The following is a 72,089-nucleotide window of genomic DNA, read 5'->3' on the forward strand; positions in this document are numbered from 1 at the left end:
GGGTGCAGGGAAGGCCTCATGTCCCTCCTGTGCCCAGGCCCCTCACCCCAACACTCTGGCTGGCTGCATCTGCTGCCCAGAGCCCTTGGTCACCAGGCGTGCAGCCTGGACCATGCTGATGGCAAGGGAGGCCCTTCCTAAGCCTAGAGGTGGTCTAAACCTTCATGGAACTGCTGGTCACGGTGCCAGCCAGAGTCCCAGGTGACGCTGAGATAGCTCAAAGTGGTGCATGGGAGATGTCTGATATCAACCCTCTCCTGGAGGTAGATGATGTCTCCAGCCTGGTGACTTCCCTGGCCTCCAGCCACCACCACCCCCAGTGTCCCCAAGGCTGAAGGTGCAAGCTTGCCCTGGCCCTGGCATAGAAAGTGCACGATCTGGTCATGTCATGCAGGTGAGGATACTTGTGTGCCAGGTAACCTCAGGCAGGCATGGTGGCGCTTGTGGGGCAATCCTGTAACCTGCAGTGTGGTGGGTGGGATGGGTGTGTGTGACACAGGCAGGAACTACTCCTGATGGCAGTTGACCCACATGTGTACTGGGTGGGTGCCAATGGGAGTAGCAGGTGAGTGGCTGAGCACAGGCAGGTGAATGAGTGACAGCTACACAAACCCCACCACTGAGCACGTCCCTCCCAGGGCAAAGCAGATCAGATCACAGGCCCAGCCCTGGGAGGCCCAGAGGAGCCTCAGGTCCTCAGGAAGCCTCCTGGCCCTCTTCGCCCTAGGAGGACCCCCCGCCCCAAGCCGGCTCCAGCTGTAGCTGTGGGCGTGGGAGGGAGACAGAGCGCTCTGGCGGCCAGAGAAGGAAGGAAGATGGAGGGAGGGCGGACTTCTGCTCCCTGACGCTGCTGCTAGGCCCCCTGCGGCCCTCCTGGAGCCCACACCTTTCAGCTGCACTCTCCCAGCCTTCGTCCCCAGGACGAAGCCCACTAAGCCAGTGCTTTTCCACTGCAGCTGGCTGTTCCGCTTGGGGAGGGTTCCCAGATTGTGCAAAGTGAGGAAGGGTCCCCTGTCCCTGCCCCGCAGGGCCCCCACTCCAGGCCTCCCCCATCTCTCCCTGTCTCTCTCAGAGGTAGAGGCAGCATTAAATTAAAATTTAATTAAAATATTAAAAATAAAGTAAAAAATTCAAATATACACCAACAGTAGACTGTCTGGCTTGCATACAAAGAAGGCCATTGCCCCTTTGGGTGAGCCGGGCAAGGTCTGGGTCTAAGAAGCGCCTCTGGTGAGAAGCGGTTGTCGGGCTCTGATGGCTGCGGGAGTGACTCCTCCCAGGATGAGGGTCTCTGTCCTCTCAGTGCTCACTCAAGTTCCGTATTTCCAAGTCCTTCCAGGGGGCGTAACGCACGTGAGAACTGCCATTTGTGTCACAGATACGTGGCCGCATGCATTTCCAGGAAATGTCCTTGGTTCGAACTACAGCTGGCACAATCCAGCCCAGGGCGTTCTGTGAGCTGTAGTCTCCAGCAAGTGAATTTCAAAAAAACCTCAAAGACCTCAAAGACCATACAGGGTGGACAGCGTAGTAGCAGGGTTTGGGAAGAGAGGAGCTCTTTTGCTAGCAAAGGCGAGAGCTCGCCTGGTACAAGGTCTGCCCACGTCCCGGGAGATAAACATTAGTGTGAGTGCACGCTAGACCCAGAAGAGTTTGCCACGGCCGCACGGTTTCCTGGGAAGTGTAGTTTCTTGGTCCCGGCGCCATTGTCCTTAAAAGTAGAGGGTGGCCCTTGGTTCCGAGGTGTATCTTTCACCTCATCAGTATGACTATATGCCCCAGGACACTTCCCGCATGGTCCTAACTGCCGGGCTCTGGGACGACAGCCCCAGGCGGTTTAGTTTCTTAGGAAACCGAGATCTGTTTGCCCGCGGCGCCCCAGGTCCGCGCGGCCGCAGAGACTCCTGGGAAGTGTGGTCTTCCGGTACCGGCGGTTCGTTGCGCCTGGAGTTTTGTCCCCTGCGCGGATGATTCTGGGAAATGTCGATCGGCTGTGGGCGGCGCACTGGGTCCGCCCCGCTGTAGCCTCAGGCCTGACGGCGACTCCCAGGCTCAGGGACGATTCTGGGCAGTGTGGTTCCCAGAGGTCGGCGGCCGTTGCCCGCTCACCAGCGACGCGGGGGGCCTGCGGGGACGGTGAGGCCCTGCTGAGGACTCCGGCCAGTATGAGTCCCGGGGGCGGCGGCGGGGCTCAGGCCCTGGGTCTGCCCCGCGGTGTGACCCCGGCCGGTGCCTTGGCTTTTCCTGGCCTTCGTGTCCTCCTATGTAAACGCGGGGTGATGACGGCGCCGACCTCTTGGCGCTGTTGTGAGAGTGAAGTGGGCGCGTGATTAGACGCCAGCCACAGTTGTCTTTGGGTTATGTCGTCATGAAGCCGGCGCTCTACAGTTGTGTAACCTTGAACAAATGGGTTCAGTATCTTGGAATTTCAGTTTTGTCATCGTTTAAAAAATAGATCTGGAAAAATGTGAACGCACACCGTGCATAGTGATGAAGATTGAACGAGCTGATAAAGTTTTTACCATTGTTTTATGAGGATTTTATTTACAGAGTAATTGATTTTCCTCGCAGGTGGCACCTGGTAAATGGTTAGCCCTTGCGGAGAAACACCCTGTTAGTTCCCAGGGAGAGATTGGCGCCCTGGAGAGTGATTACCAGTGTGCCTTTCCATTATGGTGTGTCACAGGTGCCGCAAGATAAGCCTGATTTTTCATGACTGCTTTTTCCTGCCCTTCTGTGCCCTCAGGACACTGCCCATCTCTAAGATAAGAGCCTGGAAAGAGGACTCTGTTGGCTGTTGGAAATTGCAGAGTAATGCCTCAGGTAAGTCGGTGTGTCCGCAAATCTTCCTGAAACACTTTTATCAGGACTGTGTGTTTGCTTTGCTTCTCCTGCCTGTTCCCACCTAACCAAGTCCATTTAGGGGACTGGATCCATGGTTCCTTTCAGTATAGGAAGGACGGAGTCCACAGGAGAGCTCCAAGGTATTATCCTCCTCACCCAGTGTTCCTCTTTTCTACAGTTTTCTGCTAGAAGACTTTCTAGTCTTGCCAACATTTTAAAACTGTAATTCACAATGCAACTTTGGAATGTAAGGTTATTCGGTTTATGGTTGTCAAAACTGTACCATGTGGTCTCAAATGAAGAGATGCTTGCAGTCATCCTTGATTCTTCCCTTTGACTTATACCTATATTCAGATCCTCTAGTTGGAGCTAAGCTATACACTGTATACAGAATCTGACCATTAGTTACCCCAGCACTACCACCGCCACTACCACCCCGGTAGTGATAGCAATAAAGCCACCTGGATTATTGCGGTAGCCTCCTAGCTGGATTCCCTGCATCTGCCCTTAACCCTCATCAGTCTGTTCTCAGTACAGCTGTGACCGTGGTCCTATTGTTACATAAATTCCTGTCATTCCTCAACCTATAATTTTTCAGTGGCTCTAACTGAGTCACTTCTGCAATGACCTATTTGTACAATTAGGCCATTACCTGATCCCACCTTCCTTCTCTGCCTCCTCATTCCTGTGAGCTCTAGCCACTGTCACTAGTTGCTGTGCCATCGACGTGGAATATTCTTCCCCCACATACGCACAAGCTTGCATCCTTATCTTCTTCGTGTGTTTGTTCCGTGGTTACTTTCTCAGAAAAGCTTCCCTGAATGGCTATTTGCAATCGCAGTCACCTTCCCTCGCCTAGCACTTCCACTCCTCCATCACTGCTTTGTTGTTTTCCACAGTGTGTGTCACTCACTAGCTGATGTACTGTATGTTCAGTATATGCACATGCTCATTGTCTGTTCCTGGTGGGAGGAATCTTTTTTCTTTTTTGTTGTCTGTTATAGCTTCAGTACCCAGAGTGTTACCTGGCACCAAATAGATGCTTAGTAAGTAATTGTGGAGTGAATAAGATGAGTAATGAAGAACTGGTGGGGCAGAATCATGGCATGGAAGGTGAAGCTTGCATAGGAGGGGATGTGAGTAGCAGATGTACATGTTGGGTGAAGTCTGTTTTCTTGGAGAAATTAGATAATTAGAATTGAAAAACTGGTGTGGTGGTACATGCCTGTTTTTCCAGCTATTCGGGAGGGTGATGAGTTGAGAAAATTTCTTGAACCCTGTGGTGTGAGGCTGCAGTGAGCTATGATTATGTCACTGCACTCCAGCCTGGCGGCAGAGCAAGAAAAAAGTAACAGCTAAAGTGAACTAAGCCAAAATCATTCATTGGTTCATCTTCTAAACACTTAGGAAGTATCTGTTAGGAAAAGTTGTACATGTATTTTGGTGTACACTGACACACAGGACTTCATGATCTAGTGCAGTATTGTCTAAGAGAACTTTCTGCAGTGGTGGAAGTGCTCTGCATGTGTACTGGTCAGTACAGTAGCCACCAGCCCTGTATGACTATTGAGTACTTGAACTGTGGCTTAAGCAACTGAGAAACTGAATTTTAAACTTTACTTATTTTATTTTTACATTTTAATTAATTTAAATGTATGTAGCCAAATTGCCTAGTGGCTACTGTATTGAGGATTGCAGCACTGGTAGAAAAGTAAGAAAGCATAAGAAATTAAAATAAGTGCCAGGACAGATAGGCTATGTTCTTTTGGGGACAGAGATGAGTGAACACCCCAGGCTGCCCAGACAACTGAAGGGGAAGAAGGAAGCATCCCTGGCTCTAACTTGTAATAACCTGTTCATCATAAAGCTATGAGAAATGTTTTTTTGATTTGGGATAAAGGGAATTAACTAACACAGTGGCAACTCCAATTAACAGGTGAATTTAGGATAAATTATGTGTAGCAAATTGAACTGTAAGGTCTTACTTGATTATTTGGAAAATGTATGTATTGGATTGTATCTGCTTGGCTATAAAAAAGATGAGATTTCTTCCTGTCCTTTTAATCTCATTAGTGGATTGCCTGTGAAGTGCATCACAGTTGATTTAATGCTTATTAAGTAATAAAACTGTGTTCTTTTTTTTCTACATTTGTGGAGAGGATTTTCTGCCATTGGCAGGAGATTTGAATTTTAATTATTTTCCCAACACCTGGCAAAAATAAATTCTGCCTTTAAAACCAAAGACGAGTATCACTGGTGAACATGCATGCAAAATATCCAAATAATGTAATACAATGCTGAATTAACTCTCAGAGCTAAAAAATTACCACAGGCAAGCAGTCTGTTTCACAAATCAAAGACAGTAATAATGCTGTATTAAATAGATGTATTTTTTGTACATATTATAATTTGACTAGCCAATAAACTATTATTGAATATTTAAGCTTCCAAAGTTTTACTAAAAAGTAATATTGTGAAATGAGTACTATTGAAAGGAATTTCTAAGCCACATCTGTGAACATTTCCTTAGAGTATTTTCTTTGAAACGTACCCCTTTATTTTTTTCCCTTTACTTTCAGGTCTTATTTAAGGACTATCTAAGGCAGTGGTGCCCAACCTTTTTGGCACCAGGGATCGGTTTTGTGGAAGACAGTTTTTCCACAGAAGCGGGAGGTGGTGGTTTGGGGATGAAACTGTTTCACCTCAGATCATCAGGCATTAGTTCAATTCACATAAGGGGCGTGCAACCTTAATCCCTTGCATGCGCACTTCACAGTAGGGATTGCGCTCCTATGAGAGTCTAATGCCATAGCTGATCTGAGAGGAGGCGGGGCTCAGGTGATAATAGTCATTTGCCTGCCACTCATCTCCTGCTCTGTGGCCTGATTTCTAACAGGCCACAGACTGGTACCAGTGGTTAGGGACCCCTAACCATCAGGGGGTTAGGGACCCCTGATCTATGGCATGAAACCATCCTTCAGTCTTTTCACCCAGGGGTCTCATATTTTAATAATGGTCTATCAGTACAAAGTTTAAGTATACACCATAAATATATTTTTCTTTTTTGTTTATGAATCAGTTATGTGTATATTTTAGTCCATTGGTGCTGCTATAACAGAATACCACAGACTGAGTAATTTATGAACAATAGAAATTGACTTCTCATGGTTTTGGAGCCTGGGAAGTCCAAGATCAAGGGGCAGGCATCCAGCAAGGGCCTTCTTGCTGTGTCCTTTTATGGTGGAAGGGCGAAGAGAAGAGAGAGGACCAAAAAGGGGCCCAAACTCATTTTTTAAATAAGGAAGTCACTCCTAATGATGATGACATTAATCCATTCATGAGGGCAGAGCCCTCAAGGCCTAATCATCTCCTAAGGTCTCACCTCTCAAAACTGTTACAGCGGCGATTAAGTTCAATACACGCGTTTTGGGGGTCACAATCAAACCATAACAGTGTATGTCTATTAGTCTTTAATATAAAGGTTTTTTTTTTTTTTTTTGAGACAGAGTCTTGTTCTATTACCCAGGCTGGAGTGCAGTGGCGAAACCTCCGCCTCTTGGGTTCAAGCCATTCTCCTGCCTCAGCCTCCCAAGTAGTTGGGATTACAGGTGTAAGCCACCACACCCAGCTGCCCAGTTTTTGTGAGCCTTAGTGGATCATCCTGAGTATCCCATTTGAGAGACAATCGCTTTACCCTCATTTTTTAATTACTTACCTAGCACTTAAGCTGTAAAAGATATAACTAAATACTTGACTCTGTGCTGTCAAATGTCAAATGCTGATTTTTAAAAATTCATGTATTTCTGTAACTTTTAGCAAAATTAACTCTACTGAAGCAAAGCTCTCATATTTGTTTCTCACCTTTATTGTATAATAATTCTAAGCACATAACTGTCCCCCTTATTGTATAGTAATTCCAACTACATAACTGTCCTATTATTACTTAACTGAGATCACATTCCCAATCATTGCCACAACTCCTGAATCCTGTTCCATTTCTCCCACAACCAGGCTAATTTTACCCTTTCTTCAGTGACAGAAGAGGCCTGGGCTATGGCTGAGCCTAAATATGTTTGCTATTTCAGGTGACATTTAATGATGTGGCTATAGACTTCTCTCATGAAGAGTGGGGATGGCTCAATTCTGCTCAGAGGGACTTATACAAGGATGTGATGGTCCAGAATTATGAGAACCTGGTCTCTGTAGGTAAGGATATCACCTCTTCCACTCCAGTAGGGGACACCTTTCTTTTGCCACCCTGAATTGCTGGAGACCCTCCTAAGTAAATGGCTGAATTTCTGTAGCATGTTCCCAAGGAAATGTGCAGCTCTCTTGTGCCCTGCCTGAAGCTTATCTTTCCATTTCGATGAATACCCTTCATCCCTTCCTGTGGTCCCTCTTGTGATGGCCTCTCCTAATAGAGGACCATGGCTTAAACAATTTTGTATTCTTCCTGTAAGCAGGTCTTTCCATAACTAAGCCATATGTGATCACGTTATTGGAGGATGGAAAAGAGCCCTGGATGATGGAGAAAAAACTGTCAAAAGGTATGATTCCACGTGAGTCATGGTGAACGAGACAAAGGAAGATTTTGTTAAAAAGGGTCCCAAACTCTTTATAGTGAGTTTATAGTGAGTGTGGAGGCATTTTAGGTATACTGTTTTCAAAGATCTCAGATAGAAATGAAAAATTGTGGGATATTTAGCTTAGATTTTCAAAACAATTGTTCCTCTATCCCAAATTATTATCTGTATCACTCATGTCATCTAATCAAGGTTAGAGGTTTTTGCCTTCATAATAATTCAATTGTTACTCTATTCATGACAGTAAGGCAAATTATTCTTTCTTAAATCTACTTAAAGAAAAACATACTGATAGTTTTAGGCTAAGAAAAGCTGTCAATTAGATGGGAAATCACTTTTCTAAAGCTGAGCGTTGTAGATGAAATATGAACATATTAGAGGAAAAAATGAACATATATAAATATGTTTCTAGGAATATTTTCTAATGTCCAATAAATGACATGATTCACACAGTTTCTTCATAACTTCAGAAAGCCTAAATCTTTGTCAGCTATAAAGAGCATTTAGATTATTGTGTTTTTACTGCAACTGTTTAATAATATCAATTCTGTATTTTAAGCATGTTAATCTGGCAGCAAATTGAGATTAATTGAATGTTGGAGAAAAAGGCTATGAGACAAAATGCAATCTTTCATACATGCATATAGGCACAAAATGATGGCTTGGAATCCAGAATGCCTTCCACATTTTATTTCTGATAACTTCCTTTTTTTCCATACTATTTCATCCATTACATATATTTTTCCCATTTCCATTATCACACTGTGTTCCCACTTCTGTGAACTCTGTATTCTCTGCTCCATTTGAGCACTGTTCAGAAATCATTGAAATATTTGAGTTGTCAGAACTATGTGTTTTCTGGGGGCTTCATTTCTAATCCAGTTCTCCTAATTCCAACGTAGAAGTTTCTTTTCAAATAGTTAAAAAAAAACAAAACAGTGCTTTGCTTTTTTGATGTATTTCAGATTGGGAATCAAGATGGGAAAACAAGGAATTATCAACAAAGAAGGATATTTATGATGAAGATTCACCCCAAACAGTAATAATAGAAAAAGTTGTAAAACAAAGTTATGAATTTTCAAATTCTAAGAAGAATTTGGAATATATAGAGAAGTTAGAAGGGAAGCATGGAAGTCAGGTAGACCACTTCAGACCAGCAATTCTCACCTCTAGAGAAAGCCCCACTGCAGACAGTGTTTACAAATACAATATATTTAGAAGCACCTTTCATTCAAAGTCTACTCTTTCTGAACCACAAAAAATTTCTGCTGAAGGGAATTCACACAAATATGATATATTAAAGAAGAACTTACCAAAAAAGTCAGTTATAAAACATGAGAAAGTCAATGGTGGAAAGAAACTTTTGAATTCTAATAAAAGTGGGGCAGCCTTCAGCCAGGGCAAATCTCTTACCCTTCCCCAGACTTGTAATAGAGAGAAAATCTATACATGCAGTGAATGTGGGAAAGCCTTTGGCAAACAGTCAATCCTCAATCGCCACTGGAGAATTCATACAGGAGAGAAGCCCTATGAATGTCGTGAATGTGGGAAGACTTTTAGCCATGGCTCATCCCTTACACGACATCTGATAAGCCATAGTGGAGAGAAACCTTACAAATGTATTGAATGTGGGAAGGCCTTTAGCCATGTCTCATCACTTACTAACCATCAGAGCACTCACACTGGAGAGAAACCATATGAATGTATGAACTGTGGAAAGTCTTTTAGTCGTGTGTCCCATCTTATTGAACATCTAAGAATTCATACTCAAGAAAAACTCTATGAGTGTCGTATATGTGGAAAGGCCTTCATTCATAGGTCATCTCTCATTCACCATCAGAAAATCCATACTGGAGAGAAGCCTTATGAATGTAGAGAATGTGGGAAAGCTTTCTGCTGTAGCTCACACCTTACTCGACATCAAAGAATTCACACTATGGAGAAACAATATGAATGCAACAAATGTCTGAAAGTCTTTAGTAGCCTCTCATTTCTTGTTCAGCATCAGAGTATTCATACTGAAGAAAAACCCTTTGAATGTCAGAAATGCAGGAAATCCTTCAACCAGCTTGAATCACTGAATATGCATTTGAGAAATCACATTAGATTGAAACCCTACGAATGCAGTATATGTGGGAAAGCCTTTAGTCATAGGTCATCCCTGCTTCAACATCACAGAATTCATACTGGAGAGAAACCTTACGAATGTATTAAATGTGGGAAGACCTTCAGCTGTAGTTCAAACCTTACCGTACATCAGAGAATTCACACTGGAGAAAAGCCATATAAATGTAGTGAGTGTGGGAAAGCTTTTAGCAAAGGCTCAAATCTTACTGCCCATCAAAGAGTACATAATGGAGAGAAACCCAATAGTGTGGTAAGTGTGGAAAAGCCTTTAGACTATATGAATCACTATACATGTGAGAAATCTTACAGAAGAGAAACTGTATGAAGCAGTGGTTATCATGGTAAATTTCCTAGATTCTCCCTTATTTAACATTAGAAAAATTTATACTGGGGAAAGTCTTATGAATGTGGTGAATATAGGAAGACCTTTTAGCAAAGATGCAGGCCAGTTTGTTTATCAGACTTTATACTGTAGAGAAATCATATGAAGACCATAAATGTGGGAGAGCCTTTGTCAATATTAATCCCTTAATTGACATAAGTATACTCACACTAGGATAAAACCCTGTACATGTAGCAAATGTGGGAAAGACTATAGACAATAGGAATCTTTTACAAACTCCTACAGGAGAGAAGCTGTATGAATGTAGAAAATTTAGAAATTGAGGGAAGTCTTCAGTTCCAAGTATATCCCTTATTCTACAGCAGAGAACTCAAAATGGAGAGAAATCTCATTTAAGAGATGTAGTGAAGTGTTCACTAAGAGTGTTTATCTTGCTACGCATCAGAAGATTAATGGTAGAACAACCTGAAGGATTTAGGAGTTATGTGTAAATCTTTGCAGTCATGCTATTTGTAAACTGGATTCTACAGGAGAGCAAATAAACATTATAATAAAATATGCATTTCTTAGAGCAGTAGCTTGCAGTTTCAGTTGAGTTCTACTTAGAAATTCTTTTTAGCTAGTGGGCATGTGAAGATATTTAGTCACCCAGAGGAGCCAGTAAGTGTTACAATATTGAAAATTAAAGCTGCAAAAGAGATAAAGTGATGTTAATAAAAGTTTTGGCATCTAATAAAATCATTTTGTATATCACAAACTCTTTCACTGTGACTATTTCTTGTAAAAAAAATTTCACTAAGATTAGCCTTAGCATAGCCTTTAGTGGGAGACTAGCAAACCTAGAGAAAAATGACCTGCTCTTTATACTAAGAATAGCAGTATTTTGATGAGTCAATTTCCAGTAGGCTTAATCAAATACATTTCAAAAAAATTTACTGAGCATCACTTGTGTATTATTACACAGCGATGGGATACAGGAATCCAGTAGTTCTGAGCTTTAGTGGTGTGTCGAAGTCAGTAGGAGGGCTTGTTAAAGCACAGATTGCTAAGTCTGAATCTTAGGGTTTCTGTATGAGTTGATTTGAATTTGCATTTTTCATGTGTTCTTAGGCGACACACTGTCCAGAAAGCACATTTTGATAACCATTGTAATAATGAACAAATCTGATCTTTTTCTCGCAGGGATGTTATCTGACAAGAAAGATGGATAGCAAATAAATTTGAAATAATGGTTTACAAGTGCTATGAGGACATAACCAAGAAACAACATACTACAAGAGATCAGAGCAGGCTTAGCGAGATGTGATTTTTGAAATGAATCCTAAATGATGAACACTAATTATGTAATGAGTACTACTCATGTAGCCGTGTGCATCCCTTGTGTGTGCCTGTGCGTGTGTGTATGCGGTGTGCTGGGTGTTAATCTAGGTAAAGCAGACAGTCGAGTTCTGTCATACTTGCTGCAGCTGGATTCCACGTTCCCATGTCTAGTTTCAGATTCTGTGGCTTTGAGGTAGTGCTGCTGGCAGCATCATTGCAGCAACCGTCATTTCTCTATCCCTGAGTCATAGTTACGGGAGTTTACCTTGAAATCACTAGCCCAGAAGTGTTCTCATTACTTTTACAGCCCACCTACCAATTTTGAAAGCACTAATTTGCAGCAATATATGTCTTGAAATAGTTAAGAGAGATTTTGTTCTCTGCACTGAACCTTGACAGATAATTATGTTTTGTAAGGAGGCAGGATGGCTTCAAATATTCTAAGTTCTAGATAAGAAATGGAACAGTCTCACTGGCCCTGTGATTAGAATCCTATCTTGTGATTAGAAAGGTAATGCAGATCAATTTGATTTGGAGTGTATGGACACTGATGCAAGTGAAGGGGTGTGATATGGATTATGCTTCAGATTTTGTTCTTTATCTCAGGTGAGAGTAGTAAGATATGTTATTTTAAAAAGGAACATTATGTTATAGTTATGATAATTCTGGTGTGGAATGAGTGATAAGGTTTCTGACTTTCAACAAAATGTATCTCCTCTGATATATGTGCTACCTTAACAGAAAGCCAAAGCACAGAGGCATATTCCAATAGCAATTTGCAAGGGGCAGTAGGTTTGGAATGGGGTGGTAAACTTTTACTATTTTGCAGGGATTTTATCTTTCATTTGATTTATTTTTAATCATGAAATTTATATTGAAATTCTGTGAAACACTGAAGGATCTTTGGAAGATTTATAATTAAGGAAGGGCCAGGTGTAGTGGCTAATGTCTGTACTCCCAGCACTTTGGGAGACCGAGGCAGGAGGATTGCTTGAGGCCAGGAGTTCGAGACCAGCCTGGGCAATATAGCAAAACTCATTAGTCTGTTAAAAAAAAAAATTACCCAGGTGTAGGCACACATCTGCAGTCCTAGCTATTCAGGAGGCTGAGTGGGGAGGGATTGCTTGAGTACAGGAGTTTTAAGGTCACAGTGAGCTATCATCACACCACTGCTTTCCAGCCTGGACAGCAGAACACCACCCTGTCTCCAAAGTAAATAAATACAATTAAGGAAGCATGATGTGGTATCAGACAGTTGCAAGTACGGATAGACTGGCTACCACATATATACTTATGGGATAATGAGAGTAGCTTTCTTTTCTCCCATTCTGTGTCCTTTCTCTGCTCTCCCAAGCAACTGGTACCACAGAGATGAAGTAGTCCTATAATGCCCAGATTTTGTTTCCACTACACAGTTTAATGCTACCATGTCACTTTGTTATGAGAGGATTCATCGAAATACCTGTGCTTTGTCATTTAAAAAGCATGGGCATACACATGATAATGCTTTACATTTCTGGATTTAAAGTGCCTTCACAATACAGAACTAGGAAAAAGAAGGCCATCTTTTTAAATGAAGATAGTTTTAAGAGAGCAATAAGAGACTATTACTTTGTTATGATAGAAGGTTGGGCTGATGTCATAATGATGTCCTGATGTCACTGACATCATATTATTTCCTCAGTCATACCTATTAACCATTTCTTGAGCATCCACTGTGGGCTTAATAGATAAGAAACACTCCATACCCTTTAAGAGCCCTGAGGTGTGTGTGTGTGAACAGCATTAAACTTTGGAGTCATGTTACCTGGGTTTAAATCCAAGTTGCATGTATACTGGCTTTGTGTGACCTTGGACAAACTAGTTCACTGTGTCTTGCCTCAGTTTCTCCATCTGTAAAATGGTAATAAAGCTATCTCACAGCATTATTATGAAGATTAAATGCATTAATTGGTGTAAAGTGTTTACAACAATCCCTGGCCTCTCAATAGCATTCAATAAGTATTAGCTATTGATTACATCATCATTGTCTTCTCATGGTTGCTTCATCATTCTGGTCTCAAATGTCACATCTAATCACTTGTCACTCCCATGTGTTTACTGTTTAACATTTTTAGAGGAGAGCTCTTACAAAACCCCCCGATTAACTTCCAGCAAATTCTTGAGTATCTGAGCCATTTTGAGGGAGGGAATGTTTCTTGCCCTAAATAATCTGAGGAGAAACAAAGAGACCAGGTAGGAGATGAGATGAGAACCTAGCAGGTCTATAGGAAGGAAGGAGGGTATCCTACAGATTTGGAAAATGGGCCGAGTGAAGGAGGCATCAGGCTTCCACATGAAGGAAAGGGGAGGCTCTACCCAGAGACCAGAAGCCTACAGGTCTTCATCATCATCTCTGAATACAGAGTCCTGTGGGCTGGGTGCCACTGCTTTCACTCTTCCTAAATGGAGGTTAGAGTCTGTCATTGAAGGTCACTGATGCCTGGAAAGTCAAACAGTTTCCTTGTTAGCCTTGGGCCAGTCAGATGTGATTAGAGCTCAGTTGTTGGTAAACATCTAGAAAGAAGCAAGGCACATATCACTGAGCACTTCCTGGGAACTTATTTTTTTGCTGCTGAGGGGGAGTCAGTCTTTAAACAAATTGCAATTGTGTTTGAGAAAAAAGCTTTCTATGCAAAAGTAATTGATGCAAGATACAAGACAATGACAAGGCCATATGGCCCAAGAGGTGCAGAGTGTAAGCACTCTGGCATCAAAGATAAATAGGGAAAAATTATAATCATAATACAATACCGTTAATAGCAGCAGCAACTGGGCCTTGTGTTTGCACTGTGTGCTGCATTCAGACAATTAAATGTTCTATGCTCTGGACCCGAATTCCTAGGTGTGAATTCAGCCTATTGGGACTGTCGCTTGCTTACTCTATAAACTTGGGGAAGTCACTTCATTTCCCATTTTTTCCATCAAAACAAAAATAATTCCCATCTTACTAGCTGGTTGTGAGAATTAAAAGATTTATAAAGCAAGCAACAAAGTGCCTCTGCATGGAAGTTTGTTGCCGTGTTTTTCCTGCTTTTAATAATCTTCCCACATACTGGAAGGTAAATGCCATAATCATCTTCATGCTAGTGACCTGAGTCTCTCTCAGAGTCACACATCTTAGGAATATAGGCTACATTTGAACATTCGGTAAAAGACCACACAATATTGCCCTCCTAGGACCTAGATCTCAGAAGACTGGGGTTTCTCTTGGCAACCATACAGGCTCTCTTGGCCTCCCTGAGCAAAAAAATGTCTCCTTTGGCCATGCTGTTCCTTCTGCCTAGAATGTGTCCCATACCCCATTTATTACCACGCTTACCTGCGGAGGGAGTCCTGCCTACCTTGCAAAGCTCACTAGGTGTGTCAAAGATGAACAAAGCTGGACATTAATGACAGTGGTGAGAACGGACTTTAATTGGTAATAACTATTGCAATGGGGAAAGGAATTTGGCATGAACTGAACCCAGCTTTGATTTATACAGAGGTGAATGAGTATGTTAAAGGAAGGGTGAGGAAATAGGGAGGGGGTGGAGAAGAGGGGCTCAGTAGAGTCAGAAAAGTGAAAAATTACAAAACACAGGAAGGGAGGGGGCTGGTCTATGTGCAGTCTATCTGGGTTTGCTACTGGCACTTGAATTAGGCTCCTATCCTCCCACAGAGACTGTGAGACAGGGGTCTTATCTTCAGGTGTTGGCTGGAAGAAATTCTTTGGACAGCCTTGAGTTTTTCAGGCCAGCACTTTAAAAGTTATTAGAAAGTGTTAGTGTTGTTCAAGTCTTAATAGGCAAAAGTTGACAGGCCTATTAAAGAAGGCTCAGAGGGGCCTAGCTAGAGTTTGGTCAAAGAAAGAGAAATCTTTGTCAGGTGTCACCTCAGGCTTCCCCAGCCCACTGAGGAGGAATGGTGGTGAAGAAGAAGAAAGAACAAAGGCTCAAGGGATCAACATACAGGATGTGAGTTTCCGCCAAGAGTTGTGTGACCCCGAGAAGATAACTTAAGTTTTCCAAACCTCAGGTTCCTTTTCTGTAAAGCAGGAATAATAGAACCTAACTCTGAGGAAATTGGGATTAAATGAAGTGCTACATAACAAGTTACCCTCAGAACTCAATAAATGTAGTTATTATTGTTACTTAGCCTCTTTGCTTCCACACCACCCTGGAAAACCGAACCAAGTCCTGATCTCTACTTTTGTAAGTGTGCCACATTCCCTGCACAAAGATTCCAGAAGATGAGAAATACTTAATCTAGAGCTAGCAAGGCCAAAGGGAAAAAAAAAAGACTCTCCTAGTAGGTGACATTGACATTGGTGCAGAACAGGGAAGGATGCAAGGGAGGAGAGGAGAGGGAGAGGCACTGCAGAGATCTGGACTCAGTGTCCCAGGCAGAGAGAAACACTGGGAAGTGGGAAAGAGCTTAGAATGATCAGGACAGCTTGGCAGGAGAGCAGTGAGCAAAGGAAGATGGAGTAGAGGGCAGATTTATAGGCCTAAGGATGTATCTCCCTAAAAACAGCATCCAGAGGGATGTTCGTTCCTTGCACAGTGCTGGGCACTGGGAACACACATCACACATTAGCCATCTCTGATACTCTCATCTAGAAAGAATGATGGTTAATATTTCCCCTTTAAGCCTTCCTTGAGGAAAATGGAGGTGAAGGATAGCAAGGTAGCTTGCACAAGGCCACAGCCCTGAGATAGGGTACAGCATGATCCAAACATGTCTCTGGATTCTGCAGGCCATGCCTCTCCCAAGGGTCTGCACATGCCACTGTACATGAATGGGGGATACTAAGAAGTTATAGTTCATACTTCCCCACCACATACCACCAATTGCCAGAAAGAGGAACTTTCTTTTGTAATACTTGATTTAATTCTAGGACTCTGGACTGAGAGTGACCCTATCAGCAGGAAGAGAAGGCCTGAAGAATCCCAGGATGCCACGATCCTCCATGTCAGTGTGCCACAGCCATGTGGTTGAGAGTCCAAGAATGTGAGACTAGTTAACACACCTGTGCTAGGAGGGAGGCGACTGTATCAGTACTTCCCTCAGCTGAACTCTCTCCCAGGCCCTACAAAGGTGTCTAGATGAGTCCTATCCTCCTTACTGGCCTTCCTAGCTTGGTCCCAAAGAGTCACCTGCTCCCCCTGGGTGGTGTGGTCAGACAGGTCATGTGACAAATGAAAGTCCACTGTAGCAGTGCCAATAGTGCAGGCCACAATAATGCAGGCTGCAGGAAACACTCCTGTCCTAGGCTCTCATTTGGGCATATGAAGCACATCCTTCTAGGTAATGTAGCTCTTCACATTCTTCGAGGCAATGGCTAAGTAGCACCCAGAGGGCCACTAGGAATGAGCATCAAAAGACTCTTATGAGGAGAGTGGTACTTCATTTCTTAAAGGTGAGTACCCAGTTTTCCATATTTTACTGCCTGCTACAGATCACATAAATATTTAGAGATACATTATTTCAGATACTATGAAATACTACAAAACCAAATATGTGGAGTATGATTTCAGGGAAAATGACCAAATAGGAAGTGCCACGAATCTGCCACTGTACCTGAAAAACTATTCTGGCATCTTTCTCAAGTGACTATGTTGGAACTCCAGAGTTTATCTGAATGCTTCTAATTTCCAGCTTGCCTAATAAATTACAATTTGTGTTGATTGCAGCCATCAGAGTGGTATTGGCTACACATTCCTCACTCCCAGCTCCATGGCAAGCAGCTTTGGGGATGGGAATGTCATTCTGGTGCAGATTTCTGGAGCCAGGGTGGGCAATAAGTACCTTATCCCACAGATACTGAGGTTTTGTGTTCTGACTGTGGATTGGTGCTTCTGATCTTGTGGGCTTGTAGGCTAGTCATCATTGTTTCAACCCCCACTGGATGAAGTGTCTTTTCACAGATATAAAAGAATTGCACCTATTTTTTTGTTTGTCTTCAAAAACAACTACATATACGGAAGAATTCAGAAAGCCACCTCACATGCCCATGGAAAGATACAAGCACTGAAAAGACCTTCTTCAGTTTTCACTTTAGGCTGATCTCTGGCACATAATTATCCCATAATAATGAAAACAGAGGCAAAAATGCAGCAATTCCAGGGAAAGGTGGGGGGAAATATGATTTCCAGAGCTACCACATGGTAAGATTCAAATGCCCAGTCTTCTACAACAACAAAAACCTGAAGGCATGCCAAAAAAACATAAAAGTATGGCCCAATTAAAGGAACAAAATGAATGGAGAGAAAACATACTTGAGGAAACCCAGATGTCAGTCTCGCCAGAAAAAGACAACTGTCTTAAAGATGCTTAAAAAGCTAAGGACATGAACAAAGGAAAAAGATGTATGAGCAAAATGAGGATAGAAATAAAGAGAGAAAATGATTCCTAAAAAGAACGAAAAACATTCTGGATCAAAATTTACAGTAATGGAAACAAAATATGAATACAATAAAGGGATTCAGAAGACATGCAATCAGAGGAGAGATTCAGCAAACCTAAAAATAGGAAAACACAAATTATCAATATAAAAAAGAATGAGGATTGGAACTTTAGCACAACAACAATTTGGGAATCCCTGAAGGGGAAGAGAAAGAAAGGGGCAGAGAAAAATACTTGAAGACATAATGGCTGAAAAATCTCCAAATTTGATGAAAGATATGAATTTGCCAACCCAGCAAGAGTTCACCATGAATGAACTCTAAGCAGGAGAATTGCGAAGAGACCCACACTGAGACACATAATCAAATGTCAAAAGCCAAAAGACAGATAATCTTAAAAACAGGAAGAGAGAAGCAACTCCTCTCATATAGGGGATCCTCAAGACTATTAGCCAGTGTCTCACCAGAAACCTTGGAAGCTAGAAGGAAGTGGGTCAATAAACGTAAAGGGTGAAGAAAAAAAGCTGTCAATAGAGAATTTTATATTCAGCAAAATGTTCTTGAAAAATTATGGAGAAATTCACATATTCCCAGATAAACAAAAGTGGAGGGAGTTGATTATCACTAGACCTGCTCTGAAAATAAATAAATAAATTAATTAAAAAAGGGTAAAGGAGGTCTATCAGGTTGAAATTAAAAGAAGCTAAAATGTACCCAATGACAAAACTCCATGGACATAATCAGTACTGGAGCTCAAATTACAGTTATACCGGGGGATCCCATTAAATTTAAGCATTGTGCCTCTCCTGTCTTAAGAAAGTCACTATATATAAAATAGAGAAAAAGTAGGAATGCCTCACTTTAAATGTAGCCTTGCCTATATTTCCCAAGTCATAATACCCATTGCCCTAATATATCCCATATTGGAGCATAGATGCTGCAACATAAATCATAAATTAAGGTAGATCTTTTACAAACTGGCTTGATAAAATGGGACCTCATGAATACCCAGTTAAAATAGTTAATCTGGTCCAATATAGGATACAACAGGGCCTTCAAGGGTTAAACCTAATTAATAAAAAGGCAATTATCCCAACTGCTTCTCTATTTGATATCCCAATCTTGCCTGTTAAACCTGGGGGATAAAAAAAGGGTAAAGTGCCTCATGGTGCATTACTATAACCTTAACAATGTGTTCCCACCAATTAGGGCCCCCATACAAAACAGCTAATATTATTAAAATTACTGATTCTATTAAATCAATAACGAACAAATATTTTGCTTTTATAGATTTGGAGAGTGTGTTCTGTTCCAGGCCCATTTCAATAGCCTCTCAACTACAGTTCACCTTTATTTCTGAAGGAACACAATACTCCTGTTTCAGGCTACCTGTGGGGTACCTCAGCAGCTCTGCCATCACACACAGTCTTTGCAAGATAGATCATAGCTGCATCCATTTTTCTCCAGGAGCACAGGGTGGAAGGCTGGATCGAGGGTGCTTATTTTCCTTGGACTCAATGACCATAGAGACTGTCCCATGCTTCAGGCAGCTACTCATCTGCTATGGCACCCATTTGAGCCTAGACTTCCACAAACAAAAACAGAAGATCTGTTGAATGCACTGCACACTGTTCTGGTAACTATTGGTCTCCTTACTGCTGATTGGGATGATTCACTGGTTTTCAATTCAGAGGTCTAAACTCCCCAAATAAGCCTCAACCAAACATGGCAAATGCTGAGTTGCACATCAACTTGAGAGGGTACCCATGTAAAAAGGACACCCAAGTCCCACATCTCAGATGATTTCACCCTTGCCCAGAAGCTCACTGCTGGAGATGACACTGCCCCAGCCCAAGTCTTTGCCATTGTAGATGACTTTACCTCTTGTGCCAGGGACAACTTCACCCCAGATATGAAAACCTCTGTCCCAGTGGTGCCTATGGAGTGCCTCTCCTAAGGCATGCATTAAACATGGGGTATTTATGCTTTTCTCCCTTGGATGTTAAAGGTTCTACTATGTTTCTGAGCTTGCTGTCTGCCTAACCTATGATTCTGGTATATTCCTTGCTCTTTGCCAGAATGTACACCCTACACTTCCATGTCTAACAGGAAATCTAGTAGAGGTTACTACTATCTATGCCATTCTAAAAATTAGTGGAAATTACTGCTTTCCTCGGGAGGCATCTGCCTCAAATCAGTCAACCCCTTCTCCCCCTAGAAAGAGTACCATTTACTCCCTGATGCCTTTTCTACTCTCACCCTGCATCTCCTACTATGATCACTCTTTCCCCTTGATCACACACAAATACCACTAACCTTTACATATACCTTACTATCATTTCATACCCTCCAACATTACAACTGCCAAACTTGTCACTTTGACCTGAACATGTTTCTAATGCACTTAATAACACTACCAAGATATTGTTAGTGACCCTAAAGATTTCAGAACTACTGTCTTGGATAATACCACATAACCAAATTTAAAAACTCCCAAAGCGCCATTTGCTTAAATCTACCACCTGCCTTCATTCCTCACCAGGGATGGCTACATGTTATGACCAAGTTAACCTATGGGCTTACCACTTGTGCCCAGGAGCCAACCACCAGTGGCCAATTCCCCACCCCAAGGCCTTCACCCTCCTTACAATGATATTCTCATGGGTACACTATACTCTGAATAATGGCACATTTGGTTTTTTTTGTGGCTTGAAATCACAGGCACAGCACCTTATGTATTTTTCCTTGCCAATCACCCTCGATGTTTTCCCTAATAAAATCTGGTAAACAGTGTTTACACTGGGGATTGCCATGGTTCTTTGTCCACTTGGTACTTCCCTGTTTCCATTAACCCAAAGACACAAGGCAAAATGGGCAGTGTTTATCCCTATCTTAATAGGACTTGCCACAGGCACAGGAGCCACCACTGCTGACACCAATACAGCAGGCTTTGTCGAATAAGATCAAATCATAACTGCCAAGCAGCATCATTACGTGGCCCTTTCAGATCATATTCAAAGGCTGTACAAAATACTGTCCTTAATACAACAAGCCCATGAGTCTCTAACTCAAATGGCAATAGATAACAGGCTGGCTCTTGACTATTAGCCAGGGAAGGAGGAGTTTGTGCCACTCAGGATACCTCCTACCGTATGTACATTAATCACTCTGGACAGGTACAGGCCAACTATGAGGAATAGGTCAAAAGGTAAAGGTTTTTCATGACTTAGCCAAATATTCCAACAGATTCCCTTAAATCCAGGGGTGCCTGGCCCGTTCTCTTGGCTTTCCTCCACAAAGTGTGGGATGCCATGTTACAAACTGGATACCAAACCCTCATCATATGCCTAATAGGACTCTTCTGAGCTGTCACCTTTATTAAAGTTTACCTTCAGTGGCTAAGTCATGCTGTCCCAGGCACCTTTAACATCTCCACAACCCAGGTGGCAAGTGTTATCCATCCGATTAGTATTGTAATGATGTTGAGGCACCACAGGGCAAACTGTAATGTAAATTTTAAAGCACTGTATTTTCCTGCTGCCTCAGTATCTCCACAAACAGGCTGTGAGCCCCCAGCCAGCTATACCAGTGTGATTAGGCTGGCCCTGCCACAAGTTCTGTTGTGCTGTTTGTGTACTCCATCCTGGCTGCCAATAAAGGCACTTCCCCATAGGTCTTCATTCTCTTGGCTCCCTAACAGCTCAGTTGAGCCAGCCTCCTTGATGCTGTCTGTGCCCCCTTGGTTCCTTTGGTGTGCAATGACTCTCTCTCTAGGACCTGTAAGTATAATAAAACTTTGTTCTTTGACAAGCCTCTCCTGCGTTTCCTCCTCTGCCTACACCTGACTGACAGTCCTATGAGCACACAATTTAAATAGTTCTAACAACACAGGAATCATGCAAAATATTCAATCCAAAGGCAGAAGTGGGGTCGGGGGAGAAAATAAAGAGAATAGATTAAACAAAGAGAAAAACCAATAGCAAAATGATAAATTGAAACCCAGCAATATAATCACACTAAATTAAATGACCTAATTAAAAGGCAGAGATTTTCAAAGTAGATAAAATGCAAGATCCAATAATATTTCGTACAAGAAAACCATTTTAAATATAATGACAAAAATTAATTAAAAATCAAAGGACATGGCTGGGCGTGGTGGCTCAGGCCTGTAATTCCAGCACTTTGGGAGGCCAAGGCAGGCTGATCACCTGAGGTCAGGAGTTCAAGACCAGCCTGACCAACATGGAGAAACCCTATCTCTACTAAGGACACAAAATTAGCTGGGCGTAGTGGCGGGCGCCCGTAATCCCAGCTACTTGGGAGGCTGAGGCAGGAGAATCACTTGAACCTGGGAGGCAGAGGTTGTGGTGAGCCGAGATTGTGCCATTGCACTCCAGCCTGGGCAACAAAAGCGAAACTCTGTCTCAAAAAAAAAAAAAAAAAAAAAAAAATCAAAGGACACAGATACACCATTGTAATAGTAAGCAAAAGAGCACTAGAGAGGCTGTATTAATATCACACAAAGTTAACTTCAGAACAAAGACTATTACCTAAATATTTATATACCTAATAAAAGAACTTAAAAATGATAGATATGCAAAGAGAAATAGACAAATCCATAATTACAGTAGTTTTTTTAAAAAAGAAAACACCATTCTCTACATAAGTGACAGAACAAGTAGAAAATCAGGACTCAGAAGACATGAGCAACACTCTCGACCGTATTGACTTACTTGACATTTATAGAACACCCAACGAGATCAGAATGCACACTATTTTCAGTAATAATGTGTAAACATTCTTCCAAGATAGACCACATTCCGGATCATAAAACAAACCTCAATAAATAGAAAAGGGTTCAAGTCATGCAAAGTATGTTCTCAGACCATAATCAAACTTCATAGATCAAAGAAGAAATCAAAAGGGAAATTAAAAATTATTAGAACTCATTGAAAATTATGTCAGAATTTATGGAATGCTACTAAACCAGTATCTGGAGTGAAATTTATAGCATTAAGGGCCTATATTAGAAAAAGAATGAAAGGTCTCAAATTAATGACCTCAGCTTTAGAAGGCTGAGAAATTCTGACCCAAGTGTAAAACATACAACTGTTAAATTTTTAGAAAAAAGGAAAAAAAAATTTTGTGTATCTGCTAAAATCATCCCATGACTTCACATAGCAATTAGAATTAAATCCAAATTTCATGGTACCCTATCTGTGCATATGGCCTGCTACTCCACTCCATCATTAATTTCCATTCTCCCTGTCAAGCCACACTACATTGAGCTGTATCCTCCAACAGTCCAAGCTCTTGTCACCCTTGAGGTCTTGGATATGTGGTTCTCTCTTCGGGACTCCTGCATGCTTCCTGGGTCTGCATATCACCTAACAGCCTGTAGGTTCATTTTCCCATGTGTTTAATGTCCACCTTCCTACTCTTACAGAGAGTAACACAGCTCCATGGAGAAGTGCATGGCCAACGTCACCCAATGGGTCATGGAAACACTAAATGATCTGAAATCCCAATCTATCATCTAGGCTCTTAGCCACCAGGCTCAAGATAGGTACAGCCACAGCTACAGCAGAGGTGGTCACTGTGAGGGAGGATGGGGTCTTCAGCTCTTCCCAATGAGTAGAAAACTAAACTGCTGTCTGTATATATGATTGTGAATTCTATATTTGAGAATTCACCTACTAAAATTTTGTTGTAACTCCAAAATCAATACTTTGAGGTTTTTGCATTTTTGCAGTCATTTGCAGACATGTGCAGAGTGATGAAAAAAATGATTCATCAAGCCTGCATGTCACCAGCTGAGGTCAAAGGTGATGCCTTTCTTGTTTCGGCATTCATAATGTCGTGTCATTTTCAGTCATTTAGTGCACAATGGCTCATGCCTGTAATCCCAGCACTTTGGAGGGTTAAGGTGGGTGGATCACTTGAGGTCAGGAGTTCGAGACCAGCCTGGCCAATGTGGTGAAACCCCATGTCTACTAAAAATACAAAAATTACCCAGGTGTGGTTGCGGGCGCCTGTAATCCCAGCTACTTGGGAGGCTGAGACAGGAGAATTGCTTGAACCCGGGAGGCGGAGATTGCAGTAAGCCAAGTTCGCACCATTGCACTCTAGCCTGAGCAAGAAGAGTGAAACTCTGTCTCAAAAAAAAAAAAGATTCATTCAGTCATGAGTTATACTGCTGTTGTCTGAGAGTTCAATGTCTACAAATCAACAACACAATACAACCAGAAATAGGAGGAGGAAATTCACCTGTCTGTACATGAGGCAGCTCCTAAAAGTATAAAAAGGAACATCTATAATGCATAATGCATGATGAAGTTATAGAAAACATGAAAAAAGGCTAAATTTATGGGTGAATCAGATGAAGACCAATAGAAAAGAATAGAGGACAGCATTATTGTGAGTCTTAAAGCCAAAGAAATTTATGGTCACGATACCTAAGTAACGAAAATGCTAACCCTGCTCAGCTAGTGCTGGCTACTCACACATTTCAAAAGGCACTACAACATAAAATGTATTAAACTTGCAGGCAAATTCTTCTGGGAGCTGTGGAAGAATTTAAATAATATCCACTAAATGTTATACAGGAAAAGGGTTATGTGAAAAACCAGGTTTCAACACTGATGAGAATGGCTTGTTTTAAAAGAAAATGAATCTATATAGCACAAATGGCCTCCAAAGTCCCTTACTTTAAATCATTCAAAGATCCTGCAACCTTGCTACTGTGCATCAGTACTAATGGTGACTATAAGTGCAAACCACTAATGGTGTACAGAACCCCAAATCCGTAGGAACTTAAAGAGAAAAACCTAAGCCATATGCAAGTCCACTATAAGTGGAACAGAAAAGCATGGATGACTTCAGAACTATTCTGGGATTGGTTTTACAACTGCTTCATCCAAGAAGTTGAATGCTATCTCCAAGGCAAAAACTTTGCCTTCAAAGTTTAATTAACTTTAAATAATGCTCCAGTTCATTGCCATAAAGAACTTGAAAATTCCCACTGCAACCTAGACATTCTTTTTATGGCCACAAACACATGTGTCATACAACCCTTCAATCAGGGCATACTTAAAAGCTTTCAGGGTGCACAACATGAACGACCTTTATAGCAAGGCTTGTGAGGCTCTCAACACCAACAAGGAAACCACCGTTTTGGACTACTGGAAGCCAGTCACTGTATGCAATGTTATTGAGGCATCAAAGTCAGTGATGATAAAGATGGTGACGAAGGTCAGCCTAAGATTCCAAGAACTGTTCTCACAGCAGCAAAAATATCAAACTGAAATCCTGCCCTGGAAACATTTTCAATTACATGGAAGAATGTGACCCCATGCTCGAATGTAGCCTCAAATTTAAGCCCCTAACCTCCACTGCACTCCTTTATGCTGGGACACTGAGGTGGGGCTGGGCACAGTGGCTCACGCCTGTAATCCCAACACTTTGGAGGCCGAGGAAGGAGGATCACTTGAGTCCAGGAGTTTGAGACCACCTGAGCAATATAGTAAGACCCCCATCTCTACAAAAAACAAATTAGCTGGGCATTATGGCACATACCTGTGATCCCAGCTACTTGGGAGGCTCAGGTGGGAGGATTGCTTCAGCCCAGGAGGCAAGGCTGCAGTCAGCCGTGATCACTCCACTGCGCTCTAGCCTGGGCAACAGAGTGAAACCCTGTCTCAAAAAAGATAAAAACACTTTAGGCGAAAAGCCAGACAAGGCTGATGCAATTTTTCATGCCAGCTCAGGAGGGAAAACTGCTGATGATGTCAACAAGTGGCAAAAGTCAAACTCCTGACGTAAAACTGCCAGATGTTGATATGGCACCCTCAGTAATGCCTTCCTCTTCTGCAGAGTAAGTTGCATCAACCTCTTCCTTAGTTTTTTGGGGGTAAGTTAAAGTCAAGCAGTTTAACCATACAGTGCGCTGTCCCATCACACATCTTGTAGCTCCATCAAAAGTACAATTTTAATCTTTTTTAAATCTTTAATGTTTTTCCCCCAGGACTATCTTTATTGGCACGACTGTACTGTATAGTATAGGTGTTCACAGTACCATTTACTGTTATGAATACTGTACAGTTTACTGTGTTTATTGTACATGAATACTGTATATGTGTACTGTGTGTACATAATTAAGAGTTAAAGCAGTACAATAATATACTGAGTACATTACACAAACATGCTATAATTAAAATATTTTTATTATAAAGAATAATTATAATTATTCAAGAAACACTGATAAGGTGTCTTTAAACAAACAAACAAACAAATACCCATAGAAGAAGGTTATGTGTTGACTGGTTGATAAAAATGTTTGGATCAGAGGCTCACAGAAGCTAACCCTGTATTTCCCCCAGCAACAATCATTCAGCATTCACTAATTCAGTGTGCACAGAAAATTCACAGAACCTAACTACCACGAGTAACAATTCACTGCATATAAATGTACATGTGTACATGTGCACATGTGTTAAGTATTTCATGACTCAAGCCTTTATATTTCTCACAAAGACACACTCCCTCAAGGGTAGAGATGACAGTTTTGGAACAATGAATACTTCTACTAAATGTTGGCAGAGCTGCCCTCAATGGTCCAACTCTCCTGGCTCTGGACTTAGAGATATATATATGTAAAACACACAAAGGGGATGAGACTTTTTCAATGTCTTATTCCCTGCTCCATCCCCCAACCCGCCAAATGACAAACTGTCATAAACAGGGAAACTGAAAACAAGTTATGCACATCTTTTTCTTTTATCTTCTAGATTGTTTCCTCCATCTCTCATTATTTTAAAATATGCTTGAGATGGATTTATAGTATTAATAAGAGGAAAGTTGTTCCTGACATTTTACCTAAATGCATGTTACCCACCAGGTCTCTCCCCTCGATTATTCTCAGGTACAGTGTAAGGCTCTAAACTGGGTGAATCTTTAATATAATTCTTTGGATGACAAGTGATTACCTGCCATAAAAAGATTTCACAGGGACAATTCTGTTTCTAGTTAGTATAAATTATCAGATACTAAGACATCTCTCTGGCCAAAATATTTCCCTCAATAGTTATACTCAAAAGGAAAGGTATGTCACCACTATGAGTTCACTAAAGACAAACACACTTGTAAAAGGCCTTCCTGTATCTTTTAAACTCTGGTATGAATCTTTCGATGGTGAGTGAACGATGAACTGTGGCTGAAGGTCTTTCCACATTCATTGCATTCAAAGGGTTTCTCTCCAGTGTGAGTTCTCATGTGCTGAGTTAAAGCAAAGTTGTCACAGAAGGCTTTCTCACATTCTTTGCATTCAAAAGGTTTTTCTCCAGTGTGGATCCTATTATGCCGAACAAAATTTGCAGGTTGGGTAAAAGCCTTTCCACATTCTCTACAAACATAGGGCTTCTCTCCAGTGTGAATCCTCATGTGTCGAGTGAAGGAAGAGCTATAGTAAAAGGCTTTTGCACATTCTTTGCACTCCAAGGGTTTTTGTCCACTGTGGGTCCTATTATGTCGAATAAAAACAGAGTGGTGTGTAAAAGCCTTTCCACATTCACTGCACTCATAAGGCTTCTCACCAGTGTGAATCCTCATGTGTTGAATTAAGGAAGAGCTGTCACAAAAGGCCTTCCCACATTCTTTGCACTCAAAGGGCTTCTCTCCGGTATGGGTCCTCTTATGTCGGATGAAAGTGGAGCGATGAGTAAAGGCCTTTCCACATTCACCGCACTCATAGGGTTTCTCTCCAGTGTGAATCCTCATGTGCTGAGTGAAGGATGAGTTGAGGCAAAAGGTTTTTCCACATTCTTTACATAAAAATGGTTTTTCTCCTGTGTGGGTCACATTGTGCTGGATAAATGTGGAGCGGTGCGTGAAGGCCTTTCCACATTCACTGCACTCATAGAGTTTCTTTCCAGTATGAATCCTCATATGTTGAGCAAATGAGGAGCTGTAGTAAAAAGCTTTCCCACATTCTTTGCATAAAAAGGGTTTTTCTCGAGTGTGAGTCATATTATGCTGGATAAAAGAAGAGCGGTGGGTGAATGCTTTGCCACATTCTTTGCACTCATAGGGCTTATCTCCGGTGTGAATACGCTGGTGCTCCGTGAGGTGAAACCTGCGTTTGAAGGCTTTCCCACACTCAATACATTTGTATGGTTTTTCCCCAGTATGAAGCCTCATATGTCGAATGACATCGGCCATATAACGACAGGCTTTCCCACACTCATTGCACTCATAGGGCTTCACTCCAGCATGAATCTGTTGATGCCGAACAAGGGCCCACTTCTTGCTAAACCCTTTCCCACATTCCGTGCATGTGTAAGGGTTATTCCTTGCATCAGTCATGGGGTCTTTTCCTGGTCCTTGAGAGTCACACTCATGGAGAGCATCTTGTGGAGTGACTCGTTCCTGTAAAACCCTTAAGCCCAGACTATCATCTGGCTCCAAATCATCATGTTTATAACTCAACTTCTCAGGGCATATCTCTTTGTGGGGGTTTGTTCCTGGCCTCAAGTTCCCTTCCTGAATTTTTATTAGCTTTTCCTCATCTCTAGCTTGCCCCAACCTGGAATCTCTTGAGGATCTCTGTGCCAGAAGTTCCTGGAAAGAGGATTCCTCAGAGAAGGCCAGCTGAGAAGCAGTAGGCTCTGTAATCTTGGGTTTTGCTTTTTCACCTGAAGGAAATCCAATATAAAAAAAACTGAACATTAGTGATGTCAACAGAACAAACAAAATCACCACTTTAGCAGAAGAATGAAGGTGAAAACAGTGTCTCTGATGCCTACTGCATTTTTACATCTCTCAAAACCAGGCTTGCAATTTCTTTCCTAATGCTTGGACTCTTGAGATCTTTAAAAGGAAACCCAGAAGGAAAAGCAAGGGCAGGGGGCAAAGAATCTGGAATGGAGACCGCTCCTCACTCTCCCAAATGAGGGAGAGTGGGCAGACTAATAATTACAATGTGTGTGATGAATGTGCTCTGACAGAGGCAGTCTCATGGTGCTATGACAATGTAGGGAAGATACACTTAACATGGCCCAGATGAGAGACAGAGAGGGATCAGAGGATGTCTTGGATCACAGCACCAAGAAAAGGTGAGCTACGTGGGCTTTCTTTAAAAAGGAGAGTAGGAGTTCCCAGACAGAGGAATTAGGAGGGAAACTTCGGCAGATGAAAACAGAATGTACAAGGGCTGAAAGTCTTGAGAGAATGCTGATTGCTGAGTAATGTAAATGGGATGAGATGATGGAGATGAGGATGGAAAGGCAGGCAGAGACAGAGAAGAAACAGACTCTCAGGATTCTCACCTGTGTAAAAGTGAGAAGGGTGAGAACCAGCTAGATGAACATAATGAGTCTGCAATGTCTGAATAAAGACTAAGTGAACATACACAAAATAGGTAAGATCTACATGAAGAAAATTATAAAACTTAAGACACTAAAGATCTATATGAAAAGAGATTAATCAATATAAAGTTATCAGTTCTCCCTAAATTCACTTCTAAATTCAATACAACATCAGATAAAATCTCAATAGGGTTTTTCACAGATATTGACAAGCTGACTGTGGATAGAGATCAGTCAGCTGATACAGAGACCAGGATAACTCTGAAGAATAAAGCAGGTGCCTTACCCTATGAGGACTTAGTATTATGATGAAACTATATGCATTCAGGCAGTGTGATTAGGCATAGATATAAGACAAACGGTGAAAGGGAAAAATGAAATAGAGAACTCAGAAATGTATATATGTAACTTTGATATATGATAGAAGCAGCAGAGAAGGCCATTGGGAAAAGGAGGAACCATTCAATAAATGGATCTAGAAAAATTATTTGCCACATGGAGAAAAATGAAATAATATTCCTACCTCATACCACATACAGAATTACCTCCAGAGTGATTAAGACTCAACTGTCAGAAGCTAAACATTAAACACATTTTGTATATAATAAAAATGAGTATCTTTTGAGACTTCCAGAACAAGATATAAAAGCATTAATCATAAATGAAAAGAGTAGTCAATTTGACTAGAGTAAATATAATAAACAAAAAAGCAAACAAATAAAAAACGTAACATTAGTATCAGATAGCAAACTATAGACCTAAGCAAATGAGACAAAGAGGGACTTCACAAGATGAAGAGAAGACCATGGCGCCAGGAAGACAAAATCATCTTAAATCTGTATGCGCCAAACACCAGAGCCTCAAAATACATGAACCAAAAACTGAGTTGAAAGGAGAAATAAACTCACAATTATGGTTGGGAACTTCACTCTACCCCAAAATGAACATATTATGCACTGATATTTCACAGAAGACATACATTGCCCAATCAACATAAGAAGTGTTCACCTTTCTTGGTAATAGGGGAAAAACAAATTAGGACCACAATGAGATGCCCCATTTTATACTCGCTAGGTTGAAAAAACTAAAGGACCGGACAACATCAACTATTGAAGAGGAAGTTGTTCTATGAAATCATTCAGATAAGGCAAGGGAAGTGAAATGGGTATAACCATTTTAGGAAACAACAGAGCATTATCTAGTAAAATTCTCCTTTTGCTCATCTTATAATCCAGAAATGCCAGTCTAAGGAACTTTACTAAGAGAAACTCCTATAGATGTGCCTGAGGACACATATATATGAATTATGGCAGCATTGTTTGTGATAACAAAAAACAAAAGCAAACATTTTCAAGCTCTCCCTGAAAATGGATAAATACATTGTGTTATATTCATGCAACTGACTCTAGCAGGAAAAAAAAATGAGTGAACTACAGCTATATGCATCATGTTAGTAACTTACTGTTGAATAAAGAGTGAAAATGCCAGAAGACAATATAAACCACAATACACTTTTTATAATGTTCAAAAAAGCAAAATACACACACACAAGAATACAATGTAACAACCTTTTATTTTTTTGAGGTTTATCAGTTTTAAATGGCATTATAAAAAGTTATGTAGATATGTTAAATATATTTTTCTGACTTTTTATTGTGATAAAATATAAAATTTACCATTATGAGATGAAACAATCTTAAAAAGTAATGGGAAGACAAAGATAAAGTAGGCAAATATTTTACATTACTCAAATTACCAAAACGGACAAACAAAAACAGAACATCTGAATAGCCTATATTTATGAAAAAAACCTGAATCTTCCTACAGAATAAGCAATGGAATAACAAATCTTAAAGTGGCCATGTATGCAAGGGAGGCAGCATAGGAATGGGAAAGGAAAGAAGCACATCAACAGATGCAGGAAGCAGGTCATGTTCTTGTACTTGGCGAAAGGTTTGTAGGTGTTCATTACAATCTTTTTAAAGGAGGATGAATAAATATATTAATAAAATGCAATGAAAGAAAATAAAACAAAAAACCAGGACATGCATTGACTAATGATGACAATGTGTCATAAATCATTATTTATAATTTTTCTAATTCTGCACACCTAGGGACAATTATTAAAGTCAGAGGGGGGCCAGGCATGGTGGCTCATGCCTGTAATCCCAGCACTTTGGAAGGCCAAGACAGGCGGATCACTGAAGGTCGGGAGTTCAAGACCAGCCTGGCCAACATGGTAAACTTCTTGTAAGAAGTGAAGGCACTGAGGGAAGGCCATGTGAGCACAAAGTGAGAAGGCGGCCATCTGCAAGCTGAGAAGACAGCCCTTATCAGAACCCAACAATGCTGGTACCCTGACCTTAGACTTGCGGCCTCTAGACCTGAGAGAAAATACATTTCTGCTATATAAGCCACGCAGTCTATAGTATTTTATTATAGCAGCCAGAGCAGACTAACACACTTTTCTAAGATTCACTTTCCTCATCTGAAAAACTGGGATACTCTCAGTTCCTGCCTACAAGTTGTTAGGAGAAAAAGCATACAAAATATTGATTTGTGGCTGGGTGTGGGGGCTCACACCTGTAATCCCAGCACTTTGGGAGGCTGAGGCGGGAAGATCACTTGAGGCCAGGAGTTACCAGCCTGGCCAACACAGCAAAACCCTCTCTCTACTAAAAATACAAAAAATTCAGCCAGGTGTGGTGGTGCATGCCTGTAATTCCAGTTACTCAGGAGGCTGAGGCACGAGAATCACTTGAACCCAGGAGGCAGAGGCTGCAGTGAGCCGAGATTGTGCCACTGCACACTAGCCTAGGCGACAGAGTGAGATCCTGTCTCAAAAAAAAAACCAAAAACCAAACAAAAGTTCATTCGTGTGACAAAGGATAAATGTTTGGTAAACTGTAGACCACTGTCTATTATCATTATAGTTGAATTTAGCAATCAGGATGGCAACAGTGACCTGGGCAAGAACACTTTCAGTGCTGTGGTGCTGAGGAATACCACTACCAGGCATCAAAGAGTAAAGGGAAAGACACCAACTGCTCAGGCGTACATGGAACAATGAAGACTCTCATACGTGGCTGGTGGAAATGTGAAATGGTGTAGTTACTCTGAAACTGGTGGTTTCGATTAAAGCTAATCATATGCCCACACTTGATCTGGCCAGTCCACTTGTATGTATATTCCCAACAGAAATATGGGTTTATATCCAACAAAAAATACAATCAAGAATATTCATAAGAGTAGTCTTCATAATATTCCAAAAATGGAGACCAAGTCAAATGTCCATCAATAGGAAAATGGGTATATGTAGTCTATTCATTCAATGATGGTAATGAACTAACTCCAACTATATGCAACCACATGAATGAATCTGAGTCATAAAGATTATCAAAAGAAGTCAGGACAGAGTATGTACTGGGGGGTTCTATTTATATGCCTTCAAAACTAATGTATGGTGATATAGAGTATAAACACTGACTACTTTTATAGAAGGGGATACTGACAAAGAATGAGCACAAGGAGCCTGTTAAGTGCTGAAAACACCGTATTTCTTGAACTGTGAGAGGGTTTCTCTGACTTGTACATATATAAAATTTTATAGAAATGAAACTTTATGATTTGTACACTTATTATGTATAAGTTGCATCTCAGTACAAAAATAAGGGAAAAAATAAATAAAGGAAAGTCTTGTGTAGATGTCTCTTCAAAGAATGAGAAGACTTCTCCAACAAGCTTGGCTGTTCAGGTGAAATAGAGTCAACAATATGTAGATGCTGCTGGAGACGTAAGAGCACTAAAAAAAAAAAGTCTCCCCCAGGTATCAGAAACATCATCATTTTTTTTTAATGTTGAGTAGAGAGGGGATGAAAATATAGAAGAGGTAGGAAGTAAGTGAAGAAGCATGTTCCCTGATGCAGCAGAGAGATTCATGTATGGCTTCTCATGATCCCCAAGTCATAGTGTTCACACCCTTTTGTAGTTCCCCTGTTAAAATGTTGGCAGGACCTCGATTTGCTTCTAAAGTATAGAATATGGTAAAGATGATGGAATGTACATGATAAAATATATGTAATTTTATAAGACTGGAACATCCGTCTTGCTGGAGTCTCACACAGTGGCTTGATTTGAAGAAGTGAGCTGATGGTGATGATGAGCTATGAGCTGCCTATGACAGGCCTGAGAGGACCCAGCTAAGCTGTGCCTGGACTCCCAACCCATAGGTGGGAGATAATAAATAAGTGATGTTTTCAGCTGCGGCGTTTGTGGTAATATTGTTACATATTAATAGTAGATGGCTAATACACCTGAGAAGGCAGAAAGTGTAATCTAGATTCTGCTGGAGAAATTAGCCATGGCCAGGATGGTAACTCTTCCACAGAAGTGAGAAGGAAGCTGCAGGATAAGTTAGATGAACATGAATCAGTAAGTGTCAAAAAGCAAGAAAATCAAGTGTGTAGGCTTTATTCATAAAGTAGGTCAGATGCTCTGACATCAGTGGCAAGGGAGGCGGTGATACATGGAACATGCGAGTGGATGCAGATATAACACACAGGGCTGACCAGATGCACAGAGCACATGGGGGAAAACAGCGAGGAATCTGGTAGCATTATGCAGGCAAGAGATGATCACTTGGCCTACAGTACTAATGCTGGAGCTGATGGAAACTAGTGAAGGTGAGGATTCAGGAGACATGAGTGATGTAAAATGGTCAAGATTCGGGGATGGCTGGATATTGGGTATGAGGGAGATGGAGGTGTTGAGGGGTTGTCCACATTTGTTTTTAGCCTTCTCCACTCATTGAAAGGGGCATTAGCTGAAAATGGGGTGATCATGAGGTCCTTTTAGGCATGATGAGTGTGAGGTGCCTCTGAGACATTCAAGTGAAGATGTGGAACGGGGGAGAAGGGTGAAGGCTGGCTGAGCAGGCAAGAAGGACACTAGAGGGGTGAGATGGTGAATCTACAGTGTCACAAATCCACCTGCTTGATGGCTCCAGCTTCCTCTGGCAGCCCAGATGTGGGACTGACAAAGGCAATCGTCACCTTGAGGTTTTTAGAAGACAGGAGGGCCAGAAAACAACAGGGCTAGGGAGTGCTTCTGAGTATCTGATACATAAATGAAAAGATGAATGGATGGATCAATAAATGACGGGCTGGAGAAGGTGAAAAATGGTGGGATGCAGAGTGTAGTTTGAAATAGTACTCTGCAGGAAAAGAAAGGACTGTCTTCTGAATGCAGAAGAATGTCTGAGCTATCACTATTCCTTATGACTAACACTACATTAATATTACTTACAAGTAACTTCTGTTGAGCCACTCCGGGTCAGGCAGTGTGCTAGGCAGTTTCCTGCTATGTGATCACATTCCCCAACAACCCAGTCATGCAGAAACTATCATCACTATCTTTCAAATGTAGGCTAAGTTTATCAGATAAGTATATGTTCACTATACCCATAGGCTCTTCTCCTTGGGCATAAAAAAGCTAAACCACATTTCCCAGCCTGATACAACATGTAGCCTAATACCCAGTTCTTGTGGATGAAATGTTAATGGAAGTGACTACTGCCTTTCTCTCCCATTCCTCTTGGCCGGGGCAACCTTAAAGCTGCATATTGACAACAGAATGCATGTGATCCATAAATAAATACAGGGTACACAGCTTTCCTGCTGACCCACATTGGGCTATGGCATGGATAAAAAAACAAAACAAAACGAAACTTAATCTGTTGAGTCACATGATTTTGGAGTTTATTTTTCAGAGAAGGTAATTAACTCAGCCTAACTTATATACCAAAGGCACAGTGACGTCACACAACCTCTCCAGAGTCATGAGGCTAGTGAGTGGCAAATCATTAAAGCCTAGAATCTGTCCCCTACCTAACATATTCCAACCTGAATAAAGGCAAAGAGTGTGTGACAGAAGTGGGAAGACGGGGGACCATGGGGTCAAGGGCTCCATGACTGCTCAAGACCACAAAATAGCTGCCCATGGCATTTCAGACACAGTGATGCCTGGGTGGTCTGCAGGCTGCCCTGATACCCGCTGCCAGACTCTCAGTCACCAACCTGTGCAGGTGCTTTGGGAGAGGCCTCTCTTCACTGTCCACAGTTCCTGTCCATGTTCCAGTAGATAGATCAGCTCTGGTTTGGGAACAGGATGCCCTGTGCATGGAGAAACAAATGGAGTATGGTATACAGGGAAAGACAAAAAGAAAAGTCTGAGGTGTAAAGGAGTACATACATTTAACATACTGCAATGAAACCCCAGAAAGGGCCCTCCCCTGCCTCACCAAAAGTATTCCCTAATTAACCTAAGTCAGTAGGATTCAACCACCCTGTGCATCAAAACTACCTAGCAACACCCAGTTCCAAAAACAGAACAAATTAAACCAAATCTCTGAGCAGAAGGACTGAGTGCTGGTAGTTTTTAAAGCTCCCCAGGTGATTTTGGTGCCCATGACGGTTGAAAAACACAGGACTAAATCGCCTGATGAATGGCATCTATTGATAGTCAGTTGTGTGAGGCAGGCCAGTGACTGAAGCTGAACATGGAGGCCTACTGCCCCACAAGGATACTGGCCAGGGCCCTAGACCAAGGAGAGAAAGCAGACAGAGAACTGGGTTAGCATGGATTGGCACTGACCAAGCCAGGAGTCAGCAGCACCTCAGGGCTTCTCATTAGGTAAAGTAAGAAATTATTTTCAGGGTGAAACTGGCAGGAGGTGGTCTTCTTCCACATGCAGCCACACACATTTTGCCAACTGTGAAGGCTAAGACAGAAGACTCTGGAGAGAAGTCAATGACTGAGGCACCAGGACCCAGAAGCATCAACTGGAAAATCTTGTCCTGGCACGCATCCAGCTGTCACTTAGCAAATGTTCACCATAGGATTACGCACACTTACATGCCACATGCACACTCAGCAAACGTTCTGCCATATGCTTGGCACTGAGCTGGGTGATGAGCAGCATTAAAGGGAATCAGGCCTGCCTTCATCTCTGTTAAGGAATCAAGCACCCTGCTCCCACAGGGATGCTGCTCATGTTGGTCCCTCCTCCTGGAATGCTGTTCCCCATACATCTCCTTTTGACAACTAATCACAGTTGTCATAAAATAACACCACGTTTACTTCATTAATGACTCATCCCTTGTGGGGACGCAGGACTGGGAGAGCCCTGTCGATGGTAACCATTTGAACATCTGGAATAAGTGAGACTTTGGGCCTCCATTCATATCTACTCAGACCAACTTCTGGGCAAACTGTCCATTAAAGGTTTAGGTGGGAGAGTATTTGGTATTTATTAATTTGTTAAATGTAACAAACACATGCAGAACACTTGCTGTGTTTCCAGCTCTATTCTAAGCACTTTACACATATTAGTTACCTTGCTGTGACAGGTTACTATAAAAATGGCAAAATCAAAATGATAACAGGTCCCAGCAAGTTCCTGCTGCCTGCTTGAGGCTAGGAGTTTGAGGCTACTCTTTCTACTGAGGAGGAAATTCACCAACAGCTATGGGAGTGTTAAAGATTCAGCCCTAAGCCAACACTCAACATTCAAGAGACAGGAAAGAGAAAAGAAAAAAAGAACAGCTTTCTCAGATAGCATACATCCATGCCATTTGAGAATGTGTCTATGCTCCCTTTCCATAATCATAATCATCTCCTGTAGCAGCAGAGGAGCAAGGCACAGGCCTTAGGAAGTAAGGGTTAACTGTGCAGGTGCCAGGGGCCAAAGAGACCTTTCAGCTGAGACTGTGTTGCTGAAAAAGATACCAGCAGCACTGATAACAAACACCTTCTTAGTGTCTGTGTCAATCACCCGCTGCTTGTAGGACCTCCCATTATCCACAGGTCCTGCTAACTGGGCTGTGAGGACATTTGACTCAACCAAGCTGGGCTAATTACCTCTTGTGGCAGTCTGGGATAAAGATGTCAGACTGAGGCCAGCTGTGCTAGACAGTGGGATAAAAGTGTTGAGGAGGACTGTGTTTCTTACATAACAATCTTTGATTGAGAAACAGGGAAACCCAGCAAGAGGAGGTCAGACCACAACGTGCTGAGGCTGCAGGGATCAGGGAAGGTTGGGTTCTGAGGCTCCTGGACCAGCCATGCCTAGAAAGGGTGGATTCAAAGAGGCTGTGGGTCCCCTACAAGGGAGGGTAATGAGGTCTTACCCAGTGAGACCAGGAGCCTGCAGGTCTCCAGCATCACCTCCTGGTACAGGGTCCTCTGGGCCAGGTCCAGGTGCCCCCATTCCTCTCCAGTGAAGGTCACAACCACGTCTTCAAATGATACTAATGCCTGGGAAGTCAAACAGAGGTGACAGGTGGCTGTGGAGCTATTAGGTGAAATTACAGCTCATTTCTTGGTTACTGGCAAAGGGTCCAGAGACCCTGAACCACTGAGCAACTCCTGAGAACCACTGGGCTCTGTGGAGGCAGATGGTGCCGCTGACAGAATACAAAGATGTGGGACAGAAAAGCCTCCTATGTTGGAAACCATTGGAAAATGATACAAGACAATGATAATCCCATATGACTGTGAGGAGCAGACGGTAATGTCCTAGGACATTACAAGAATGGGGAAAAATAAGAATTCAAACAATAATCACAGCAGCAGCAGCTGAGCCTCACTGGTCTGCACTGTTTGCCTGCACCTGAGGGCTTTACATGCTGTGTTCAAGCAACTAAAAGTCTCCAGGTCTGGAATCAGGCTCCTGAAGTTTAAATCCAGCCTCTTGAACCAACCCATGCCAGATGTGTGACCTTGGAGAAGTCTCTTAATTTCTTGGAGCCCCAATTTCCACATCAATACATTAATAGTTCCCACTTCACCGAACTGTTGTGAAAATCAATGAGAAAACGTTCATAAAGCAACCACTGCAGTGCCCAGCATGTGTTACAATGTGTGTGAATTTCAATAATCATCCTATAGCCCATGATGTAAATGTCATCATCATCTCCATTTCACAATCAGCAAATTGAGGCTCAGAGTCAAGTCACTCAGAGATGTATGTCTAATGAGCAGAAGCAGGATTTGAACCCACATCCCTCGGGTCCAGGATCTATGGGTGTAACCCCTGTACTCCTCCATCACCACAGTGAATCCACAGTGACAAGGGCTAAAAATACTTCCTACAATTTTTACAGTTAAAACAATTTCAGCCACTCCTAAAAAATTTCCATAGGTATGGAAGGAAGAGCAGAGCCTTCCTTTGCCTCATAGAAGAGGCACCTGAAGAGGTGCCAACTGCCTAGGGCTTGGGAGAGCTCAAAGTTTCCCTGCCCTCAGGCAGCTGGGACTTGTAGACTCCCTGGAATATCCCACAATGAGTGCCAACCTGTTCTTTTTCTTCCTGAGCCACGGTTAGCACATTTCCCTTAGGTACAGGTAACACAAGTGGCCAAGGGCAATGCAGGCTGTGGCTCTAAGAACCTGGCAGCTGCCTTAAGCACCACGTCTGTCCTGGGTGAGAATGGGATGTTGGCATGATGATCATCAGATGATCACACAAGGCACGTCAGCAGGTGACAAGCCTTGGTGTCACTGTATGTCTCCTCATGCCTCTGCCTTTGTCCATGCAGTTCCCTTTGCCGGGAAGGTTCCCCAAAGACCCCTTCATTCCAATGTCCACCTGCTAGAGAGAGGCCTGCACCTTCCCCTTGCAAAGTGTACTTCAGCTGTCGCCCCCAGGGATCTCCAATCCACTGTGGGTGAAATATTGGTTAAAAATGTAAGCTTCTGGCTGGGCATGTCGGCTCATGCCAGTAAGTACTTTGAGAGGCCAAAGTGGGAAGACTGTTTGAGTTCAGGAGTTCGAGGCCAGCCTGGGCAACACAGTGAGCCCGTCTCTACAAAAAATAAAAAAAATTAGCTGGGTGTGGTGGCACACACCGATAATCCTAGCTACTCAGGAGGCTCAGTGGGGAGGATTGCTAGTGAGCTGCAATGGGGCCACTGCACTCCAGTGTGAGCAACAGAGCTAGACCCTCTTTCAAAAAAATAAATAAATAAAAAATGTAGGCTTTTATGCTCGACATACTGGATTGTTTCTGTTACTTATGAGCTATGCAACCTTGGGTAGTTAATCTGAGTCTCCGGTTCCTCTTCTGTAAAGAAAGGAAAATGCAAGAATTTTACTCTGAGAAGAAGGGCATTAAATAAGGTAATACACAGAAACTGCCTCTCAGCACATTATCAATGTGCTCAGTGAAGACCAGCTACTATTTGTTGCTGTTAGTATTTTTCCTATTTGCTCCTGTCGCACCCTAGGAGAGCTCAATGCAGCACACATCCAGGAGCAGCCTTGCAGAGATCTGGCGACAATGTGACAGAGAAAATCGTCCAATGAGCTTGGCATGTGCAGGAGAGAAGAATGGGAGGGGGAGTGTCCTGGTGGATTGGGCAGTGACTTTGCAGCCATGGTGGGGTATGGGGTGGGGTTAGGTTAGATGAAATCTAAGTAGGATGGGAGCCCCAGAGGGTAGGATCTCATTCATTAATCACTTATCGACTAAGTGGTACAGGCCCAGAACAGAATAGTTTTGGGCCTGGGGATGAAAAACAGAACAGAAGCTGACATTCTGGGGTTGGGGGACAGATCCTCAGCAATAAACAATCAAGATAAAGTCAGAAGACTCTAGAAAACAACACAAGAGTGAGAAGACCACAAAGACCGGGAGAGACTTTACATGATGCAACCAGGGAAGCTCTCTCTGAAGAGACCCTGGAACAAGGTTAGATTGAAGTTAGAGAACAGACCAGGTGAGGAAAAATGAATAGACAACTCCTGAAGGTGATCAGAGCTACGAGGAGTAAACAGTGTGACACGCTGGAGAGTAACTTGGGGCCTTATGTGCTCACACTCCAAGAGACATACATTCATGTACACTGTCATTAATGAATATTGTGCTGGATTTGCTTTTCAAATACAAGAGCATGTGTTAAACAGAAGCACGGATTCACTGCTGTTAGGCCGCAAGCCAGATTCATTTGTAATAAACAGACGGCATCTGCAAAGATAAATCCAATGAGCTTCTTGTCTTCTAGCCTCCTGCCAAAAATGCTGCTCCCGCCTCACCTCTTGCCCTCGAGGCTCTCATTCCCTCTCCCAGCTTTTGGTAGGGCCAGACTTCCGCTGGAATGATCCCCTAAAACGACAGCAGGACCTAGAGAGTCCTTCTTCAAAGACGGCACCTAGAGTGATGCTCTCCGAGCACTGAAAGACAGGACCCACGTCACAAGAGTACCCTCTCCAGCTCCCTCCACAGAGAAAATTACTGAGACTCGCATTTTAGACCCGAGGGAATGGAGGCCGAGGGCAGCGAGGCGACAGCTCCAGGTTAGAGCCAGAGACAGGGACTCTCCTTACAACTCCTGTCCTGGATTCAGGACCCTGGGTAGGAAGTGATTAGCCCTGCCCTCTCACCTCACCCTCTCCCGGGATCTCCATAACCTAGGGCATCACAAGGGAGAAGCGCAGAGTCCCGGCATCCGCCGTATTACAGCGGATGGGTGCATGCGGGCGGTGACCCGAGCTCGCGCGGGCTGCGGAACCCTCCACTCACCAACGCCGGCGCCGCCATGGGCCCAGGGGGCTGGGTGAGGCCGTGAGAGTCGGCGAGGAAGCCGGTCCTGCGGGCTCGGCCGACCCCGGGCTCCGGCTCTGGGCTGCGAGGGACCTCAGTCCCCGCCGTCGTGTAAAATGCACACAAGGTTCGCGGCGCCGCCTCTGCGCGCCGTGGGGACACAGGGCTGTCGCCAAGGCCCCAGGAAGGGTTTTGCAGACGCTTGTGGGGCTGGGATCGCGGCTGACATACAAGCGTGTAAGCGGGTCCTATCCTCCTCACTGTCCGTCTCTACTCGGTCTCGAAAAGTGGCCCCTGTCTGGCGTTCTACCCAGTGTAGCGTTGGCAACCACAGCAGCCGCAACCTAACGACGGCCGAAGACTGGACGCCGGAAGTCCCGCCCACGCCGCTACGGGAAACGCCCCTCTGCGCCTTCCGTGTATGGCTTGGGGTCGGCTTCCGTCCCTTGTAGCACTGCCTTCTGGGTAATGTAGTTTGACGGAATCCGGGTGGTACCTGGAGCGCACTTTCTGTTCTCGGTGAGGCGGCTTCTCAAGGTTCCCAAGAAAAGGATTGGCTTCACCTCTTCTTAAAGGAGAGGCACACAGATTTCCGTGGAAATTATCTGAGGCAATGACCCACTCTCAAATGTCTCTACCAGGCGACTCACGCCTTGACTTTCCTCCCTGTGTATCCCTGCGCCAGCAGTTCATCTCTCTGAGCCTTCAGATGGAGATTCCTAAGGAAAATGAAGATAATTATTTAATATGATAATATTAAAATTTCCCCTATCAGTAATTTTCAGATGACATCAGCATTACCTGGGAATTTGTTACTAATGCAAGTTCTCAGTCCCCACTCACTGAATCAGGTACTCTGGGGGGTGGGACCCAGCCCTCTGCTTAACTTGTCCAGGAAAAGTGGATGCTGCAAAACATTTGAGAACCAGACTCTTTAAATTCCAGTAAATAAATGAGACAAAGCCACCTGTTTGGTGGGAAGTAACTAAGAATTGCTTAGCACTGGGCCTGGAACATACCGATAAGAACATAAGAGCTATTGCTGTCATTATTAATATTCTGTGTTATTGGCAACATCATCACAATACACTGCTAGGGGAGGGCTGAGATACTTCTTTGCAGACTCTGATATTTGTCAAAACACATAATACGTTGACTGATTCAACAGGAGCCTCATGAATACTGTTTAAATTTTTACATAATAATACTTTGCAGCATTTGGCGTATGCGTCTTTTTAAAACGGTATATGCAGGAGGGTTTCCTAATATACAGGTAGACCTATTGCCCAAGGGATACTTTCTTACATGATTCAAAACTTAGGATCACTGAGACTAACTACCTGCAGCCCTAAGGGAAGAGTGGAGTTGACATGGTTTCTAGTTTGTGATATAAGACGGCGTGTCACTGTTCATCTCTAATTCACAGCAACCAGGATCTGACCCCTCCCCTTCTGCCCCTCCAGCCCCCAGGGAAGCCAGAACCAGGCCCAAACCAGACGGCCCAGCTTATGCCCAGCAACTCAGGGTCACCAGATCTTGTCTCATCAAGACACTTTCAGCCCACCACCCAAACCTGTAGCCCACATGAAGAGGGCAATAATCCTGGACACTGTGAAAAGTAAAAGCATTACGTCCAAAGAGGCATCCCCAGGATGGAGCAGAAATGAGAAAACATAATGAAGATACAATTTTGCAATCACTTCTGCCTATATTCCATGGCCTACAACCCACTCAAATAGCTCCACATGTAAGAGAAGCCAGGATGTGCTGTCCTCCAGAGCATCCAGAAAGAGATAATGGGATAGGATAAGTCCTTGGCCATTTTCTAGTAAAATCTATTAATTAGTCATCAGATTTCCATTCTATTATTTATCCTATACATTCTACACTCTCACATGCTTCTTAATGCGAGAAGCCAAAATCTCCATCCAGTCTCTGACCTCATCTAAATGTTAAGATCTCAGGGTGATACGTTATGCATCTAGTCCAGATTTTGGGTGGGGACGCAGCCAAACCATATAATATTATGGGGCCTGCTGGGAGGTGACTGGATCATGAGGGTAGATTTCTCATGAATGATTTGATGCCATCCCATTGGTGCTATTCTTGAGATAATGAGTTTTCTCAAGATCTGACTGTTTAAAAGTGTGTGGCATCTTCCCCTCACTCTCTCTTGCTCCTGCTCTCACCATGTGACACACTGGCTCCCCCTTTGCCTTGCACCATGATTGGAAGCTTCCTGAGGCCTCACCAGAAATTAAGCAGATGCTAGTGCTATGCTTCCTGTACAGCCTGCAGAACTGTGAGCCAAGAAAACCTCTTTTCTTTGTAAATTATCCAGTCTGGGGTATTCCTTCGTAAATTACCCAGTCTCAGGTTTTCCTTTACAGCAAAGCAAGAACAACCTAACACATTTACCAACTTATGAATGGATAAACAAAATGTGATATATCCTTATAACAGATTATTCAGCCATAAGAAAGGACTGCAGTGCTGATATACAATACAGCATGGAGGAACACTGAAAACATGTAAGTGAAAAAATCAGCTACAAAATAACCACATAGTATATAATTCCATGTACATGAAGTGTGCAGGATAGGCAACTCTATAGAGGTTGAAGGTAGATTAGTGGTTGCTTAGGGATGGTGGGTAGTGGTGGGACAGCAGATTGATATCTAAGGGATATGGAGTTTCTTTGTGAAGTGATGAAATGTTTTAAAAATAACTGTGGGGGATAGTTGCACATATATTTAAATATGTTAAAACCACTGAATTGTGTATTTTGAATGTGTGATTTATATGGTAAGTGAATTATATCTCATGAAGGCTTTTTAAACAAAACAACACTACTGTAACTTAGACCAAACCAAAGTTTGTGTCAAATCCTGCTATGTAATATTTGTTACATTTTATAGTCTAAAATCTAAGCTTTATTTATGAGGATACTCACTTCATTGCTGAGGTGTGTCAACAAAACATATTAGTAAATTTATATGAACAAAATATTAGACCTATTACTGAGAAAATACAAAACTTGGAAATAGGAAAATTTCTTTAAAAAGAATCCTATTTAGAGTTAAGGGAAGTTATGAAACACATCAAGGAAATGAGTAGTTGCTAAATATTGAGTTAATATGTTATACATTCCTTCTCAGCGATTACAGAATACTTATATCAAATGAAATTAGATGAAATATATATTTGAAAGGTAAACATCCAAAGTAGAATAAATTTATCATTTTGTATCCTAAGTAATAGAATTTCTTTGTTGCATTTACTTTCAATCAACAAAATAGGTAAGTGCTTTATTGCTACTACTTTTATTTATTTCAAAACCTCTTTGTACAATGTACAAAATGTAAATGTAACTTTAATGTAAATTGTTTTTATATAAATTGTGACTCTTAAAATATTTGGACAGACAAGTTGTGTGAGATGGGCTTTAGGCAATCATGCAATCCTAACTCATAGTTCATACAGAATTCATATATTTTATTTACACATATTCACTTCACACAAGACTAGGGCTAAATTTAAGTTAACGGGTTTGATTATTATTTTCCCACATTAAATAACAACACTATGTATATACACCTCAGGGATATTCCCCGAATTTTAAACATGGGCTTGCGATTCTTCAGCTCTTGAATCAAACAAAAATGTTCTGGAGTTTTATAAACTAATTAGCAAGGCAGCGGCTGTTTCTATTGAATAATTCACTGCTATTCCTGTGATTCTAATAAATGATTGCAAAAACAGGAAATCACAACTAACCAAATTCCTCAGATTATTAGAGAGGAATTAGTGGAGCCCCAAAGTGGGGCTCAGCCTGTGAGGGTTCTTGGCTTCACCCAGGGAAGGATTCAAGGGCAAGCAGGTGGTAGAAGAAAACAGTTTTATTGAAGAGGCAGTGTCACAGCTCTGTGACTGCCTCTGCAGAGCAGGGCTACCCCATAGGCAGAGAGTAGCAGCTCAGGGCAGTTTTGCAGTCATATTTATACCCACTTTTAATTACATGCAGATTAAGGGGCGGTTTATGCAAAAATTTCTGTGGAAGGGGTAGTAACTTTTGGGTCATGGGGTCACTGCCATGGAAAGGGGTAGTAACACCCAGGTGTTGCCATGGCAATGGTAAACTGACATGGCACACTAGTGGGTGTGTCTTATGGAAAGTTGCTTCCACCTCATCCCTGTTTTATATAGTCCTCAATTTGGTCCAATGTCTGACCATGCCTCTGGAGTTGAGTCTTGCCTCCTATCTTAAAACGATGAAAGCATTATGAGGAAATTGTCATGCCCAAGGGTGAGGTGAAGAATTCTTAGATATGATACCAAAAGGGACATAAAGGGGACAAAACATGATCAATTTTTAAAATATTTGCTCTGGATATATATAATAATATATATAATATATAATACATATATTATATATATAGGATATATAATATATCATATATAGGATATATATAATATATGTTATATATAGGATTATATATATAATATATATCCTATATATAGGATTATAATATATTATATTATATATTATATATATAATATATATAATATATGTTATATATAGGATTATATATATAATATATATCCTACATATAGGATATATATTATATATATAATCCTATATATATAGGTATATATATATAATATATATCCTACATATAGGATATATATTATATATATAATCCTATATATATAGGATATATATACTGGATATGTATAAAATGAAATATTATTCAGCCTTTAAAAAATGAGGAAATCCTGCCATGTGCAACAATATAGTTGAACCCAGAGAGCATTATGCTAAGTTAAATGAGCCAGTCACAGAAGAACAAATATTGTATGATCCCACTTATATGAGGTACCAAAAAAAGTCAAACTCATAGAGGCAGAGAGCAAAATGGTGGGCACCAGGTCTGGGAGGAGGATAAGTGGGGAGATATTGAACAGGTACAAAGTTTCAGTATGCAAAGTGAATATGTTCTAGAGAGCTGCTGAACAACACAGTGCCTGTAGTTAACGATATTGTATACTTAAAATTTGTTAAGAGAGCAGATGTCAAGTTAAGCGTTCTTACTACAAAAAAAGGGGGGAGGGGAGAGGTAGGAGGAAACCTTTGGAGATGATGGATGTGTTTATTACCTTGATTATAGTGATGGTTTCACAGGTATACACATATGTTCTAACCAACCAAGTTGTATACAATAAATATGTGCAGGTTTTTTTATATTAGTGACACCTCAATAGAGCTGTTAAAAAATCTCTGGGACACAGCTGAAAGACAATTTGAAGGGAAATCTATAATATTAAACACCTAAGAGAAAAAATGAAGGGTCTCAAATCATGGGTCTTAGTTTCCACATTAAATAACAAACCTGCACGTTGTGCACATGTACCCTAGAACTTAAAGTATAATAAAAAAATATATTTTTTGGCTGCATAAATGTCTTCTTTTGAGAAGTGTCTGTTCATGTCCTTTGCCCACTTTTTGATGGGGTTGTTTGTTTTTTTCTTGTAAATTTGTTTGAGTTCATTGTAGATTCTGGATATTAGCCCTTTGTCAGATGAGTAGTTTGCGAAAATTTTCTCCCATTTTGTAGGTTGCCTGTTCACTCTGATGGTAGTTTCTTTTGCTGTGCAGAAGCTCTTTAGTTTAATTAGATCCCATTTGTCAACTTTGTCTTTTGTTGCCATTGCTTTTGGTGTTTTGGACATGAAGTCCTTGCCCATGCCTATGTCCTGAATGGTAATGCCTAGGTTTTCTTCTAGGGTTTTTATGGTTTTAGGTATAACATTTAAATCTTTAATCCATCTTGAATTGATTTTTGTATAGGGTGTAAGGAAGGGATCCAGTTTGAGCTTTCTACATATGGCTAGCCAGTTTTCCCAGCACCATGTATTAAATAGTGGGTATATACCCAAATGACTATAAATCATGCTGCTATAAAGACACATGCACACGTATGTTTATTGCGGCATTATTCACAATAGCAAAGATTTGGAACCAACCCAAATGTCCAACAATGATAGACTGGATTAAGAAAATGTGGCACATATACACCATGGAATACTATGCAGCCATAAAAAATGACGAGTTCATGTCCTTTGCAGGGACATGGATGAAATTGGAAATCATCATTCTCAGTAAACTATCGCAAGAACAAAAAACCAAACACTGCATATTCTCACTCATAGGTGGGAATTGAACAATGAGATCACATGGACACAGGAAGGGGAATATCACACTCTGGGGACTGTGGTGGGGTGGGGGGAGGGGGGAGGGATAGCATTGGGAGATATACCTAATGCTAGATGACGAGTTAGTGGGTGCAGCGCACCAGCATGGCACATGTATACATATGTAACTAACCTGCACAATGTGCACATGTACCCTAAAACTTAAAGTATAATAAAAAAAATAAAAAAATATATATATAAAAGAAATCAGAAAAAGAAAAGAAACAAAATGATTCAGAAAAAGGATATACTAAAGATCAAAATGGAAATCGATGAAATAAGCAGAAAAAACTTAGAGAAAATCAATGAAACTAGAAGCTTGAGATCAATGAAACTGATAAACGTCTAGCAAAGTTTTATCAAGAAATAGATGTCTCCAGGTTTAGAGACATTTTGTTGCATGACATTGCCAAAGTGGGAATATTTACACCAGGGAAATTGGCAAACACTACAAGTCAGAATTTTGTTGACTGTACAGCCTGAAAAATGTAATGGAGAATATGTTAATAATGCAGATTAAATTTAAAAGTATGTTGTGTCTATAGCTTTACATTGTAAACAGCACAAAATTTGAGAAAATATTCTTCTAGTATCCAAAAATATTTCTCAACTTAGCAAACAAGTCACTAACACCATTCATGAATGACTGAAGTACTAACAAATTTCTTTGTTGTTTCATTGTACTCGTTAGTGAAAACAGAAATATCTACCCAACCAACATTCATTTTAAAAAGGCAAAAAATATGAATGGCTATCTCACAAAAGTAGATATATGGGTGGCAAAAAAACATACAAAATAATTTCCCAAATCATGAGTCTTTACAGAAATGTAAGATACTACTTGGCACCTCCTATTGGAATGGCAAAAATTAAAAACACTGACAACACCAATTGTTGGTGAGGATGTGGAGAAACTGGAACTCACCAACACTGCTGGTGAGAACAAAAAATGGCACAACCACTTACATTTTTTTCAGTGGTCTTACTCTGTCACCCAGGTTGGAGTGCAGTGGCACAATCCTATACTCAAACTCCTGAACTCAAGCAATCTTCCCACCACAGCCTCCTGAGTAGCTAGCTGGGACTACAGGTATGTGCCACCATGCCCAGCTTTTTTTTTTTTTTTTTTTTTTTTTTTTTTTCATTTTTTGAAGAGATGAGGATCTCATTGTGTTGTCCAGGCTGGTCTCAAACTTCCAACCTCAAGCGATCCTACTGCCTTGGCCACCCTAACTGCTGGGATTACAGGTGTGAGCCATCATGCCCAGCCCTGACCTTTTTCCATAGTCACTACACTCATGAAAACTTTCATCAGAGTGAACTCTCTGATGTTTACTGAGGCTGGGGCTTTGGATAATTTCTCACATTTGCTGTATTCATAAGGTTTTTCTCTGGTGTGAACTCTTTGGTGTTGAAAGAGATCAGAGTAGTAGCTGTCAAATTTAACCACTGCTCCAGATGGAAAGGCAGGGTCTCCAACTCACATCTTTTAGGAGATGCACTCATAAGGCCTTTCTCCAATGTGGATTTGCTGATGCTGAGTAAATCTCACTTGCTGTTGAAAGGGTTTAATTTGCTGCACAGACTTTTCTTTAGTGTGAACTCGATGCATATTGAGAGTGGAGGCCTGTCTAAAGAATTCCCCATATTCTCTACACCCATAAGGCCTTTCCCCAGCGTGGACTCTCTGTTGCTAAACAACTGTGAAATTGTGGCTGAAGGCATTTCCAAGTTGACTGCATTGGTAATGCCTTTGCATAATGAGAAAGGCTGCTGCACATGGTATGCTCTTCTGTGGCTCCCCCATGCTAAGAGTGACCTGATGCTGGAGAAAGCCTGCTGTGGCTAGAAAGTCCCCATCCTCCCTGCATTCGAAAGGCTCTTCTGACGTGTGGTTGCTTCAAGTCTTCACAAGCAAGGTCCTCCCCTACTCCTTTCTGATGGACTTCTCTATATTCTCTGCATCTGTTGCTGGGGAAGGTTTACACTCACTCAGAATCTTCTCCACATACCACGTGTGTATGATGATTTCTGCCCTGGGTGTGTTATTTGGTATCCAGCCAGGTGCAAAGTGTCTTTCAAGAGTAGACCACATGGCCAGGTGCAGTGGCTCATGCCTGTAATCCCAGCATTTCGGGAGGCTAAGGTGGGAGAATTACTTCAGGCCAGGAGTTTGAGACCAGTCTGGGCAACATGATGAGACCCTGTCTCTACAAAAAAATTAAAAAATAAGCTGGGTGTGGTGGTGTGCACCTATAGTCCCAGCTACTTGGGAGGCTGAGGTGGGAGGATTGCTTGAGCCCAAGAGGTTGAGGCTGCAGCTGTACCACTGCACTCCAGCCTTGGTGACAGAGTGGCACCCTGTGCAAGAAAGAGAAGAGAAGAGAAGAAATTAAGGAAGGAAGGAAAAAAGGAAGGAAGGAGAGAGACGAAGAGAGAAAGAAAGAAAGAGACAGGGAGGAGGGAGGAAGGAAGGGGAAGCAAGGAAGGGAGAGAGAGAAAGGAAAGGAAAGAAAGAGAGAGGGGGAGGGAGGGAAGGAAGGAAGGGGGAGGGAGGAAGGAAGAGAGAAAGCAAGAAAGAGAAAGAAGGAAAGAAAGAGAAAGAGAAAGAAAGCCAGAAAGAAAGAAAGAAAAGGAAGGAAGGGGAAAGAAGGAAGGGAGAGAAAGAGAGGAAAGAAAGAGAAAGAAAGAAAGAAAGGAAAAGAAAGAAGAAAAGTCAAAGAAAAGAAAAGAGAAAGAAAAGGAAGGGGCCGGGTGCGGTGGCTCACGCCTGTAATCCCAGCACTTTGGGAGGCCGAGGCAGGTGGATCACGAGGTCAGGAGATCGAGACCATCCTGGCTAACACGGTGAAACCCCGTCTCTACTAAAAATACAAAAAATTAGCCGGGCGCGGTGGTGGCCACCTGTAGTCCCAGCTACTCAGGAGGCTGAGGCAGGAGAATGGCGTGAACCCGGGAGGCGGAGTTTGCAGTGAGCTGAGATAGCGCCACTGTACTCCAGCCTGGGTGATAGAGCGAGACTCTGTCTCAAATAAAAATAAAAATAAAAAAAAGAAAAGGAAGGAAGGAGAGAGAGAAAAGGAAGGAAGGAAGGAAATGAAAGAAAAGAAATAGAAAGAAAGAAGAAACAAAGAAAGAGAGAAGAAAGAACGAAAGAAAGAAGAAAAAGAAAAAATAAAACCACACACATGGCAGGTGTAGGTTCTGGGTGGAAGGACCTGCCTGGGATTCCTGACAGGTGACACTTTTTCAACATTATGTTCACAGAGAGAGCCCTTGCTTACCTTCCAATCTATGCCAAAAAACTGAAAGCAATGAAATGCTGGTAAAATTCTTGTTAGCTTTAGTGGGAGAGAACAGCCCCATCACAAATGTCTGACCCAGGAATGAGCCTGCGGAATTGTTCGTAAGACAAAGGTGCTGAGGAAGTGGAAGGAAGCAACTGCTGCGCAGTAGTAAGACTCTCAAAGTGACAGAATATAGGAGGCTTTAACAGTGCCATGATCTTGCCAGAGTCAAGAACAGCAGGATGCAGTGCAGAAATGATAGAGGCAGGGTCTCCAGCTCACTTCTCCATAAGCACCCTCCAGCAGGGCTTTGGCTGCTGGTAAAACATGAGCCCTAAGGGTGTGTCCAGGCCCAAGAAAAATGCAATTGCACCTGAGTTGCTGGCGTTCAGGGACTATTAATGGAAATGCACATCTCACAACCCATGAATTGTAGGCCAATGTTGGAGAGCACTCCAGAGTGAGCAGTGGAGAGGGTGAGACATGGAGACCAGGATGTGGGGTGCAGCCTGGGGCCCAGTGTCAGAATAGAAATGACAAGTGGATACAGTTTCAAGAATGGGGAAGGAGTGATATGGATGAGGTATGGCCATTAGCTTTGGAACCCAAACAATGGTGAACAGGGACAGGTTACTGATATGTGAACCTAGTCCTGATGTCACACTCTCCTCTTCCTACTTCCCAAGGCCAAGGCCCCTCTAACCACCTCTTGTCATGGTTGTCATAGTGTCTGCTCTGTTCAGGCACCCAGGCCTATTCCACCATCTCCAGTTGGGCAACTAAATGGTTGCTAAGCACTAAGGGAAGCACCTTGGCAGGTGAGTGGCCAGCATTTGTTCAGAGGAACCACTCCACCACAGACTACAGGAAAGAAAATGGAAAACAACATGAAACAAAAAGCCTATGAGGAATGTCTTGCAGAAACAAGCCGGCAGTCCCAGCCAAATAGTGATCTTCTTAGTGCCTGTAATTCCTGGCACAGCCAGGCCCCAGGAAATGCCAGCCAAAAAAGGGGACAGAATCTGCATCCAGAATTGCCCCGGAACTGGACAATCATTTGGGAAAGAAATGACTGAGCTGGATGGGATCTACTGGGCTGGCCTCAAAACTTCCCTGCAAGGCCTTGGGGTGGCAGTTGCTGGGGCTCCTTGGGGAGGGTACTGCTCAGAGAAGTGCACAGAGGTTCAGCACCCACAGCACATGTGCCAGGACAGCAGAGAAGTGAGAAGGGCCCATGCTCCAGCTGTGAGGACAGAGCCGCCTCTGGGGCAAGGGGACAGGAAGAAACCAGCTCAGGTCACTAGGGAAGATGTGAAGACCTTACTCAGCAAGGCTATAAGTGCAAAGCTGTCCAGCATCACATTATGGTATAGGAGTCTCTGAGCCTCATCAAACAGCCCCCACCTGCCTCAGGGAAAACTCAATGGCCATATCCTCAAAGGTCACACAGCCCTGCCATGATGGAGGCTATTGACTCCATGACTGTCTTCTCTCCTCAGGACCTCAGTCCATCTTCCCATACATACATCCCAAACCTACTCTCCTCCCCAACTTCCCAATTCAGAGGAGATATCAGGCACTGGTGACACTGGTGTTCACTCCCAGTTTGTACCCTGTTGATCACTGTGTCAGCCCACATTGACAACAGGCAGGCAGGCAGATAGACACCAAATGTACTCTGGGCCTGGCATGTGGGGTCTTTTAAAATGCACCTGGGATTTGTTTTAATTAGGTGTAGTGAGATGATGTACAGACAACTGCCATTGAAAGAAGATTTTCTTAACTTACAGTTCCCAAGATCCCAAGAAGAGGGGCCATGCCACGCCATGCAGGGCTACACAGGGAAGGATCAGGGTCAGAGAGGAGGCAGGAAGAGCAAAGAGGGAAGCAGGGGCAGGAGGCTTTATTGTGGTTTCACAGAAAGGAAGAGGCAAGGCAGGGTAGGTAAACTGAGCATGCTAAGGATCGAGTAATCTGAATAATTTTAGTAAGCTCTGGGTTATATGGGTGCTCCTTAGTTGTCCAGTACCTGGCCCTGGAGTGATTTAGGGCAGGGGGACAGTGTCCTGGGCTGCAGGAACCTGATAAAAGCAGGCAGGTAGGAGTAGGAACTCAGACTGGTTGGCTATACATGAATGACTTACCCACAGGCAAGTGTTTATTTTCTAGGAATTAGCTGGCCCTGGGAGGGGTGGTCTCACCAGGATGAGCAAGCCCCCAATATGTCAAAGCATCAGAAAATATAGAAAATATTTTTTAAAAAAACATCCCCTTGTGATCAATACAAGGAGCCCAATGCCATCTCCTAGTGTCAGCAAGATCATACTTACCAGATACAAACAAAAGTGAGCTCAGTCTTCTTCCTTAACCTCCCAGTACCATGGGCCAGTCATTAACTTCCTTCCCACAGGGGTAGCACTCTTCAGACTGCACCTGTCTCGTAACTCTAGGCCCCACCTGTGAAGCCCCAATTGCCGCTGCTACCCAACTCCTGGCCCACACCGTGGCCATGTTCATGGGCTTTCTGCAATTCCCTCTGTACATGGCATGCAAAGAGTGCTTGGCAAATGCAACCAGGAGCTCGTCCTGCCCAAGACCCTCTGTATTCATCTCCCAGGGTTGCTGAATTGGGTGGTTTCAAACAAAAGAAATTGATTGTCTGCCAGTCTGGAGCTAGATTGTCTGCCAGTCTGGAGCTAGAAGTCTGAAATGAAGACATTGGCAGGGCCATGCTGTCTTCAGTAGTTCCAGGGGAGAATCCTGCCTTGCTTCTTCCAGCTTCTGGTGGTTGCTGGCAATCCCTGGCATTCCTTGGCTTGTGGATACACCCCTCCGGTCACATGGCCGTCTTCTCCCTGGGTGTCTTTATGTCATCTTCTCTCTGTGTGTGTCTGTCTCAGGGTCCACATTTCCCCTTTTTATAAGTATACCAGTCATATTGGATTAAGACGCACCCTCGGGATCTCATTTTAACATGATTACCTCTATAAAGACTCTTTCCAAATAAGATCGCATTTTAAGGTACTGAGTACTAAGACATTCACATATATTTTGGGGGGAACACAACTCAAAATACCTTTGATGGCTCCCACTGGCAAGGGCAGCGCCCAGTTCCGATTCGAAGGCCTCCCAACATGGTGGTGATCCTGGCTTCAACCTCAGTCATTAACCACACACAGATGTTTGACACTTATTAATAGATCCTCTTTCTCTTCTGTGTTGTGCATTCTATTCCTTCATCACCATGGGTCACCACAAAAGCCTAGTGTGTCCAGAGACGGTGAACAAACTCCATCCCAGATCTTACTGTAATTCCACCTCCATTCTGGCTAAGCCTCAGCATCCATCTCGAATCGATACCCCCTTGGAAAATGTGGCCACTTACCAGATCCTGATCTTCCCCATATGCAATCCTCATGGCCAGTGATTTGCCGAAGCAAGATAACCAGTCCTCAGGCTCCACTCTTTCCTTTCTTTCAACATATTGGCATTGCACCATGACCAGAAAATCTCCTCTCCTAAATCTCCACACAACTCCATAGCCATCCACATACTAGATGCCACAATTTGGATTCTCATAACCTGAATCCCTCCCCAGCACACCACAACTGTATGTCTAGTTGCCTGCTCAGAACCTCCACTCAGGGGCCCCTGGACCGTCAGACTCAACATGGCCAAAACCTAACTTCTGATACTTCTGATACTGCCACTTAAGATCTCCCCTACAACCAACTATTCCATCTCAATTGGTGGCACATCTGTCCTTTCCAGCTGCTAAGCCAAAAACCTGGGGTCACCTAACCTCCTTGTCCTTCTTACCCTTCATGTTAGAAAATCTGGTCAGCTTGACTTAAAAAATAGATGCAGAATCTAATCACTGCTTCCATATCCATTTTGGTTTAGCGAACACCACTTACCTGGACTATTGCAGTAGCCTATTACTTGGTCACTCTGCTCCCACTGTATGCCTCTACAGCCTGCTCTCCTCTCTGCAGCCAGAGGGACCCTCTTAGGATCTCAGTAAGATCACCTCTCTGCTCTGTTCCCAACCTTCAGGGCTCCCAGAACATTCAGAAGAGAGACCCACTCCTCACTCAGGCATTCCAGGGCTGCCTTCTGCCCCCTGCTCTCTGGTAACATCAGTGACTCCCCAGTGATGATGGAAAGGGGAAAAGTCTCAGGGAAATATTATCCTTTGTATCTCAGTGCCAAGAACTTGAGAGTGGATGTCTGAGCAGCTGAGGACCTAAAGGCCCTTCCACTTACCTGCACTGGATCCATCAATGCCACCATATCCAGTGAGCAACATGAACAGGGTGGGAACATGAGAAGTGGGAGACTGGGGCAGGTCTGATGGGCTCAACCTGTTCTTCAATTTGGTCTGTACTGTGGGGGGTGTGCCCTTGTCAGTAAAACATTGGAACAATATTTCCCAGGGCCAACTGGAATGCTGTTTGGCCATTGTCATGGAGAAACAGATACAGGTCACCACTATATTACCCAGTTATAGTTGGGTGCTCCAACTTGGGTGCTCCAAGCCTCAGACTCCACCAGTATAAAATACACGTAAGGCCCAAGATATCGTGGGATGGAGTGAGGGTGCAGTGGCTCTGGAGGATCCTGGAAGAACCCCCATTTTAGGGGGATCATAGCTAATGCTAAGGGGTGGAGGTAGGTCCTAACCTCTGCACAGTCCTTCCCTGCTCAGTGCTGACAAAGATCTACTCAACCAAACTCTAATCAGGCTCCTTTGAACTCTCTCCTCACCTAGGCCCTGATTTGGATTTCCATGTTGTCTCTACATTGTCCATTTTTAGCAAGAATCCTGCTAAGTCAGCTTACCAGAATCCCCCCTTACCTCTGACATTTCCTCTTAATGCTTTTCCATTCATTGACCCCTCCACACCATTCCTTGGGTATGAATCCCCACTTGTTCCTGCTGCAGTTGGAGTTGAGCCCAATCTCTCTCCCACCCTGGAACACCCCACTGCAGTGGTCCCTACATCTCTCGCAAGAGTCCCGCTGAATCAAGTCTGCCTTACTATTCTTTAACAAGCGTCATGATTTTTTTAACACCTGGGAATTGACTTGGCCCCTGTGGAGTAACCCAGCACCACCAACTAAATATTCACAATGGTGTCTTGCAAAGCCCACAGCGCCTATGTGGGGTACAGGAAGTGCCCCTTTCCTGGGTGGAGGCACAGAGACTTGTCTGGGTAATATAGTTGTGACCTGTATCTGTTTCTCCATGACAATGGCCAAACACCATTCCAGTTGGCCCTGGGAAATATTGTTCCAATGTCTTACTGACAAGGCAGGGCTTTTCTTCCTCCTAAAGGAGCCACATCTAGATTTCTGTGGCCACCCAAGCTAATGCTCCACCCTCAGAGGTTGCTAATAGGAGACTCATTCCTTGACCTTCTTGCCTCTGAGGCCCTAGGTGCATCTCTTCAGTTCTAGGCACTCAAGAACCTACATTCAAAATGAAAAATGAAGAAAATACCATGCTTTTAGGGTCTTTGTGTACTAACATTAAAGACTGTTCTAATCCAGTAGTTCCCAAACCTTTAACATTGGGACCACCTGATAATTTGTTAAAAATGCATGCTCCCTGGCCCCACCAAAACCTAGTGAATCAGAAACTGTGGGGCTGGGGCCCAGAGGGGAATTTTGATCCTGGCTGCAGTTTGAGAAAGGGAATGCTCATTAAAATCCAGTGAATAAAATAGGTAAAATAACACCACATACCTCATGGGAAGTAATAGAGCTTTAAAGTCAGTACTCATGAAATGCATTACGGCTATTTTTTATCATCATCATCATCATCATCATCATCATCACAAGACACTCACATACAATGGCTGTGAGGGGGCAAACGAAATGTCCCTTTTGCTGGGTCATTTGGGATATCTGTCAAAATATAAAACATCACTCAAATGCATCAAGCAGCCTCAGAGTTAATCACTGAAAGTTTTACAAGATAGTACACCTTTGAATAACACTATTTGGCTCCTTTAAAAGAATTTATTTTTAAAAATAGATCATGCAGGAGGGTTTCATAAACTGTAGGATGAATTCTTATAGGCCACATGATTCAATGCTTGAGAACATCACAGCTAACTGCCCTCTGGCCAAAGTGGAGAGTGGAGTTGACACAATTTCAAGTATGTGATGGCAGATGACAAGTCATTGTTAATCTCTAATACTCAGGGAATTCACCTCCCTCCAGCCTCTAGGTGCAAATATTTGACTATGAAATGGCACAGCCTGATGTTTACTGACAGAATTATCAGGTACTGCTCTCATCAAGACTTCAACAGCCCATTACTTGAACCTGCAGTCCTCAAGTGAATACCAAATTAATTAAGTCTTAGGAAAGCCACGTATCCAGGAAGAGAAAGGGGATTCCTAAGCACCTACTCAGTTTCTAGCACAACCCATCAATTTGGCCACCAGATACATACTCATTACAGTCGGCCCTCCGTATCCACAGGTTCTGCATCCATGGATTCAACCAACTGTGGATTAAAAATACTTGGAAAAATTGGTTGCCTTTGTACTGAATAAGTATATGCCTTTTTTTCTTATTATTCCCTGAACAATACAGCATCACAACTATTTACACAGCACTTACACTGTATTGGGTATTGTAAGTAATCTAGAGATGAGTTAAAATATGTGGGAGGAGTCTATGTGTAGGCTATATGTAAATTCTATGGCATTTTATATTAGGGACTTGAGCATCTGTGGATGTGGTATCTGTGCAGGATCCTGGAACCAATGTCCCATGGATCCCAAAGGGTGACTGCGTATGATTTCTCCTCCACACTCAATACTCTCACTTCCTCTTTTCTGTGACAATCCCATCCAGTCACTGTCTCCATCTCAGTGTTAGAATTTCGGTTCATATCCTAACCTAAGATCTGAAGGCTATGATCAAAATGGTAAGTTATTTGTCACCACTCACTCCCAAAATATAATTGTGACTCAGGGACACAGTGAAAGGGACCAATTCAAACTGCTGAAGAAGTAACTGCTAACCAAAATTTCTACACATAGCAAAAGTGTTTTTGAAGAAACAGCATAAAGCAAAATGACTTCAGAGCAAAAATAAGAAATTTAATGGAAAATTAACCTGCATAAAATGAAATTCTTAAAGAAAATTCTATTTAAGGATGACGAAAAGTGATACCAGGTGAAAGATCTGTGATGAGAGAAGAAATGTGGATCCAGAGAGAAGGCGCATCTGTGGATTAAAAAAATACTCATTATCTGTAGAAAACGTGACAAATATTCCACTGTGAAGTTAAAAAGATGGAATTATCATGTATAGCCTTGATAACATATATACTGAGATGGGATAAAATGATTAATATTTTAAGACTCTTTTTAAAAGTATTAACAGATAAAATTGTATATATTTGCCATGTGCAACATGATGTTTTGACATGTATAGACATTAGAATGACTAATCTAGCTAATTAATATATTCCTACCTCACACAGTTATCATTTTGTAATGAGAACATTTTACACCCACCCTCTTAGCATTTTTTAAGAAGACTATATATTATTAACTATATTCACCATGTTGTATAATAGATTTCTTGACAGTATTCCTGCTAACTGAAATTTTGTATCCTTTGAGCAACTTTTCCACAAAGCTCCCATCCCCTAGTGACCATTCTATCCTTTACTCCTATGACTTTTTTAGATTCCTTATATGAGATCAGGTAAAATTTGCTTTTCTGTGCCTGGCTTATTTCACTTAACGCAATGTCCTCTAGGCTCATCGATATGTGCCACATTTTCTTTACCCAATCATATCTCGATGAACAGTTAGGTTGTTCCCATAGCTTAGCTTTCGTGAATAACGTTGCAATGAACATCAGACTGCAGCTATGTCTAATGGGTTAATTTAATTTCCTTTGTGTCTATGTCCAGAAGAGGGACTACTGGATCACATGGTAATTCTATGTTTACTTTTTTGAGAAACTTCCATACTGCTTTCCACAACCGCTTTACTAATTTACATTACCACCAACAGTATGGAAATGTTCCCTCTTATCCACCTCCTCGCCAACACGTGCTCTTTTCTCTTTTTGATAACAGCCATTCTAACAGAGGTGAGGTGATGTCTCATTGTAATTTTTATCTGCATTTCCCTAATTATTAGTGGTGTTGAGCATTTTTTCATATAGTTGTTGGTCATTTGTATGTCTTCTTTAGATGCTAAATGTCTATTCAGGTCCTTCCCACATTTTTAATTGAGTTATTTGTTTTCTTGCTATTGTTTCAGTTCATTATAGATTTTGGATATTAACTCCTTATCAAATGTATAGCTTGAAAATATTCTCTCTCAATCTGTAGGTTGTCTCTTCACTCTGTTGACTGTTTCCTATGCTGTGCAAAACCTTTTTAGTTTGATGTGGTCCCATTTGACTATTTTTGCTTTTGTTGCTTGTACCTTGGGGGTCATATCCAAAAAGTCGTGGCTCAGATCAAAGTCATGGAGCATGTCCTCTACATTTTCTTCTAGTAGTTTCACAGTTTTGTGTCTTATATTTAAGTCTTTAGTTCATTTTAAGTTTATTTTTGTATATGTTGTGAGATAAGGGTCTAAGTTCATCCCTCTGCATGTGAATAGCCATGTTTTCCAACACCATTTATTGAAGAGACTGTCCTTTTCCCATGGTGTATTTTCAGTGCCTTTGTTAAAAATCAATTGGCTCTAAATGTGTGGGGTTTATCTCTGAGCTCTCTATTCAATTAACAATAGCTTGTCACAAAAGGCTTTCCGACATGCTTTACATTCAAAGGACTTTCCTCCAGTGTCCAATGATGTACCCGCACTGTCATGATCATTGTAGCATTATTCACAAGCATCAACCTAAGTGTCTGTCAATGGATGAATGAACACAGGAAGTACAAAGAATGAATGAATACAGGAAAAAATGAATACAAAGTGAAATGAATACAGAAAGACAATGAAATATTAATCAGCCTTAAAAAAGGGGGGAAATTCTGTCATTTGAAACAACATAGATGACCCTGGAGAATATTACACCAATTGAAATAAGTCAAGCACAGAAAGACAAACACTGTGTGATCTCATTTATATGTGGAATCAAGAGAAGTTGAACTCATAGAAGTAGAGAGCGGAAGGCCTGGGGGGAGGAGGAGAGGAAGATTAGGGAAAGATGTTGATCAACGGTGCAAAATTTCAGTTAGACAGGAGGAATACATTTTAGTAATCTATTGCACAGAACGGTGACTATAAAAAACAATGTACTGTATATCTTAAAATTGCTAAAATAGTAGATTTTAAATTTACTACAAAAATTTATATTATATATGAGGTGATAGATTTAATTAGCTTGATGTAATCCATCCACATTGTAAATATGTATCAAAATATCATGCTGTACCCCCATAAATTCATATTATTTGTCAATTAAAAATAAAATTAAAAATAAAGAAGTTGGAGATAAAAAAGAAATGTGTTATTATTATTCATTGCAGTTAATGTTATTACATGCACAATACCAATACAAATAGCTAAGTCTTTTAGAGCCACTGTGTTTCAGGCATTACCTTATACAGTTCCATGTATTATCTAACTATGCCATCAGACAATCCAATGAGATGAAAAGTATTGAAAAGTCTTATTACCACCATTTACTAAATGTAGGCTAAGTGTACAGAATGAGATATATGCTGACCAAACCCATTTTCTCTCCTCTTTGGGTACACAGCTAAACCACCTCCTGGCTCTGAGAATTCAGGTGCAGCCAAATACCCAGTTTTTGTCAACAGAGTGGCAACAGCAATGTATGGGTGCAAGTGGGCATGACTTCTCTTTCTCATTTTTCCTCTGCTGACAGATAATGCCAAGAAAGCTTTAAATTGAGCCACATGTTGACAATAGAATGTTTCTTATTCCCTGAATAACTGTGTGGTGCAGAGCTCCTTGCTAACCTGTGTGGACCTGTGTGGATCTTGAATGAGGAAAAGAAAAAGACAAAAGCCAAAAACTCTCCTTGTGCTGGGCTGCTGATATTGTAAAGTGTTTCTGTGTTACAATAGCCAGCATTAACTTAGCCAGCTTTTACACTGATGAAATCATGCAACATCTCACAAGGCTGGAGAGCGGCAATGTCAAGTATTAAGCCCAAAGACATGGAACTTAGAGTTTGATTTTAACCTAATACAACCTACTCCTCCCCCAGTAGCAGGGAAGTGTATAAGGGGGTAAGAGGATGGTCAAAGGACTGTATGGATCCCAAGTCCCCAGGGAGGTCACAACAAGAGGCTTCCCCCTTCCCAAAAAGAGGTCCCCAACTGATCTATGGAGTTCAGGGACTCCCACCTGCCCAGCTCTTGGTCACCTACCTGGACAGGAACTTTACGAGAGGTCTCTCTTCACCACACAATAATCTTGCTCATTTTCCATCAGGTAGCTCAGTTCCAATTTTGGAAGAAGATACCCTGATCATGGAGAAATAGGACAGCAATATTTGGGTAAAGATAAGAATGACGCTCTGTATTCAGTATGGTGTTCAAGACAAGAGCAGGAGCCCAGAATGAGGCTGCTCCCGTCCATGCAAAGAAAGTGTTGACCTGTAACCTGGAAACCAACAGCACAAAAACCATCCTTGAGCCAAGAGTCTATAGAGGGTTGTGATGACCATCAATGTAACATTCATCCCCCTCAATCTCCATCCTACAGAATCCAACACTGTTCATGGGCAAGCCCTTCCCCCTTTAAATACAGCCATGGGACCCTGGGAAAGTGACATTTCATACCAGAAACTATTTTCTAATTAACTTAAGTCAGTGGGTCTCAACCTCCCTGAACAAAAGAACCACCTGGGGATGCCTTGATTATGGGCCAAATGGAACAAAATCCCGGGATGAAGCATGGACATGAGCAGCTTTAAAAGTTCTCCAGGTGCTCAGGGAGGATTGAAAAGTGTGGGTCTAAATTGACTGATGCCTGACTTTCTGCTCTGTTTCTATGTTTTTGGAAAATGTTGGGTGTTCTGCTATTTTGGAGCTATGATTTTTGAGGGTGCAAGTGAGGTAAAGGGAATCTGTATAAACCAAGGAACAACTGCATCAACAATCTCAAGACTGAAATTAATCCCTGTGAGGGGCCAGGCGCGGTGGCTCACGCCTGTAATCCCAGCACTTTGGGAGGCCAAAGTGGGCGGATCATGAGGTCAGGAGATCGAGACCATCCTGGCTAACACGGTGAAAACCCGTCTCTACTAAAAATACAAAAAATTAGCTGGGCGTGGTGGCAGGTGCCTGTAGTCCCAGCTACTCGGGAGGCTGAGGCAGGAGAATGGCATGAACCCAGGAGGCAGAGCTTACAGTGAGCAGAGATCGCACCACTGCACTCCAGCCTGGGTGACAGAGCAAGACTCTGTCTCAAAAAAAACAAAAAAAAAGATATTAATCCTCGTGCTATGAATCTCACAAACAGGATACCAAGCGAAAGACCCTGGACAAAAAGCCATGCATGCCATGTGAATCCATACACATAACCTTCAAGAAGAAGCCAATCCAATGTATGGGGATGGAAGTCAGCACAGTGACGCCTTTTGGGGGAACTGACTGGGAGATGCAGGGGGAGCCTGCTGGGGATTCAGAATGCCTGATAGCTCGATCTAGTGGAAGTTACTGTAAGTGGGGACACAGATTAAATATGAATTGAAATGAACACTTAGGACTGAACATTTTGCTGAGGTATGCCTTATGGTATACCTCAAATTAACAAGCATATTAAAACAATAAGTCATGCTCAAAAATGTTATTGTTCTCTTTGGGCAGCAGCTTCCTAGAGGGAAGCCAATTGGGTCTAGAGTCAGCAGCTTTGGGGAAAAGCCCACACTTCACCAGGGATGTTGTGAGGGCTAATCAGTGGAGCAGGGAGAGTGCCTTGAACAGGGCCTGGCATAGGGTCAGTGGTCAGGGGACGTTGGCTGTGACCATTAGTATAAACCACTATTCTTTAAGTTGACACACATTTTGTTTACTTAAATTGGTTTCTTCATAAAGGGAATCTTGTATTGCTTATAAATGGGAAAACTAGTTTCACTTTTCACAGATCAGTTTCCATCAAAATACAACAATGAAATAAAAATAATGCTGTAAGTTCTGGTAAGCTTATGTGGCCTACCCTGTGCTTCTGATGTAGGTGAACCCCAGAATTGGGGCTCGGCCCAGGAGGGTTCTTGGTTTTGCGCTGGAAAGAATTCAGGAGCAAGCTGACAGAGCGAAGTGAAAGCAAGTTTATTAGAGCCACAGAGGGCAGGAAAATGGCTGCTCTGTAGCAGAGTAGTAGCAGAAGCCCTCGTGGATTGCTGGCTAGCTATATTTATGGCTATTCCTGCATTATATGCTAAATAAGAGGTGGGTTATTCATGAGTTTTCTGAAAAAGGGGTGGAGGTTCCAGTAACTGAGGGTTCCTCCCTTTTTAAAATCGTATGTATTAGTCAGCTTTCACGCTGCAGATAAAGACATCTCCAAGACTGGGCAATTTACAAAAGAAAGAGGCTTATTGGACTTACAGTTCCACATGGCTAGGGAGGCCTCACAATCATGGCAGAAGGCAAGGACGGGAAAGTCACATCTCATGTGGATGGCAGCAGGCAAAATGAGAGCTTGTGCTGAGAAACTCCCATTTTTAAAACCATCAGGTCTCGTGAGACCCATTCACTATCACAAGGACAGCATGGGAAAGACCCCTCCCTGCTGCCCCATGATTCAGTCATCTCTTACTGGGTCCCTCCCATGACATGTGGGAATTATAGGAGCTACACGATGAGATTTGGGTGGGGACACAGAGACAAACCATATTACTGTATAAGGTGGCTTCTGGGAGTTGCATGGCATTTGTAAACTGTCACGGCACTGGTGGGAGTTTCTTTTAGTATGTTAATGAGTTATAATTAATGTACAATGAGCAACGAGGGCAACATCTACATCCTGTTTTGCTTAGATACTGTTTTGATCAGCGGGGCCTTGTGACTGGTGCTCAGAAAACAAGTCCCACTGATCTTCGACCTCATTCCCCCCTCAGAGATTATATACTCCTCCTTAATCTTTTTTTTTTTTTTTTTTTTTTTTTTTTTTTTTTGAGACAGAGTCTTGCTCTGTCACCCAGGCTGGAATGCAGTGGTGCAATCTTGGCTCACTGCAACCTCCACCTCCCAGGTTGAAGCAATCCTCCCACCTCAGCCTTCCAAGTAGCTAGGATTACAAGCATGCATCACTATGTTTGGCTAATTTTTCTATTTTTAGTAGAGACAGCATTTCACCATGTTGGCCAGGTTGGTCTCAAATTCCTGACCTTAAGTGAGCCACTGGCCTCAGCCTCCCAAAGTGCTAGGATTACAAGGGTCAATCACCATGCCTGGCCCTCCTTCTTAATCTTAAGGGGTTGTAGAAGGGTAGAGGTCCATCTTCTGCAACTGCTTCTTGCTGATCTTATGGGCATAGGTCCTGCCTAGCTTTGAAGGAGTAAAAATCTCTGAATACCTGATATAAGGGGCCCAAAGCAGGATGTCTTTATTTTCTGGGTCAGAAGATGGGATGGGTTGGAAGCCTTGTGACATCTTCACATGCAATTTATGTAATCTAGAAGACACAAACTTTACTAAGAGGTTAAACAAGCAAGGGCCAAAGATCAGTGGTAACAGAGCTATTAAAGGCCATAGTAAGAGTAAAAACCATGTCGTACTTGGTAGGTATCCTTTGATGGAGTCTCAGATGGTTTGACTGGTGGGGTTAGTAAAATTATGTAGCCAGGTGGCCTGCTAGTAAATCTTTTTTTTTTTCTTTTTTGAGACAAGGTCTCACTCTGTGACCCAAGCTGGAGTGCAGTGGCATGATCATGCTCACTGCTGCCTCGATCTCTCAGGCTCAAGCAACCCTCCTGCCTCAGCCTTCCAAGTAGCTGGGACCACGGGCGCACACTACCCTGCCCAGCTATTTTTTTAAATTTATTTTTCATAGAGACACAGTCTCACTGTATTGCTCAGGCTGGTCTCAAACTCCTGGGCTCAGGTGATCCTCCTACCTTGGCCTCCCAAAGTACTGGGATTACAGATGTGAGCCACTGTGCTTGGCCTTGGCAGATATTTGGAACTTGCAGTTCAATTATCCCTGAATTGTTAACATAAGAACAACAGGTGTGACTTACTACCACACATACTCCTCATTGTTCAGCCAGAAGATAGTCTAGAGCCAATCTGCTCTCTAAGGCAACATTGGCTAGGGAGTACAGGGAGACCTGGAGTCCACTTATGGCTTTTCCTATACTTGCTGCCTGTGTTTCAAGGGTTTGAGTACTTATCTGTGCATTTTCTTTTCTTTTTCTTTTTCTTTTTTTTCTCGAGATGGAGCTTTGCTCTTGTTGCCCAGGCTGGAGTGCAATGGCACAATCTCAGCTCACCGCAACCTCTGCCTCCCAGGTTCAAGCGATTCTCCTGTCTCAGCCTCCCAAGTAGCTGAGATTACAAGCATGTGCCACCACGCCCAGCTAATTTTGTATTTTTAGTAGAGATGGGGTTTCTCCATGTTGGTCAGGCTGGTCTCGAACTCCCGACCTCAGGTGATCCGCCCGCCTCAGCCTCCCAAAGTGCTGGTTTTACAGGCGTGAGCCACCACACCTGGCAATCTGTGAATTTTCAAAACAATAGCTTTAAGTCTTCTAGGGTTTCACAGTGTAGCTCTTGGTGTCCTCCTCTTGTGCCTGAGGGGACTCATAAGAAACAGGTTTATTTAATCCTGGACAGGTATACCCAACTAGTGATTCCGTGAAGTTTAACAGCAGTGGGGGTGTTCAACAATGCCTGATAGGAGCCCTTCAATTTTTTTTTTTTTTTGAGATGGAGTCTCTCTATTGCCCAAGATGGAGTGCAGAGGTGCAATCTTGACTCACTGCAACCTCCGCCTCCTGGGTTCAAGTGGTCCTCCTACCTCAGTCTTCCGAGAAGCTGGGATTACAGGCGCCTGCCACCATGCCCGGCTAATTTTTATATTTTTAGTAGAGACAGGGTTTCACCATGTTGGCCAGGCTAGTCTCAAACTCCTGATCTCAAGCGATCTGCCTGCTTCAGCCTCCCAAAGTACTGAAATTACAGGTGTGAGCCACCATGCCCAGCCTTTCCAAGTTTTTAAGAGGGCTAAATATCCTGGGTGAACAGGGGAGCCATTCTTTTCCTCTGTGGGAAAGGGCAATGCTTTATTTCCGTATTCTTGGAGAGCTTTTTGAACCTGGCCCAAGTTGATAGTATGAGTGAGCATTTTATGTCTCCTCATCAAACAGGAGGTCTGAAGTTAAAAAGGGCCTCCCATAGTTCATTTCAAATGGGCTAAGATTTAAGATTCCCTTTGGAACTATCTTTATGCACAAAACGGCTATGGGTAGGAGAGGCCCCCAGGGTCTCTGGACAAAGTTTTGCTAACGTCCTTTTAAAAACATGGTTGGCATATCTCCAAATGCTATCCCTCCCCCCTCCCTCCACCCCACAACAGGCCCTGGTGTGTGATGCTCCCCTTCCTGTGTCCGTGTGTTCTCATTGTTCAATTCCCACCTATGAGTGAGAACATGTAGTGTTTGGTTTTTTGTCCTTGCGATAGTTTGCTGAGAATGATGATTTCCAGCTTCATCCATGTCCCTACAAAGGACATGAACTCATCATTTTTTATGGCTGCATGGTATTCCATGGTGTATAGGTGCCACATTTTCTTAATCCAGTCTATCATTGTTGGACATTTGGGTTGGTTCCAAGTCTTTGCTATTGTGAATAGTGCCGCAATAAACATACGTGTGCATGTGTCTTTACAGCAACATGATTTATAATCCTTTGGGTATATACCCAGTAGTGGGATTGCTGGGTCAAATGGTATTTCTATTTCTAGATCCCTGAGGAATCGCCACACTGACTTCCACAATGTTGAACTAGTTTACAGTCCCACCAACAGTGTAAAAGTGTTCCTATTTCTCCACATCCTCTCCAGCACCTGTTATTTCCTGACTTTTCAATGATTGCCATTCTAACTGGTGTGAGATGGTATCTCATTGTGGTTTTGATTTGCATTTCTCTGATGGCCAGTGATGATGAGCATTTTTTCATGTGTCTTTTGGCTGCATAAATGTCTTCTTTTGAGAAGTGTCTGGGAACATCTGTATGCAGAAGTACAGTATACAGAGATAAGAATTACAATATAGTGTGTGCATCAGCAATTTCTAACAGAGCCTTAAAACAGAAACACAGTCTATCCATAACCTATATTTAGTAAGATACTAATCAGTAGTAATAATTGCAGCAAAAGCTGGTTGCAAACAATCAATAGAAGCAGGATGTGAAACTAGACAACCAGTTAGACCACAAAATCTCAGAAGGGAGTATGTCTTAACCCTAAAGAGACCTAGAAGAGCCGTGGCAAGATAAGGGTGTTTATAGCCCTATCTTATCCATATGAACAGGCGCCCCCATGCGTCCATTTATAGGCTCTCCACAAGGGTCGCATTCCATTCCCAGAGCTATGAACATCTGCTTTTCTGGGATAGGAATCTTGGTGATGTGAAACCTCCCTGACTCCACGTCGGTTTATAGGCTCTCTGCAGGGGGAAACACATCATGTGCTGTTGGCTCATTCTGACAGTCCAACCTGGCATTGTCTTTACACAATCCTGCATGCAATTTTGTATTTACAATAATCAGGAGCATTTCATCTTTTATTCCATAGCAATAGTTTCAGGGGGTCTCCCTACAATTGTATTAGATAAATGCATTACAATCAAGATTTAGGCATCAGATGTGCTCATTGCTACTGGGGTACAATTTCTTTGAGGCCTTCTCAGCGACAGAGCAAAGAAATGTATGTGTATATACTAACCATGCATATGCCATCTGTATCTATATTAACTTAAACATGTATTCTTACTGATAATTCCAACTCTAATCTGGTACCACAGAGATCATTCTAGCATCCTCCCCTTGCTAATCTATAAATTCCTACTCCAACAGTGAAAACCTGGCTCCCACTGTCCAGCATCCATTTATTTAATAGTTCAATTCCAGTATACATGTATAGCAGTATCAGAATTGTTAATCTGTACCCTTATGTGAAAACTTTATCAACTAGTGTACACTGCATATTTGTAGTTCATTTTGCCTTTAGTCTTACAGACTCCATTCATTTCTAAAGTTACTTAGGTCAGCACCTTTCCCTCTACTCCCTCTGTGAAGTTGCCTCATACATTTGTAATACAGATAGATTCGCATGTTACAGCCTAAATTATTTTCTGGGATCCTTCAACCTCTGAATTTATTACCTTAATTTGCATACATTAAGGTTCACTCTGTGTTGGACAGGTCTATGAGTTTTGACAAATGCAAACAGTATCATAGTAGCCTCATGGCCATAAAAATCCCTTGCATTTCACCCATTCAACCCTCCCCCAATCTCCTGGCAACTATTGATCTTCTTACTGTATCTGTAGTTTGTCTTTCCCAGAATGTCACATAATTGGAATCGTACTATACATAGCACTTTTTTTTTTTTTTGAGACAGGGTCTCATTCTGTCACCCAGGCTGGAGTTGCAGTGGCATGATCTCAGCTCACTGCAACCTCCACCTCCTGGACTCAAGTGATCCTCTGACCTCAACCTCCCGAGTAGCTGGGACCACAGGCATGCACCACCCCATCCTCCTAATTTTTGTATTTTTTGTAGAGACGGGGTTTTGCCGTGTTGCCCAGGCTGGTCTGGAACTCCATAGCTCAAGTGATCCTCTTGCTTCAGCCTCCCAAAGTGCTGAGTTTACTGGCATGAACCACCATGCCCAGCCTCATACTATACATAGCATTTTCAGACTGACTTCTTTCACTTAGCAATATGTGTGTAAGAATTCTCTGTCTTTTGGTGTCTTGATAGCCCATTTGGTTTTATCACTGAATAATATTCCGTTGTGTGGATGTACAACTGGTTTTTGTTTCCTTTTTATCCATTCACATACAGAATGACATTTTGGTTGCTTTCAGTTTGGGGAAATTATGAAAAAAATTTGCAATAGTCATCCATATGAAAGTTTTTGTGTGAACTTAAGTTCAAAATATGAAGCCCTAACCCCAGTGTGACTATATTTGGAGAAAGGGCCTTTAAGGACCTAATTAATGTTAAATTAAATAATAAGTGTGGTGCTCTAACCTGCTAGGACTCATGTCCATATAAGAAAAGGAAGAGACACCAGAGATTGAGGCCTCCCCTTTTCCTTTCTCTTCCCTGTCTACCCCACAGAACCATGTGAAGTCACGGCAAGAAGGCAAGCCAGAAAAAGAGGATAGAGGGCCAAGAGAACAGAGCTGCTGTTATCTACCGAACTGGGGGAGACACAATTCAGTTGGTAACAATGGCTATACCACTTTGCATTCCCAGCATCCTTTATAGAGTTCTTCCACTCTACGTACTTGTCAGCATTTGGTATTGTCAGTTTTTAAGATTTTAGCCACTTTAATAGATGTGTAGGCTAATGTCTTGTTAATGTCTTCATGATATTCCCGAATGACATATGATGTGCATCTTTACATATTTATTTGCCCTGTGTATATCTTCTCTGGTAAGGTATTTGTTCAGGTCTTTTGACCATTTTTCAGTTGGGTCATTTTGTTTTCTCACTGTTGAGTTTTAAGTTGTTCACCTCACATATTTTGATGCTTTGTTATGTACATACACATTAAGGATTATTATATCTTCTTGGAGAATTGACCTCTTTATCATTATGTACTGCCCCTCTTTACCCCTGAAACTTTCCTTGCTCTGAAGTCTGATATTAATATAGTTACTCCTGCTTTATTTTGATGAATGTTCACATGGCATATCTTTCTCCACCCCTTAACTTTTAACCTACCAGTATCTTTATATTTAAAGTGAATTTCTTGAAGATTGTTGGGTCTTATTTTTTATTCAATCTGACAGTTCAGATCTTTAATTTGTATTAAGTTTCTACTGACATATCTTCAAGCTCATTGATTCTTTTTTCCACTATGTCCAGTCTACTGATGAGCCCTTTGAAGGCATTCATTTGTGTTAACAATGTTTTTTATTTCTAGCATTTCCTTTGTTGTTGTTTTTTTTTCTTTTTTCTTTTTTTGAGACGGAGTGTCGCTCTGTCACCCAGGCTGCAGTGCAGTGGCATGATCTCGGCTCACTGCAACCTCTGCCCCCGGGTCCAAGCAATTCTCCTGCCTCAGCCTCCAGAGTAGCTGGGATTACAGGCGTGCACCACTACGCCCTACTAATTTTGTGCTTTTAGTAGAGACGGGGTTTCACCATGTTGGCCAGGCTGGTCTTGCACTCCTGACCTCAAGTGATCTGCCTGCCTGAGCCTCCCAAAGTGCTGGGATTACAGGCGTGAGACACCATGCGCCTGGCTTCTAGCATTTCCTTTTGATCTTCTCTTAGCAGTTCTACTTATATTACCCATCTGTTCTTAAATGTTGTTTACGTTTTTCCAATAGAGACCTTGTCGTATATTCATCAGTTATTTTGACCCAATGTGTTTTTACTACTTTTATCAGTCCTTCCACCTCTGTGTGGTAAACATGAGCACCTTCTCCATATCACAGTCAGTGATCTGAGGAAGTTGTCCAGAGTATCTCAGTCTAATGAGCAGGGGCAGGATTTGAATGCAGGTCTCTCTGGTCCATGGTTTATGTGGATAAACCTCATACTCTTCCACTATCACAGTAACAAGGATGTGAAGCATTTCTAATATCTGTTGCTCCTAAATTCATTTAATCCATCCCTGAAGATATTTCTGTGTACATGGACAGAGAATTTTCCATTTTTGCTGCATTCATAAGACCTTTCTCCAGCGTGAATTCTTTGTTGTTCAGTAAAACTGGAACTTTGGCTAAAGAATTTCCCATGTTCCCTGCACTAATAAGGTCTTTCTCCAGTGTGAATTCACTGGTGAGGAACAAGTCCATATTTGCAGCTGAAGGTTTTCCCACATTCACAGAACTCATAAGCCCTTTCCCCAGTTTGGACTCTTTGGTGTTTGACAAGTAAGGGTTTGTATTTGATAGCTTTCACATATGTGATACACTCATAAAGCCCTTCTCCACTGTGGACTCTTTGGTGCTGAACAAGTGTGTGTTTGCAGTTTATGGCTTTCCTGAATTCACTGCACTTCTCGTCACTTTTTCACTGTGAATGGCTGCCCCACACTCAGTGGTGCTGTATGGCTTTTCCTGTTGTAAGTGGCCTGGTGCTGGAGAAGTCCTGAGTCAACCAGGAAGTACCTTCCAACCTTCTCAAAGGTAAAGGACTTATTTGGCACAAGAAATCTGCAGCCCTTCACGAAAAAGCTCCTATCTACATCCCTTCTGAAGGGTTTCTCTTTACTGAAAGGATCATTTTCCACATGCCCCTAAGTATACAGTTTCTTCCTGGGATATTTTCCCCTGTCCTCAGCAAAAGGCAAAATGTCTTTCAAGATTAAGACATACATATTACAGGGGTGGGCTTTCTGAGGAAAGGGCCTCGGGGGGCTCTGACCTGTGACAATTCTTTTACAGAAAATCTTGGCTGAGAAGGTGCTTCCTCATCTTTCACTTCATGCCAATACCCTAAAAGCAAAGACATGCCAGTGAAGTGCACGTGGACTTTGGTGAGAAGGGGCACTGACATCACAAATGTGTATCTGCACACCAATGCATGAGTCTATGTGAGTTCACAGGACTGTTTTCAGGAGGAGAGAGTTTGGGTAAGACTGAGGAAGCAGCTGTTGTGAACTCATAGTTTTCAAAAGGTCACAGCATGGGAGAAGCCTTACCAGGCAAAGGACACAAGGATGAGGTGCAGCACAATGAGGAGGAGTGGGGTCTACAACTCCCTCCTCTGCCAATGGTTTTTGGTACTTGTATTTGCTGATGACACAAGAGGTGTGCAGAAAGGTATGTCCAGGCCCAAGAAAATCCAATGGCAAAAGAGTGGCTCACGTTCAGAGACTACTTAAGAATATGTGTGCATCTCACAACACAGTATGTGTGGGCCAGTGTTGAAGAACACTGTGAGAGGGAGTAGTGGACAGGAGTGGGTAAGATGTGCAATACAGAGAGTTGGGGATTAGCCCTGGGACAAAAGTCTGACTAGAAATGGCAAGCTGCTAGCATCAAGAATGGGAAAAGAAAGGTAGAAATGAGGTGTGACCACTGGCATTGGCACCAAAATAGTAGTGGGAACAGGACTGGTTCATGGTATGGTTTGAACACAGCCCTGATGTCATGCCCTCTCACCTGCCACTTAATAGGGCCAGGACCCCTCTGAGCCGCATGTCCCCACTAAGAAGCACCCATAGCTCTTCCCCCTGCTCCCAGCTGAGAATAGTACCTGGATAATGCAAGAACTAAAGGAAAAATTGAAGAAGGGAGGAGCCAGCACTGGCCCAGGGAAACTTGGAGCAACAGACTACAGGTAAGAAAACCAAATGTTACAAAAACAACCTCAGAGGAGGACATAAATAGTGACCATGTCGGTAACAGCAATTCCTGGTATAGGAAGACATGGGGATATATTAGCTAGAGGAAGGGGGCAGAACCTGGGGCGGAGAGGTCACCTGGCCAGGGAAAGGGAAAAGTGGGCTTATAAAGGCTGACGGCAAGACTCCTGATCCCCTTCCCAGTAAGGCTTTGGGGCAGCAGGTATTGAGGCTGCTTGGGAAGAGGATAGGACAGTGCAATGGCTCAGCCCCACCAACCAGTGAACCTACCCAGGAAACTGAGGAAGGAAGTAGAGTCCATTGTCCTAATGTGAGAAGGATGGATCTGTCCTTGGGGAAAAGGAAAGGCAGAATCTAGTCTAAAGTATCTGGGTGGGTGTGAGGGTCTCACCCATTGAGGCCATCAGTGAAAAGTTCTCAGCATCA

General features: G+C 42.5%; 2 protein-coding genes across 6 annotated transcripts; one reads left to right on the top strand and one right to left on the bottom strand.

The window, feature by feature from the left end:
* The first annotated feature begins 1,886 nt into the window (after positions 1-1,886).
* ZNF181 (zinc finger protein 181) lies at positions 1,887-10,654 on the top strand. Of its 4 annotated transcripts, none has more exons than XM_063800659.1 (5): positions 1,887-2,136; positions 2,747-2,823; positions 6,930-7,050; positions 7,308-7,391; positions 8,393-10,654. In XM_063800659.1, exons 2-5 carry the CDS (start codon positions 2,815-2,817, stop codon positions 9,877-9,879), a joined length of 1,701 nt encoding a protein of 566 aa, XP_063656729.1. In that variant the 5' UTR covers positions 1,887-2,136; positions 2,747-2,814; the 3' UTR covers positions 9,880-10,654. The 4 variants fall into 4 exon arrangements, with proteins under 4 accessions (XP_063656729.1, XP_063656728.1, XP_009433551.3 ...); XM_063800658.1 differs by having other exon boundaries at positions 1,897-2,136; positions 7,305-7,391; XM_009435276.5 differs by having other exon boundaries at positions 1,914-2,387.
* Positions 10,655-25,843: 15,189 nt separating this feature from the next.
* Positions 25,844-40,710, bottom strand: ZNF599 (zinc finger protein 599). Of its 2 annotated transcripts, XM_016935646.4 has the most exons (5): positions 40,582-40,710; positions 40,095-40,232; positions 37,189-37,315; positions 35,077-35,172; positions 25,874-28,330 (listed from the first exon to the last, which is right to left on the bottom strand). In XM_016935646.4, exons 3-5 carry the CDS (start codon positions 37,220-37,222, stop codon positions 26,805-26,807), a joined length of 1,656 nt encoding a protein of 551 aa, XP_016791135.2. In that variant the 5' UTR covers positions 37,223-37,315; positions 40,095-40,232; positions 40,582-40,710; the 3' UTR covers positions 25,874-26,804. The 2 variants fall into 2 exon arrangements, with proteins under 2 accessions (XP_024206923.2, XP_016791135.2); XM_024351155.3 differs by lacking the exon at positions 40,095-40,232 and having other exon boundaries at positions 25,844-28,330.
* Between the last annotated feature and the right edge of the window lie 31,379 nt (positions 40,711-72,089).

Source organism: Pan troglodytes, chromosome 20, assembly GCF_028858775.2.
Source record: "Pan troglodytes isolate AG18354 chromosome 20, NHGRI_mPanTro3-v2.0_pri, whole genome shotgun sequence".
NCBI lineage: Eukaryota > Metazoa > Chordata > Mammalia > Primates > Hominidae > Pan > Pan troglodytes.

Excerpts from the sequence above, each read along its gene's own strand:
- ZNF181 (XM_063800658.1), top strand. Across the intron at positions 7,051-7,304 it reads TGAGAACCTGGTCTCTGTAG|CAGGTCTTTCCATAACTAAG; the intron begins GTAAGGATATCA and ends TCTTCCTGTAAG. Across the intron at positions 7,392-8,392 it reads GGAGAAAAAACTGTCAAAAG|ATTGGGAATCAAGATGGGAA; the intron begins GTATGATTCCAC and ends GATGTATTTCAG.
- ZNF599 (XM_024351155.3), bottom strand. Across the intron at positions 35,173-37,188 it reads CAGGCTCCTGGTCTCACTGG|GGCATCCTGTTCCCAAACCA; the intron begins GTAAGACCTCAT and ends CTCCATGCACAG. Across the intron at positions 28,331-35,076 it reads CTCCCAAAGCACCTGCACAG|GTGAAAAAGCAAAACCCAAG; the intron begins GTTGGTGACTGA and ends GATTTCCTTCAG.